Source organism: Amblyomma mixtum, chromosome 3, assembly GCF_055824585.1.
Source record: "Amblyomma mixtum isolate Tamu chromosome 3, ASM5582458v1, whole genome shotgun sequence".
NCBI lineage: Eukaryota > Metazoa > Arthropoda > Arachnida > Ixodida > Ixodidae > Amblyomma > Amblyomma mixtum.
The window spans coordinates 296,973,346-297,044,968 of NC_143014.1; the positions used below are offsets into that span (position 1 = coordinate 296,973,346).

Consider the following 71,623-nt stretch of genomic DNA (forward strand, 5'->3'; position numbering starts at 1 on the left):
AAGAAAAAACGAAAACCGGAGAAGGGGAAAATAAGCGTCTTCGCTCGCCGCCAACGTCTGTGGTCGCGAGGAGAAACGAAAGACCGAAAGAAAAGAAGGGAAGAAAAAGAGGAGCGCGAAGGAAGAAAGGGCGCCGACGTGAGTCGCAGCACAGCGGCAGCCAGTAAAGTGTACGGAAAGTGACAGTGGTGGAAGCGTAGAATAGATCTGAGATGCACTCACGTGTTACTGGCGTAAACGAGTGAACAAAATAAAAAAAAAACTGTGGAAAGGACGGGGGACTTCCGCCATATCTAACTCCTTCGGCACGATGAGTCAAGGCGGGCCCAGTGGTGTTGCTATACCAGGGCTTGTCACAATCACCGCGTATGCAGATTAGAGGGACATAAGTTTCAACAAGGGATCATATTTTATTCTTTTAGAGCAACCAGTTTTGTTGTACTGATCTAGTGGGCGCGGCCTGGTGGAAAAAAGCTTCTATCTCGCGGTTAATAGTGCGAAAATCTACTTTACTGTAGTCGCGAAAGTACTTTAAGAAGCGTTGCTCTGTGTGTATGGGAACGAAAAAATTGCATACAAGCACCCCGTGATCGCTCAGACCGGTGATGCTTGTTAATGACTCAGTTAACTCAGGTTTAGAAGCGAGAACAAGATCGAGAATGTTGTCACCACGAGTAGGCATTTTAACTGTCTGGCTGAAGTTAAACGTGAGCACAAAGTCAATAAAGTTGCTCGACGCACCAGAAGGTGCTGACAAGGTTTCCCAGTCAATATCAATATCGGGAAAGTAAAGTCCCCACAAAGTAGGAAGTTGGCGTGAACAAAGCGGGAGTGTAAATCAAGTAAGACGGAGTGAAGGTCGGTAAGAAAGGAGGAGTCGCAGTTAGGAGGCTGATAACATGCAACAATTATATTTGTACAGGTAGGAAGGGCCAGTTTAACGCAAAGTATCTCGTGAGAGGAACTAACATGAACGGGGGATGTATGCAATTCTGATTTGGAGAGAACAAGGACACCACCGCCTCTTCTTCCCGCTCCGTCGCGCCTGTAAGCAATAAAAGATTTCGTTTCGTAATGAAGCTCCGTGTAATCGATATCGGGAGTCGGCCAAGACTCGCTAAAAATAGCATTATCGGCAGTACTATCTTCAAGGAGGGTTCCTACTGCTTCTTCCTTTGGGAGGTAACTGTGGATATTTGTCAATAATGGTGTCATTTTCTTACAAGCTAGCGCATCTCTGTTTGCTAATGATGATTGATGTTGGCTGTCCCGTATAGGGCGGAAAGGAGGTGGTGGTGAGGGCTATGACGACGACAGCTCTATTACAGAATCGGTTGTGTCATTGTTCACGAATTGCTTGCTACCAATAATAAGTTTGTTGAAACGGATGTTGAACGCAGCGTTAGTTTGATAAGCATAGTCAAAAAGTTTTTTCGGGCCACCTAACACGGGCTGAATAATCGTCGCGAACATTAAACTCCGAGTTTTTAAGCTGAGATGTAGATGAAAGAATTAATGATTTGGTTTTGAAACGCGCAAATTTTACAATAATGGGGCGATTCTTTGCTTCCATGTAACGTCCCATTCGGTGCGCACGTTCAATGTCAGCAGGATCAATTGACACACCAAGTTTCTCGGAGCAGAAGGAAACGACATGCTCTTCAGATCGCGCCCATGTTAAATCTTTTACATCCAAAATTCCAAAAAAGATAAAGTTCGACATACAAAGGCGGTTCTCCGCGTCATCAAATTTTTCGGCGTGCTGTTTAATTTAAAACGAAAGTTTAGTACTGTCCTGGCTTGTGCTAATGTGTGGGTAGGTTTGGTTTGGTTTTATGAGGTTTAACGTCCCAAAGCGACTAAGGCTATGAGAGGCGCCGTAGTGGAGGGCTCCGGAAATTTCGACCACCTGGGGTTCTTTAACGTGCACTGACATCGCACAGTACACGGGCCTCTAGAATTTCTCCTCCAAAGAAATTCGACCGCCGTGGCCGGGATCGAACACGGGCTACTCGAGTGATCATTCCTAACATTTATTTCCAAATCATCGACACGCAGAGACAGACGATTGACACATTCTTCTATGTTAGACTGGGCGCCGCGAATAGCTGACAACTCAGCAATTATAGTGGCATGAGATTGTTCGAGGCGAGTGCTGTACGTTCTTTCTTCGTTCTCTTTCTACCCTCTTGCATATTTATGTAACTGATCCTGGCGTTACATTTCTTATTAGTAGTTTTCTTCCTGGGCCTCCGAGTGGCCATTTTGTTGGGTTCAGCCGCCATTGTTACGCTTTGTACTTCGCTTCTACCTACTCCTACGCCCTGAGTCGCCATGGACCCTCTAAGAAAGCTACCGCCCGGCCTGCCAGGCGCCACCCGTCTCTGCTCCTACCCTTCCACTAAAATGGATGCCATCGCGTGTAAAGCCTTTGCCACAGCCTGCTCTTTGCCTCTCCCTGTTTATGTCTGCCACTTCAAGGACTTTCTCCAAGTTTAACTTCCTTATCTCTCGATTAAGATTCACAACGTCATTGGCAACCTCTCCGTTCCTTCCTTGCACCTTGTGCAGACCACGATCAGCACTTGCTGTGCTATCGCCTTTATACCGTCAGGTCTCTCAGCTAACGGGCTTCGTAAAAGCTGCGCTCTCTTCCCTGGTTGGCTCAGCGCACCCGAGACTCCAGTATATAACCTTTCTTCACGTTCACGCCGCGGAAATAGCTCCCCAGGTCTGCTGCCCTTTAAAATCCGCACGGGAACACTCATATTGTCGCTCAGCCAATTAGACATGCTCCGGTGTCCAAACGTGAGAAAAGAAATAAATGCATGAGCGTACGCGTGAAGCGCCCTGTCACGAGAAAATATGTGAATATCCCCCTGCGGCCCCGCCCCAATACGCTCATTCGTTAACAGAGGGCGCTAGGCGCTGGCTCCCGCTCTGGCTAGGGTGCCTCGATGCGCGCGCCTCCCTCCAGGGGTGCGCACATCGCGCCTGCTACATGACGTCACTTCACAAGAGTAATCAACGACTAATACCCGCTGCACCGCTCGGCACAGTCACTCTCCGCTGTGTTACCGCTGCCTCTCTTTGACACCGAAAATCGTGAGCGCGAGCCTGATGGCTCTTTTTTTTCCTTTCATGCAACCGCTGGTTTGTAGTGCGTTTTAGAGTTGGCGGAGTTTGTTGTGGTCACTTTTGTGTGGTACTTTCAGCCGGTTGTTGCGTTTCATGCTTGATTGCAGGGTACAAATTGCGCTCCCTGTACTGTGTATTTCCCTGGCTTGCCGATGCGCGTTCTTTTTTGTTAAGCGATTAATCTTAAGCTAAACAGAAGCGCTCGGTTGCTTATTCTTACTGGCGAAGTTTTTTTACAAGTATGGTGAAGTCTGACAAGTTTTGTTGCGTTTTAATGCAGTTTGTTCCCGCTTGCTGCCTACGCCCGATTTCTTTTCATTTTACATAATTGCGCCGGTTTAATTTTTTTCTCTTTCGGATGTGTGCGCAGCGGAGTATTGCATTGACTCCAGCTTCCACAAGCTGCTCAGCTTCGCGTTTCGTCATTAGTTGGATGAGTAGTCTTCGTAACTTTGGGGGGCGATGTGCACTGTTCTTTGTCGAGGAACGGGTGCAGCTCCCGGATGTTTTTAGTTTTCGGCCATTTTCTCAGTGCGTTACGGTCTCTGCCGCTGGATGGGGTCTCGCTGTCCCAGCTGCCCTACAGGCTGGCACATTTTTTTTTTTTTTTTTGGAAAAGGGGGGAAGGTTGTTTCACTATAATTTTTTACCCATCTGCACGGAGTTATGGGCATGTAGATACAGAAGACATTCTATGCTCGTGTGATGTCATTAGCACCTCTTATTTCTCTTACCTTCCTCTCATCCCCATGGAGTTCTTCGAACTCGGCGGATGACAACAGGCCTTAGCGGAGCCAGCGCTTTTTTTTGATGCGGTTGTAGTGCTCCACCTAATAGTTTATTCGTCCCTCCTCCGCGATGGTGGCAACTGGCTGGTGAAGAGTATTGTCATTGCGATCTCGCTCCGCATGCGTTCATTTCGCCTACGTGCGTCATGTTGCGCATCGGTTGTGCCGTCGACCCTGAGGAAGTCCATCGTATCTATAACTACTGCCGTGAAAGAAAAGCAAGCTCGCCCTGTTCATCTCGAAGAGGGAATCGGTAGAAGAAGAAACAAGCTTCCGCTCCATGTCGTCACTGAGAGGGCAGCATGAAACGCTTTCCAGGACCGGCGTAGCGCATTGTAGGAAGTGCCATAGCCTACGTACTGCTAGCCGCCGCACTCTCTATCGGCCTCGGTCAGGTTTTTCCTCCATGGTCAGGTTGTATAGGTGTTTAGTGCAGCGTTTGTGTGCATTTCTTTGGCGTCGGGTGCGTGCGCGTGGCTGCCCTCTTGCGTTCGCGTGCGGTCGTCTTACAATGGAACTGGTGCCGGTTAATCGAACGTTCCCGCGCCTTTTGCGAAACCCGCGTTGTGCTCTAGATTTTGAATACGCAAGCTGGCTCTCCCATCGTCCCGCCCTGTCAGCCGCGGTGCAGCGCTTCTGCCGCCGAGCGCGGGGACGCGCGGGATGATCGTGCTACCAGAAGTACATGCCTGGCCGCAATGGGGCACGATGGCGGCTGTTTACGTTGGATTAAACCGCCAGCGAATCACTGCGATTTCAAAAGAAAAATAAATACAGCAGTCTTCAAAAAGCAGTCAGCTCGTACTGCGTCGCTGACTTCGTCGTGTACTACGCGAACAGTTTCAAAACGAGTTCAGATTCCTCTTCACTGCGCCTTTAAAGATCAAATTCCTCCAGAGAAAAATGCGTGCGATGGCTCGCTCATAATACACATCGACTTCTTTGCTTCTAATATAGACATTTAAATTCGAGTAAATCATGTTTCTGGCGAGAAAAAAAAAATTCAGACCCGCAATCAGGGGCCAGATTCCACTGCAGTCCCGATCGGGAACCAGCCTCAGATTCAGCCGAACCGCGTCTTCACTGCAGAGCCCGTACTGTTGTGCTCACAATAACTGCAACGCACAAAATCTGATGAGAGGCTCGGTTCTCGAAGTAGTGCAAACCCAACGGTGCTAGACATTACTAATGCGTAGGCGTTTGTCGTCTCATGAGTGGCGTGTACAGGGCCTGTCGGCAGAACGTGTCCGCACGGAAATTACCATTAAAAAAAAAATTCGCCGGCATTGCGGTTTGAACCCTGGCACTGTGAGTGTCAGGCGAGTACGCAACGATGAGCTTGTTTCCTTCTTCACAACGTGGTATTTACTGCACGGCGTTATGTATGTACGGAAAGCGGCTATATGCAATTATTTTTACAAAGCACGCAGCTAATGACTGCACTACACTAGCATGACAGAAAGCCGTTGGTTCAAGCGCGTTAGAGGGGCACGAAGTGGACACCTCGAGGTGTACAGTGCGTTGGGTGTGTGTACTGATGTTAGACGACGACGGCTTGCAAAAAAAAAGTTGCTGACGTTCAGACGCAAAATGCTTTTGCATTTCTCCAGTGCAGCCGACTGCAGTGCTCTCCAGTATTGTATTTACCTACAAGTGCAAACAACGAAGTACACTGAACGTTTGTGCTGGTCGGGTGCTCTTGACATGGGACATTGCTTCACCATAAAGCGGAAACGTCAGCTGGTTCCCATCGGACGCGTTGCTAGCTATTTTGAGCGCTATAGCTACTCTGCCATGCGCGCAACTGGAGGTGGTTTGACGATCAGTAGGCCGATGGAGAGTCTGGCCGCATAGCATAGTTCCTGAAACAACTGCGCGCTGCCGTAGATTCAGTCCGCGTGATACCTCCAGCGCGCCGCGACGCCAGGTGTGAAGAAGCTTCAACGCTATCCAGTCCTGCACTGGCGTCAGAACGCCACATTAAAAAAAAAAATGTGCGCTGGCTCGGCTACACCTCTCCCGGCCCCCACCTCCCGGTCGCGAAGGTTTTACGAATTTCTAAGCCTTGAGGTTGGCACGTATGTAAAGTTCAGGCCTGGAAAATATTAATCAGGAGCCTAAGTGTGAGAATTAAAAAGTTGTCAAAAATTAGCTAACCAGCGTACTGTACAGTTAACATGATTCCCCTCTTTTCTGGTTTCCGCCAGCACTGGTATTGCTATGCCACAGAAACCATGCTTAACTTCAGAAAGACCATACCGTGATTGAAAACGCATATTTTATAAGCTAGAAAAGGCCGAGAAATAAAATGCAGGCATCGCTGCCAGCGGCCGTTTCCACGAGCTAATTTCAACATCGCCAATGCAAGTTTTCTTCCGCGCGTATCTCTTGAGCCTAGGGTATGGAACCTTTCATTTCCAAATGGCCATCATGGAGCCTATATTGGTATTGACGCCACTACCTCCGCGCCCGCGCCTGCATAGAGACACGATTAAGTGACCTTCGGGCGCTAAACAAACATTGCCGAGCATACTTCCACAGCCCGGTTGGGTTGCAGCAAGTGTTCGCGTTGTCAAAGGGATAAAATTGATGTGTTTTAATGGCATTAAATTTGTCATTCACCTTAATTGTTCCGGCGCTTAGCACGCGCTCATGCTTGTATTGCTACCTTCTTGGTGCTCAAATCGCCGAGGAAACTTTGATCAATATCAACCTTTAGACATATGGCTAGCATGCAGTTCAAATTCCAGTGCGCTTCAGCTTAATCCTTCCTGCAGACCAAAAAGCACTCCCCACAAATAGGCCTTTGCTGTCGCCTGCGTGGTGCGCCAGTTTATCAGAAAATTACCGTCGTCAGCGTAAATAAATATTAGCAGGGAAGCAAGTTAATTCTCAGGCCCGAAGTCGTGTCTGTTTTATTGGGAAGCTCTTAGCGGGTGTGACAGCATCACGCAGCCGTTTGGCCAAGTGTCATAAATGTAATAAAATCGCGAATATTTTGCTGTGATTCAGGGACATAGCAACAGCTGAAAGATACTATGGTCAGGCCTTTACCCCGCGAGGAAATAGCAACCTAAATTGGCGGCGTTCGTGCTTACATTCCCGTACACGAAATTTTGTTCATTTGGAACAATAGCAAGCTCAGCGCATGGATGCCGAAGACGTACAAGTGATGAAAAGATGCGCTTCCCCGGAACAACCTTGAGTCCGCAGCTCGTGTGCTCAGTTGCTAGACCACCGGGTCAAATCAACAAGTCTACATTTTGATCCATGAAATAAGTACAGATGGCAGCGCAAGCAAAATACGGCAAAAAACGACACGCCAGCGCAGCAATCTGCTTCTCAATACCGGTTTCCAGTCCGCACCCTGCCTGGTAGGCTGCCCTCGGATATGTCGCCTTAAAGGGGCTGCGAAACACTGCCTGGGCGAATACCGGCTATACTTCAGGTGGGTTCTTTATGTCACACAGATGCTGACTTAAAAAGAATTACAGGAATCGATGCACAGGAAGCGGAGTTATTCAGTGAAGAAATTTCAAAATACAAGCAAACAAAACGCTGCCCTCAACTCGATTTTGGCGGGGCTTCCCACTCCTATTTCGCTCTCCCAATGACGGCACCTGGCGCAACCAATCAGAACAGCCAGCCAGAGCACGTCGCGGAAGTTTGTACTCCATGGTTGCCTGCTCTCTGTGAGACTGGCAGCGTTGTTTCTATGCCAGAGCGCCCCTGGTGGTGTATTTTTATTTTACTTGCTTTGCAGGGCTTTTATCGAAGACAAACAAATTGCTCTTGTTGATCTAATATAAAACGCAGACAGGTGACAAAATGTGTCTCTATTTATTCACACAATTTGCAGGATATTTACTGTTTGTCCGGTCATCAAGCTCGCGCCAGGTGATGTTATATCCGCTGCTAAAAACCCGCCACTGTGTGGCGACCATGAAGTTGTTTTTGGGAGGACATTAAAATATTAAAAAACGGAATGTACGCGGTATTACCGACGCTAATAGCACCATTATAACTCACTGTATGCAATCAACAGGCAAAACGGTTAACTAAGATTGTGTTTCTGGGCCCCTTTAACGACTGAAAGTGCGCGTCAGATAACCGCAGTACGGTCTGCTAGAGGGGAAATGTGAGTAGTGACGCACAGGGCACACCCACATACGTCAGGTGATGGAGCGCATCAACGACAGAAGCGAAGGACGCGTCAACACGCGTTCTACCCGCAGTCCATGGGGGCGCGCTCGGACAGATGGCGCCTGGCGTTGAGCGCTACCACCAAAAAACAAGACGAGCGCATTGACGCCATCATCAGGAAGGCAACAAAGCGAGCACTCGGTGGCTACCTCCAACGCCAAACTGAAGGCGTTGGGAGTGGTAAACTGCTATCAGGAGTTGCGGGAGGCCCACCTCGTGAACCAATATACGCGGCTATCGCAGACGGTTCCTGGGCGCCGCCTGCTAAACCGCTTACACATCCAACACACATGCATACCAGAGGGGAAGGAGAACACCCCGGTGCTGTGACGCCACATGCTCTTGGTCGCTCCGCTCCCTCATAACATGGACATGGCTTCACATGAAGGCAGACGACAAGCGCGGGTTCGCACGCTTGAGAGGCAGTATGGATATAAAGAGGGCGTCTACTACGTGGACATCACAGGGTCGTCGCCCACGGGATTCTTCACGGCTGCCGTAGTCCACCGGGGAATGAATGTCGATGGGCTATCTTTTCGGGCCCCAAATTCAACACGAGCCAACGTTTCTATATAAAGACAGTTGGAAAACTTGCTCCGGGTATGCGGCCCCTTTCTGTCGCCGATTTCATCTCAAAGAGATGCCAGCGCCATCTCTCGGGTGGTGGGAGTACCGCGTTTGTTTTCCCATGGCCTCCGTGACCAGCTCGAGCATCATCGCGCTTAATCTCAGAGGCCACGATACCTCTTCACCGCCGCGGCGCCCATTGGCTGCTCTTGGTCACAGTTTGCTGCGCGAATGATTGCTGTTAGCTCGCGCCTCGCATCGTCTGCGCCGGGGCCGGCTGCTTCTAGACGCTCATCTACGAATTGCGAAGTCCGCGTGCGCTCTACGTCTGGGGTGCGTGAGGGCAGGATGCTCGAGGTTGAGCTTCTGGCTGTAAATATCGGGAAAAACTGGAAGCCCTTCTTTCCGCGGTTTAGAGAAACATGACGTGCCGCTTTCCTCCTCGTAGTTTATGCTGATAATATTCTCTAAAAACGTTGAGCTGGGAGTAGCAGACGACGCGCTCATCCTAAAGCGACCGCAGCGCCACCGCCTAGACGGCGATTGCGTGGCGCCGCTCTGCTCTCTGGCTCGCCGGCGCAGTTTCCCAACTGTCTTTATCTAGAAACGTTGACACGAGCGGAGGAAGTCGCAATAGCTCTCGCTGCCGCCGATCCAAAATCGAGAACAGTTATCACAGACTCTCGCCGGGCCTGTGAACATTATCTTGCAGGCGAAATATCCCCTCTTGTCTCCCAAATTCTAAGACGCGCTCCCGCCGATCCAACTCGCACAAAAGTGATCTGGGCTCCTGGCCACCAGGGTCTACTAGGCAATGAGGCCGCTGATGCGGCCGCCCGAGCGCTCACACACCGGGCTCCTCATTTCATTTCATTTATTTTACCCTCAAGGCCCGAGGCCATTGAAGAGGGGAGCGGTTGTATACAGGGGTTTAGTACAAGGCGTTTGATTTCTAATTATACAGTGACAGCTAAGGCGGAACAAAAACGCTGATGGTCGATGATGGAGGCTGTACTTCCGGGAAGGTGGTTCCAGTCCTTTGCTGTTCGTGGAAGGAAAGACTCAGCTGCGGATTTTGTTTTAAAGAAAGGAATGCCGATTTTATGCGCATGATCAACCCGTGATGAAACATATGACGGAGGAAGTATAAGATCGCGGTGCAGTCTGGGGTTATCATACATTATTTTATGAATTAAGCAAAGGCGAGCGTGCTTTCGACGGCTAGCAAGAGATGGTAACTGTAATGTATTCTTCATAGAGGTTACGCTAGCGGTACGTTTATAGTTCTGAAGGATGAAACGTGCCGAGTTATTCTGAATTATTTCGAGGAAACTGATCAGGTTTTCCGTGAAGGGATCCCAAATGGACGCAGCATATTCCAACTTACTACGAACGACAGATTTATAGAGGAGAAGTTTCAAGGAAGTGGGGGCAGAGAAAAAGGTACGGCGAAGGTAGCCGAGGGCACGGTTGGCGTTGTTAATCATTGAACTGCTGTGAAAAGACCAAGTTAGATCACTTGTTATGTGAACGCCTAAATAACGGTATGAAGGCTCTTGTTCTAGTTCGATGTTATCTAGATGATAAGGGGTGGGGTGTGTAGAAATGCGTGACACACGTAGTACTTTACATTTGGTTTTGTTAAGTTCCATTGACCACGTTTTACACCACTCAAGAATTCCATTAATGTCTTTTTGCAAAAGAAGAGTGTCGTTAGAGTCGTTAATTTCACGAAATATTACGCAGTCATCTGCAAATAAATGAATGTGGGAGGTAACAGAAATAGGAAGGTCATTAATATATATCAGGAACAAAAGGGGCCCAAGGACGGGCCCCTGTGGGACCCCAGAATGCAAGGAAGTGAATGGAGAACAAATGTTATTAGCCATTACAAACTGTGTTCTATTACAAAGAAAATATTCTAACCATGCTAAAACATTTGGGAGAAGATTTAGCTTGCTAAGTTTAAAAAGTAGTAGTTTGTGACTAACCTTTTCGAAAGCCTTGGCGAAATCTAGAAAGATGCAGTCCGCGCATGAACGACGATCCAGAATAGTGTGAAGTTTGTGCGTGAAGGTAAGTAACTGCGTCTCGCACGAGAATTATTTTCGAAAGCCGTGTTGAGCGTCAGTGAAGAAGGAGTTAGATTCGAGAAAGGTAACTAAGTTAGTGTATAGAATGTGCTCAAAAATTTTGCATGGTATGCTGGTTAGTGATATTGGGCGGTAATTAAGAGGGGAATTACTACTACCTGACTTGTGCAACGGAACCACCTTCCCGATCGTCCAGTCCGCTGGAAGCACTGACGTCTCAAGTGACTGCTGGAAAATTTTGGAAAGGATGATTGAGGAATAAAATTTGGTACTCTTCAAGAACTTCGCGTTAATTAAATCTGTTCCAGGGCTTGTATAGGTCTTAAGATTTTCTATTAATTTTTCTATTCCTAGGGGCTCGATGGATATTGCATCCATGATTGTGAATTGGCAGTCCTCCACTGTAGGAAACGTGACGTTGGAAGAAAGAACAAAATTGCGACAAAATGTTTCATTTAAAATTTTAGGACATTCAGTATCAGCGATAGTTGAACCGTTTTCATCTAACAATTTAATTGAATGATTTATATTAGGATTAATGGCACGCCAAAATTTTTTGGGATCATTTGTGAGCATGTTGGGCAGTGTGTGCTGTAGGAAATGAGCTTTTGCGTTTTTCATTGCCGATACATACACGCTATTTGCCGCTTGATAAGCTTCCCATTTAGAAACAGAGTTACATTTTTTGCGTTTCGGTAAAAGCGTTTTTTTCTGTTACAAAGCCTTCTTATGTGAGCGTTGTACCAAAGTGCATTTTTATGAGTTGTAATGGTGCGTAGGGGGATATATCTTTCCGTTAGTTCGTTAGCCTTAGCAACGAAAATGTTCCAGTTCACCTGCGCCTCCCGGCTATCAAAATCTGTTAGAAATGCATCGAGAAATGAAGATAGTTCTTCGTTGACAGCCTGAAAGTCAGCTCTGCTATAATCACGGATACGCTTGACTTTGTTGTCAGCGTTATTGGAAGGAATGCAGAAATTAAACGAGACTAGGAAGTGGTCACTTATGTCGGGCATGCAGGTCAAGTCTGAAACAAGATCAGAATGGGATGTCAACACTAAGTCTAATATGTTAGCAGTGGTGTCTGATGAACGGGTTGGTTGGGATACTAGCTGAGAAAGAGAAAAGAGTGAACAAAGGTTCAAGAACTCATTGCCTTGAGACGATGGGGATGATTTAGGAGTTAGTTCTGAAGACCATGTCAGCTCAGGAAAGTTAAAATCGCCTATCAAAGTAATGGGTGCTGCAGGGTGCCGCGTAACAACAAAGTCAAGCACATCATGCAATTCTGATGTGAACATGGAAGGATAATTTGGAGGTCGATAACATACACCAAAAACGTATTTTTGATGGTTTAGTTCTACGCAGGCCCAAATGGATTCTAGGTTAGTTTGCACAGGAATGTGATAGGACTGTATTGTTTTCGATATAGCAAGCAAGACACCACCGCCTGGCCGCTGAGTGCGATCGCGTCGGTAAACTGAAAAGCGGGATGTTGTTGCGATGATATCAGCCTCGCACGTGTCGACAGCGGAGTGAAACGATTCACGTTTATTAAGAATGCTTCTAGCGTTAGCCAGTAGAACGGATGTGCGAGGAGGTGATAAAGCCTGACCGCTTCCCCTCGTTCCATGCTATGGGTTATCTTCTTCGCTTTCCGAAATATTGCTTACCTCAAGGGGAGCGGGACGGCTCTGCTCGCTTTCGACAAAAGATTGGACTTGCAGCTCCTCAGTGGTATCGGTATCAGCGTTAAAGACGTAGCACTTGCGATTAACAACCAACTTGTTATATCGCAGGCGGTACTTGGGAGATCGCGGCAGTTTTTTCGCGAATTCTGTTAGTTTTTTGCGGGCAAAACGAGTGGTGGGGGAAAAATCTTCAGACACGGAAAGTTGTTTGCCACTTACTTTAGTAGGGAGGTCTAACACTTTCATTCTGTCTTTGAAGGAGGAAAATTTGATGATAATAGGGCGACATTTGGAGGGTGAAAAGGTGCCGAGACGATGAGCACGTTGAATGCTTAGCGAGCTCTCCTGGCTCAGAAGCTCATAAACCGCTTCTGCGGTTCCGCGAAATCCTAATTCATTATTGCGACAGCCACCGTCTCTACCCAGTACCTGCCAAGGGGCTGGGTAAGGCGGAGGAGCGAACTCTGCGGCGCCTGCAGACAGGAACCCTTCTCTGTCCTGCCATAGCAAAACACTTCGATCCGAACACAGATTGGCGCTGCCCGCACTGTGGAGAGATCTGCGATATCTTTCACATGGTGTGGGCATGTACTCAGAATCCTCACCTTCCCCCTTTCCCCCACCCCCACCCGAGAGGCATGGGAGACTGCCCTCCTCAACTGCTCCACACTGGAGTCTCAAAGGGCTCTACAGAGCCCTTTGAGTAAAGCGGGCGCGAGACGGGGCCTCGTCGTGCGGTGTCCCGGACTAAGGATACCGACCATGTAGCAGGGTTTTTTGACCCTCAAACTCTCTTTGCATATTAAAGTTTTTCACCACCACCACCCGCAGCCTGCTTGCGACAGGCGAGAAAGCTTTAATTTTCTAGGAAGGGCGGGGAGGTAAGTCTGTGAGTGATGCTTACCTCACCTGCTACTCTGCAGTGGGGAAGTGAGACAGAGGAAGATCTGATGTCATTACACTTCCTGCATGTTGACTTATCGCTGGGTAAAGAACGGTGACCGATGAGGATAATGATTTGTATGGTGTTTTCCTGCTTGCGTTAGTGTGGTACAAGTCACCACCTGTGCTTTATGTTGTCACTGCGAGCGCTGCTCAGGACTAGCGCCATCAAAATTTCCTCTCCTATATTTATTTTTTGTAACAGTTCGCACAGCCTTGAAAGGACACTGAAGGCAACTCCATCGAACCATCGAATTTTCAAAAACATATTCTACGACTCTTTCTTGCTCTGTGTATGTTTGACCAGTGGCATAAGACACATTTTTCTGTCGAAAATGTTCGATTAAATTTTTTTTCTCGATTCTCGACACTCTTCAAATTCGTGACGTCAACATCGATAGAGACTCCGTGATCATCAGTCGGTGGACAACGATGCAGCCAAGCCTCGTAGATCCGCATGCAATAGGGCGACCCGCGAGATTGGGTTCGACCCGAAAAAGCGATCAGGCATTCGTGGCAGGCGAATACTTCTCGTCACGAGGCAGGACTGGAATTCTCATGGGGCAGGCCACATTCTCACAGCCGATTTTTCCCTTCATCCTTCGCCTCCGTGGCGCCCGCAACTGACGGAGGGACCGGTTTTTGGACCTTCCCCCCCCCCCCCCCCCCCCAAAAAAAAAAATCAGGCGGCCGGTGCCGCCGGGTCCTGCTCTACGTTCCCGTCGAGCGGCGGCGACGGAGCCCCGCCCCACGGAGAGCGCGCCAGTCACAGCGCGAGCTCGCTCCACGTGACCCACCGCTTGCTTGCTGCGACCAAGAGATGGCGCTGGCGAGCGTCGCGGCTTCGGCGGCGATGCGCGGGTGCGTGAGTGCGCGGGGTTACAGTCAGGGTGTCGAACCGGAACCGAACCTGAACCCGAAACCGGAACCGAACCCGAATTTTTGCCCGGAACTGGAACCGAACCGAACCCAAATTTTTTTCGCCATCTTGGAACTGAACCCGAACCGGAACGATTCAAAGGAACCGCTCCGAACCGGTTCGGGACTCGGTTCAGCCGCACATTTTGTGCAACACGGCATACTATTTTCTTTTTTTCGGACCAAATGGCATATGCCAGCGCGTAGATTTACCCAGGGAAAGCTGTCGGCGCTATGGAGTGCGAAAATGGCATCCAGTCGAAATGGCATCCATGTCAACAACAAAACTGAAAGAACTCTCGTAGCTAGGAAGAAAGCTAATTGGCGTTTCCGCAATGTGCTTTTGGTAATTCTGAAGTATTTTAGGCCAGATTAACGTGAAATGTTGGATTTTATAGTATCCCCCTTTCACATGCTTACGTACAGCTTTAATCGAATTGTTAGCACTGCTTTAACTCGTAAAGCACTGAGTGAGAATGATTTCCTTTTCTTTGTGTGAAGTACCATAAATATGTGAAGCATAGGCGCAATGACCCAATCACGTTGTGCAACATTTACTTTCTGAGGCATTCCTTGTCTCACATAGCAGATAATGAATAAGACCCCTCACGATGGCTGAGTGGCTGTGGTGCTCGGTGCTAATGCCAAGGTCGCGGGTTTGATACCGGCGGCGAGGTCGCATTTTGATAGCGACGAAATGGAAAAATGCCTGTGAGCTGTGCGATGTGAGTGCACTCTGAGTAACCCCAGCTGGTCTACGCTAATCTGAAGTCCTCCCCTACAGCGTTCCCGATAGTCTCCGCGCCGCTTTGACGCGTTAGAACACGCATAATACTATTATTACAAAGCAAAGAAATATACATATGTGTTTTCTTTTTAAAGAATCCGAACATTCTTTGTTGCACGCGACGGATATAAGCAATGAAAGGTGGGAATGTAGCAGCGGTACGATACTTAGAAAAAAAAAAGTGATTACACAAAGAGGCAATGCGGAAATACATGCGCTCGCTGAGATGTGAAAAACGCCTGGAAAGGTGCTACTTAAATGAAATATTACTGCGATGAAGTGATTTTCTGTTATGTCGATGCATTGAAATTGTTCTGCTCATATAAAAAAAATGTCAATCGCTAGCAGGCAGCTTCGTCACGCTGTTCTCAGACTGCTGTATCTTGAATTCTCTGGCGAGCGGCTTATATCTGCCTTTCTCTGCCGCTCATGAGGGAAGCCAACAATAACCGAAACCAAGGAGCATAGGGGATGTGTACTTCTTTAAAAGTAATTTGTGGTGTCCATCAATAGGAGCTTAAAGAGCAATTATTTTTAACGATAATTGATGAAACTGAAAAAAAATACACATGCCCCCAATAAGATCCGAACCCTTAACCTCCGAATTTTGCGTCTGGTGCTCTACCAACTGAGCTACGGCGACGATTTTTTCTTTGCTGCATGGAAACAGTTCCGAAAAGGAAAATCGCAGTAAGTCCATGCCACAAAACACCAGGCTGTGTAATACGAGCCCACCATACCCCTGCAAATCCCCACCTCCCTAAACATCAGAAGTTTGAGAGGCACACCCATGCATCTAGATAGGGGAGCCAGAAGGCGGCTCTTCTAGGGTCCATCATACGGCTCTGGAGACTAAACAGTCACAGAAACATAAATAGATCACACGACACAACACAGTTTTTCTCCACTGGCAAAAAACGGGTACTAATCCATGTGATTTCAATGTCCTTCTCAAGTGTACGTTCGCCGTAATTATGTCCCAGAAGAGCGTAGCATCATTGCACAGAATAAAACAATGGTCAATGGTATTTCGCGCATTGCGCAGGCGGAAATTTACCATCCATGACACAAACATCTCCTCAGCATGAAGTAATAATGCATTGACAGGCAACGTCAGTGTGTGAAGTTCAGAGAAGAACGTTTTTGCAGCAGAATAAATAAATGTACAGGCGCGGACAAAAGTAAATGGAGCACGCAACTGTCTTCGAATAGTTTTCGCGCGTCACCTAATTGAAATTTCCAGCAGTGGTGCGCGCATGCTGGTAGCGTGATTGCACTTCGAACGCAACAACGTGCTCCGTTTACTTATGGCCGCACCTGTACATTCGCTGTTAAGGAACTCCAGAAAAGGCTGCCGATACAACAGTACAGGAACCAAATACCCTGTTAGTACATTAGTCGTCTGCCTTCTGGAGAGGCTATACAGGTAGTCTAAAGAAAAGCGCACAGTGAGGAAATTTAAGGTGTCCGCTACTTCCGTGCTGCGGCGACGACTGTCTAATCTTTTTAGCTTTCGGGGGCACTTATGTGTAGTGCAACCGAACCATGAGAGTGTTCCCCAGCTCCACCCTCGTCAATAGTAGCGAACGTAATGCGTCTTCTTTTACCGAGAGTGCCACATAAAAAACTTAGCCGAACGGTGAGGACGGAAGCTGTGCAAGAACCTTCGCTTCGGGCTGTTTGTGTCTGAGGCGAGAGGCTTAAGGTTGGTTCACATGCAAGTGAATGGGCGACTGAGCGGCCCGTCACAGCGAAAATTTCCAACTTGCAACCTCGCTGCTCACCACCGCGAAGACTCAAAAACAAGTTTTTGCATTTTTTGCATCGCGGTGTCAAGATTCGCTAGCGTTTTCGCGTTCTTTTGTGGAACGCTTTGCGACGGCACACGTGCAACATTCACAGAATTCCACCTCAGGTAGATCGGCTGCAGGTAGATGGGCCATTTTAGACCGCAGCTCTTATGCGCCCGTACCCGCGTTCCGCGTCGTAGTCGGCGTAGCCGGCGTGACCGGTTGTCCAAGTAGCAGAGCGAATTAAACGCCACCTAGAAGGTGGATGCCACGGGAAGACCCCAAGATTGGCTAGCAGCATAATACGCCACATGCCAGGTAGCGTGTGATGAGTTGCGCTTAAAGTTCGCAATACCGACAATTGCAACCGTCTGTCATTTTATTGCCAGTGAGTGCCCGGATGTGCGCCGACCGAATTGTGCACGCCTGTGCATACACATGCTTAAGCGCACGCACGCACGCATGCAAACACAAACACACACACACACACACACGCACGCACACACACACACACACACACACACACACACACACACACACACACACGTGCGCGCGCACCACGGAAATTTTTGAATTGAGTGGGAATCGAGCCAGTGGCGGCGGGCGCAACAGAGAAGCTTCGTTTACTGATGCCTTATTAGGCTACTCGGCCATCTTCGAAGATTCTTTTTATTGTTGCCGCATGGAATATCAGGAACCTCCCTGACCTCGTCTTGCCTTACTTGAGTGGATCGAATTCCGCGACCTCGGCATACGGCCTCATGCCACTATCACTCCCTTGCTCTGCCCGCACATAAAAATTCCTGAAGGCGCACATGTCAAGAAAGGGTGATCAGTCAGGAGGTTGAACTTTCGCAGCATATACGTCCTCAGCTAAAATGAACTGTTCTCTGAACAGTGTCCTCGCCGAAAGTGGCGATTGTGCGTGTCTATCAATCATGCGGCTCCTTCACACACTAAGCAGTCTTAACAGGAAAAGTTCACACGGAATTCCGGTGTTCTTCATTACTGGCACAAATCTTATAGTTTAAGGCATGGCCTCAATGTCCTTTTTAAGAGACTGATGAGGTGTGCTATGTCTCAATCGAACATAGCGTCACAAATAATTTCGTTGTTCAATAGTTCCTCCTTGCTTGCAGATGTAGCAATTCACTGATCATGGCACAAACATCCGCTTGGCTCGATGGCATGTCCTAACACGTAAGGTCGACGTTTGAAGTCTAAGAAAGGTTTTTGGGGCCTATTGAATGTACATCCTCTGAACTCGCCTTAATATAAGGCCGCCAAGAAAGGCTAGGTAAGGCTGCACGTAGAGGAAGTAATGACTGATCATAACTTTTGTCAGCTTCCTTCTGGAGAAGCCCTACAGGTAATCTAAGAAAAAACGAATATTTAGGAAATCGAGTGTGTCAGCACAAAATTCCTCCACGACTATATACATTAAAGACAGATGAGCATTTAGTCACCTAATAAGCACAGCTGCCAGGAAGCGGTGGTTTTCGGTTTCGAAAAATAAAAATCATGAAACAGGTTAGTGGGCAAAAACTGCACGAAAGACTCACCGTACTGTATAAAGGTAGCATGAAATTCTGTCCACGCATGGGCTCCCTTTTAAAGCGCCCCAGAAAAGTCACAAATATTCTATTTAACGAATTTACGGTCCTCCTCTTGTAATGCACCAATGGCAACATTTTCACAACGCAACGTCTCATCGAAGACGTCACAAGTTTGTGTCAATGGGATAAATTCAGACAACTCAGAGAAAGCTCCGACGTAGAGCAGAACATCCAGGATATCGACGAATGGGTGGAAGCCCTCATGTGCCAAGTTAAGGCCGCTACCACGACCCTACAGGAGGAAGACGCACCGACAACCGCCGACAGCAAACTCTTGCACATGTGGGAAGCTAAACGAGGCATGGAAAAGCGTCTCCGCACACAGAGATGGAACAGAAATTTGAGGCGAAGAATAGCCAGGCATAATAAGGAAATTGAGGAATACGCAATTAAACTTTCTGAGCAAAACTGGTGCAATAGATGTGATGAAATGGAAGGCAATATGAGCCTTTCCAAGACGTGGGGCCTGCTGCGACATCTTCTGGACCCTGATAGCTCAAAAACACAATCGGGCACTAGATTGGCGAAGGCCAGGCACGCGTTCGAGGGGACGGACGCGGAGCTCGTGGCAAAATTAGTAAACACCTACATCGGCGACACAGAATCCCTCCCCCTCCCGCAGTACAAGGGCACTCCTAACGAGACTCTCGATGCGCCCATAACAGAGGCGGAGGTTAGGGCCGAAATTTTGACTTTAAAGACGCGATCGGCCCCCGGCCCAGACGGGGTTACGAACAAATTATTAAGGAATCTGGACGACATGTCCATAACGGCGCTCACGAAATACATGCAGGAGGTATGGAGTAGCGGCCGTCTCCCTCAGCAGTGGAAAACTGCAAACGTGGTGCTAATCCCTAAGCCGGGTAAACCGCCCGGATTAGAAAATCTCAGACCAATTTCCATAACCTCGTGCGTAGGAAAGCTTATGGAACGCGTCATCCAGGCTAGACTGACACGCTTCATGGAGCAGAACGACCTGTGGCCGCACGAGATGGTCGGGTTCCGGCCGGGCTTGTGTACGCAGGACATGATGCTTCGCTTGCAACATCACATTATAAATTCGAGATCCAAAGACGCGAAGATGATCTTAGGTTTAGATCTAACCAAAGCCTTCGACAATGTTAAGCATGCGGCCGTCCTTGCGGGGCTTCAGGGCATAGGTGTCGGCGAAAGGACGTATAATTACATCAAGGATTTCCTGTCGCACAGGACGACAAAACTAAAATTTCAGGACTTAGAATTCCCCAAGGTTTACCTGGGAAGTAAGGGAACGCCACAGGGATCGGTGCTCTCCCCCTTCCTTTTTAACGTGGCAATGAGGGGCCTGCCCGCCGCACTCAGGAACATAGACGGCATAAAATTTAGCTTGTACGCAGATGACATCAACATATGGTTGAACAGTGGTAGTGACGGTAGCATAGAAGAGCGGCTGCAGGCAGCGGCAGACACTGTAGTGTCCTACGCGGCCGAAAGGGTCCTTGTGTGTTCGCCGCAGAAATCAGAACTTTTTGTTTACAATCCGAAAGCGCTCCGGTGCAAGCGCGACTGGAATTTTGAAATTAAGGTAGAGGGCAAAGCTGTACCGAAAGTTAATCACATCAGGATCCTCGGACTTTTTATCCAAGAGGACGGTTACAATGAAGGAACGATCAAGAAGCTCAGCAACTACGCTGCGCAAGTAACAGGGATCTTCAGGAGGGCCGCGCTGAAGGGCAGGGGCCTCAAAGAAAGCAGCCTCTTGAAACTGACGCAGGCGTATATTATTAGCCGCATATGCTATGCCACGCCATTCCTCGATATTAGGGTAAACGAGAGAGAGAAGAGCGACGCAATTATTCGGCGTTGCGTCAAGAGGGCGCTGGGCCTACCTATCTCCACCTCTACAGACCGCCTGTTGGAAATGGGGGTGCATAATACTTGGACTGAACTCGGCGAGGCGGTGCGAATCGCCCAGCTCGAAAGACTGAGTACAACGAATACGGGCCGGACCATCTTAGAGTGGGTCGGCCGAAAAGTAGATAGGGGCATATGCGACAAGGTCGCCCTACCGCCACAATGTCGCGAGAATATCATCGTTCCCCCCCTCCCCCGCAACATGCACCCAGAACATCACCGGGAAAGACGGGAGAAGAGGGCGGAGGCGCTGGTTAAAAGGGCCGGAAATTTCAGGGCAAATGAGGTTGCCTACGTGGACGCAGCGAGTGGCAGGTCGGGGGCGGCGGTCGCCTCAGTAGTCGACGGCCGAGGTGCACCAGTCGCTGCCGCCTCCATTAGGAGTAGAAACATAGATACGGCCGAGGAGGTCGCAATAGCGCTCGCTTGCGCCGGAACCAAGGCTAGTTTGATTCTTAGTGACAGCAAAACAGCAATCTGCAACATCGGAAAGGGCAGGGTCTCGCCAGAAACAGCTCGAATTCTGTCCGCAGCCAAAATTGATCGCAAGATCACCTTAATTTGGGTCCCAGCACACACATCCGTCCCCGGTAACGAGGCGGCCCACATGTTAGCCCGAGATCTCTACTTCCGGGTAACTGTACAGCCGCCCGACCCCCAGGGGATGGACGAACGTTTGCAAACGTACGCGGAAATCGCCGTGCACTACAGGTTAGGCAGGCGTCTAATGCCACCACCAGATCCAAACTTAACCAATACAGAGGCCATCGCCTGGCGACGATTTCGTTAACCCTGTCTGGTTATTTCAAACCACGTTAGACGATAAAAAAGGTGACAAATGTAAGACCTGCGGAGCGAGGGGGACCCTCGATCATATAATTTGGCAATGCCCTGGATCCCCGGGTGCTGAGGACAATATTAAGAGTAGAGAAGCTGGGAGGCCCTTCTGCGAAGCGAGGTCCCCGCCGACCAGAAACGAGCTGTCCGCCTGGCGGCTGAAGCCGCGAAGAGACAATGTATCTTCGCCAGTCTTTAGTCGCGGAGGTCCCGTCCCCTAGGCCTGCGTACCAGGGACGGGGAGTAGGGGGCCTCCTACATCGGTGGAAATAAAAGTTGTTATCAATCAATCAATCAATCCGTACAGACACGAAGTGCCCCCAACCAATGCAAGCATGCTTTTTTTATCATATTGTTTTCATCAGAGCAAAAGACGGAGATGACATCAGCATAGGCCAACATCTTAATTTTACACTGTACTAGCGACAAGCCATGATTAGCTGTGTTTTTGAAGAAACTGAGCTATAGGTAGTCGAGATATATAACGCGAGTTACAAAGGCGATGTAGAGCAGGGGATGAAAATAAAATATATTTGGTAAACTCTCTAGATGTATGCTGCAGGTGTGCGAGAGTGTGTGTGTGTGTGTGTGTGTGTGTGTGTGTGTGTGTGTGTGTGTGCGCGTGCGAGAGTGTGTGTGTGTGTGTGTGCGTGTGTGTGTGTGTGTGTGTGTGTGTGTGTGTGTGTGTGTGTGTGTGTGTGTGTGTGTGTGTGTGTGTGTGTGTGTGTGTGCGCGTGCGTGCGTGCGCGCGCGGGGGGGGGGGGTGACTGGCAAGCCGCTTTTGGGGCGACAGAAAGATGTCTTGGCTGTATATACATCCAAATACAAGGAAACTTCCGCTGATAGTGGGCGCATGTAGCGGTCCTAACGGCGCCCGCTTAAGCATTTTGCGCCGGGGAAATTCCCGATTGACACTACCTTCAAGAAAGACCTATTACTCGCCTCACGGGAACTCCGAAACTGCTGAAGCTGAAATGTTTTGTAGATGAAAAATCCATCAGCTTTTCTTTTCATGTATCTCATCAGATAGAGTCTAGTATACGTAGCCGGTGTACACTAATGCTAAGTTCTTTTGATTTCGCGGCCCTTGCGTAAATTTAAATCTTTTTGCCGCGGACAGTAAAACATCTCGCATTGAGCAAATTTTGCAGTGCTGTTTTATATGCTGATATCATAAAGAAAAGTAAACAACAAAACAAGGTTGAATAAAAACCTCGTTCAGAATTTTTTACAGTCTGAACCCGTTTGAACCGGTTCGACGCTATCCGTAGCTGTTCGAACCGGAACGGAATGTCGCTCCGGAGCCGAACCCGGACCTGAACCCGAAATGCGTGAACCCGAACCTGAACCGAACCCGAAAAAATTCCGGTTCGACACCCTGGTTACAGTGCTGTAACTCCGTTGCGGCCACGGTTCCCGCCTCCGGCGGAGCATTAGTACCCCAATTAAATATTTTCTTTAGTACTTTAGATCCCTTTAGCTTATGGTCGTCAACATAACTAATTTCAGTTACGCAAAATGCATACCTTGGGCACTGTGGTCGCATTGCGGTTGATGTCCTTTCATTGAGATGTTTTTTCGGGCACCACCGTCATTGAGGAAATTCTGTTGCTCCTGATTTCGCGATTTGCCTTTCAGTGGTCACTTTCATGCAATTATAATTCATTCCATACATGGCTGCGCATAATAAGCGTTCTGTCACTGCGCGTGCAGGTTGTCCATTGCCTGCTGACCATGTCTGTTCCTCCGATTAAATTGGTGAGTTCATTCTTTTCTCCCTCTGATATCCCTTCTTTCCGGCAATATCTGCCGCTAACCTTTGACACTCATGGGCCAGGTACCGTCTTTGATAAAAGTAGCCAAGCCACGGGGTTTGTTTCTTAGCCGCCGCGTAGCAAGGTTAAGAGGGACCTTGACCTCACCTTTCGGACGAGTGCTGCAGGGGCTTCACTATGCGGCTGAGAAGCAGACCTCGTAGCCAGGTAGCTGTTGCCAAGGGCGTTACGTTGGAGTAATTTTTTTGCTTGACAGAATTCGGTGCGTGAGCGCAGTAGACAGCAACCTGCAAGTGCTGCCACTGGCCTCGTCCTTTGGTTCGTGAGGGAGGTAGCACCTACAGTTGCCAACTTGCCCGTGGCGTGTATATGTTGGGACCTTAACCGTAACTGCGAAATTTTCCGTAAATGTACGAATTTTGACCCATCTTACGATATTACGAATAACCGTAACTGCGAAATTTTCCGTAAATGTACGCATTTTGACCCATCTTACGATTTTACGAATCTTGCCTGAATTCTTAAGGAAAATAAATTTTATTTGAGATAAACATTCGAAATTTTGCACAAAGAAAAAGAAACCGTTGATGGTGGTAACCTTGCGCCGCCATGAGAGAGGGAACTGTGAAATTAGCCGCTCCAGCTGGAACATTGTAGAGTAAAACATGGTTAATTCGATCCTATTTCGATCCTATTTTATCCCTACTCCTCAACCCCTGCTAATTGATATAATCCAGACTGCCGCCACAGCCCCGCCAGACGTCCCTGTAAGAAAGACTACGGCGTCGGGAGCTCGTTTATTCGGACGCCCAGGGGCTCTCATCGGTCCAACCGGACGGGCTCCCAAAATGTGGGGTCTAGTGTCGCGCCATGACGTGCTCGACTAACCGATCGCCCAGACATACGTCCCCAGGCCTGAACTGCATGTTACATTGCTTATCGGCGCCCCTCGGCCTTGCGCGAAACGGCAGACGTTTTAATGATCGGTAGGCGGATACAGTCTGGTCGCATAGTTCCGTTTTCGGATCTTCGCCACCAGCTCGAAGTGGCAGCGAAGATCAAAAATTAGCTAACCAGCGTACTTTATAGTTAACATAATTCCCTTCTCTTCTGGTCTCCGCCAGCACTGGTATTACTATGCCATAGAAAGCACGCTTAGCTTCAAAAAGACCATGCTTACATTGAAAACGCATCTTTTATGAGCTAGAAAGGGCCGATAAATAAAATGCGGGCATCGCTGCCAGTGGCCGCTTTCATGAACAAATTTCCATATTGTAAAGAGGGTCTATTGACGGGAAAGGCAGAAAGATTGGCCGGAAAATTGTATAGCTAGCCTGCTACTCTGCACTGGGGAACAGGAAGAGGAGAAAAAAAGGTCACGATGGGGAATGATGATGATGGCAGGAGGCAGATGAAAAAAGACCTGGCACACTTGCGAACATTCCAAACGCGAGTCAAGGCCCGTACGGCTTTAAAAAAAAGCGTGAGAGCACTCGCGTTGCCTGTACAGTTCTTCAACTATCTGGCCACGCGCCGAGGATCAAGTCCTCCGAGAGGGGCCTGGTGTCAAAGACTGCAAAATAGATGCTGGCATGAGTCTTTCTCGTGCATATGCTGGGCACGCCACTAAAGCATGCTCTACTATCACAATGTGCGTGCTTGCCTGGTCTTTTTTTCTTTTGCGGGCGAGGGGCCCACAGCGCAGGTGGCTCGCAGGCATAGCGCTGTAGGCTTTACGTCCTGATCAGAAACTTGGAATTGGGGTTATCAACCCTACGTGATGAAGAAATTTTTTGTTTTTATATTTTTTCCACGCCAGTAATATCAAAGAGAATAGGGTCCATTGGCAAAAAGTCAATATCGGGATAGGTAGGTTTTTGAAAAAGCAGAGACAAATACAGAGTTCGGAACATTCGCGCACTCATCAGGCCGGATAAGTGCGTCGGTTGAGTCCTTAAGGGCGATAGCTGTATCGTCTCTTTTGTTAACGACGCTCCAGAATTGCCTAGGGTTACTAATTAAAATAGATGGTAATGTAGTATTGAAAAATGTATCCTTGGCGAGCTTGAGTGCCTTTTTGTATTCGGTAGCTGCCGCCTGATAAGCATTCCAACGTTCTTGAGAACCGGTTAAGGCGCGAATATAGTCCGACGTAACGCAAGCGAGCGCGCGCACGCGCGCACGCTGCGTTGGTGAAAACAGCTCCGCGGTCGAACGCAACCGGCGGCTGCCAGCGTGCCCCGACGAGCCCGGCGCAGATTTGGCTCCTGCTCCAATTGCGCGCCGGCGCCGCCGACCGCGTCGACCCACAATGCATCGCACGGAGAAAAATGGCGGATGCCAGCGCGAGCGGCGTGAGTGCGAAAATCTTTCGCACATACATTGAGCGCCTGCGCTTTCGCCGCAAGCGGTGGACTAGTAACACGAGAGCAAGTTTCTGTCGCGCGGATAACACCCTAGCCATATTTCATATAGTAGCCACAATGGCGTGAATGGAGCGAAACGGATGAGGCGACGCAGAAAGAGGCGCGAACGGAATTCAAACTACCCGCCGGTCGACGATCGGCGCGCGAGTCGGCGGTCGTTCTGCGCATGCTCCGAAGCGGCGCGCGGCGTCTGGACGCATCGAAGTATAGAGGGGGTGGCGCTCCGGCCGGCGCAGCGAAACCGGCGTAGCGCGACAGACTGCGAGCGACGCTCGCCCGCGCGCTGAACACGTCGGACTATAAACGACCCTTGCCGTACGAAAGATGCGTTTTTTTCTTGTTACTGAGCCTTTTCAACGTTTGACTGAACCATGGTGATTACCGGTTAGTTGCGATGACCATGCGCGGAGCATATTTATCGGTGAGCGATGTAACTTTTTTCTGCAAACAAGTTCCATTTGGCGTTCACAGAGCGGTCATGAAAGCTGGGTAAGTAATCGTCTAAAAAGACAGTGTTCACGGTTAACGGCATCAAAATCAGCATTTCTGTAGTTCCGGATATATTTCTTGTAGTTGCTCTGGTGAGGCAGGGAGTGTGTCAAAGAAAAATGAAGCAGTAAGTGATCACTTAACCCTTGTAGATACGATATGGGCTGGAAAAGATCAGGTGAAGTGATGAGCACTAAATCTAAGATGTTAGAAGTAGCAGACGTAATTCGAGTTGCCTGCATTACAAGCTACGACAAGTGCAGATCAGTGCACAAATTCAAAATTTTGTCACCTTCACTAGAAAAAGGATTACAATAGAAACGCACATTAGACCACACAGTACAGGAAAATTAAAGTCTCCTAGTAAAATGAAAGGATTATTCGGGTACCAGCGCGTAACCATATGAATGACGTCATGAAGGTAGTCAGTAAAGGTGGGTGAACAGGACGGATGACGATAGCAAGCACCTACTATCGATTTCCTGGAGCACGTGCGAAATTCCACTAGCACAAGTTCTAAGGCGTTTGTGAAATAAATAGGAAACAACAAAAAAGCATCACAGACGGCTATAAGTACGCCTCCGCCGCACCTAGCACCCCTATCGCGCCGATAAACGTTGTAGTGTTTTTTACAGTTGAACAATTCACTGCTATCAAACATCGCAGACAACCATTTGTGTCCTAAAATGAATCTCCGAGTCGTTTGCAGAGCAGGGATTACCAAAGCTGCTGTCGATGCCTTTGGTGACGCAGATCCATCAGTGTATACGTGCACGCAGTGTTGGTATTCTAACCAGATATAGGCAAGAGCAACTTGCTTCAGTCCGCTTAGCGGCATCACAGATTTCTTTAGTATGCCAGGGTCATGCAGGCATAATGAAGGCTGAGCCATCACCCACGGTGGCTGCAAGGGATCATGCGCGAGGGCATAGTCTGATGACAATACGGACTGATGGTAGCGCAGTGCACGTGCAATACTGCTTTCCGGTCGCCCATCAAAAATCTCCGTCTGCGGGTGACCGCGATGCCCTGTAAGCGTGCGTAAATATACACGAAGTGGTTCGTGTGACAGGTAGATCGATACAGGGCACGCACAAGATTCCTCAATCGTTCCTTTGTTCGAGGCACAGCGTGGTAATGCGAGGCATATCTTGAGCACCTGTGCTTGAACACTCTCTAGTGTCCGCACATAGGAAAGGCTCATGGTTGAGAGTACAGCAAGGCTGTAACGAATGTAGCCTATAAAGAGAGTATAGTAATGTCTTGGCAAGGAGCGCTCCGTTGGGTCCGATTTAAGGCTAGCTACGAAGCGAAGGACATGGGAAAAAAGAAGTCTTCTGTGGCATATTTATATGCGTCGACCATGACAGATCGCGGTCAATGATGATGCCCAAAAATCTGTGGTAGGGGACGTGTAAGCTAGTTTTTTTCTACGCGGATCTCTTGAGCCTAGGGTATAACACCTTTCACTTTCAAATGGCGATCATGGAGTCTTTATTGGTACTGACGTCACTAGCTTGAATCGAGGGGTGCAGAAAAAAATGTTTCATACTTAAATCTGAATTTGTAATCAATAAATAGCCCTTCTAGGGCGGAGCAATTATCGGCTTTAACCCAACGAATCTATGTAAGAATTATATGACACCGAGGAAAAGCAAAGGGTAGGGTTGAGGTGAGATAGGTTTTTTTTTTCGAGGAAGGGTGGGGAGGTAAGTCTGTGACTGATGCTTATGAGGCCTGCTACTCTGCAGTGGGGAAGTGAGACAGTGGAAGAGCTGATGTCATCAAACTTACTGCATGACCGATGAGGATGAGGACCGATTTATGGTGTTTTCCTTCTTGTGTTAGTGTGGTTACACATCGCCACCTGTGCTTTATGTTGTCGCTGCGAGCGCTGTTCAGGTCTAGCGCCATCAAAATTTCATCTCCTATATTTATTTTTTGTAACAATTCGCATAGCCTTGAAAATACACTGAAGGCAACTCCATCGAATTTTCAGAAATATAATCTATGGCTCTTTCTGGCTCAGTGAATGTTTTACCGGTGGCAAAAGACACATTTGCTGTCTAATGTGTTTGATTATTTTTTTTTCTCTCGACTCGCTTCAAATTCGTGACGCCAATTGCGAAAGGGACTCCGTGATCACCACGAACAGTGGACGGCGATTCATCCTAGCCTCGCAGATACGCACGCAGTAGGGTCACCCACGAGATTGGGATGCACCCGAAAAAGCGAGCAGGCAACCGTGGCAGGCGAATAATTCTCGTGATGAGGTAGTGTTACTGGAATTCTCGTGGGACGTTGTTACAGTCTCGCACAGTAACAGTGGCACTCTTGCTGCTGGAGCAGGGCAGAATGGTGGGCCTGTTGGTAAGGCATGTCAAGGAAGAAAACCAGCCAAAAAAGACGGAAACAAAAGAAGAGAAGGACACCAGCCGTTGTCCTGTGTCCTTCTCTTCTTGTGTTTCCGTCTTTTTTGGCTGGTTTTCTCCCTTGTCTTGCTGCTGATTTCTGTGATTTGCCTTTCAGTGGTCACTTTCATGCAATTAAAGTTCATACTATATATGGCTGCGCATAATAAGTGTTCTGTCACTGCGCGTGCAGGTCATGAATTTCGGATGGAGCAAGTCTTCCCCTACACCGGCTGCGGTGAGTTCATTTCTCCATGGCTTTGATATCCCTTCTTTCCGGCAGTATCTGCCGCTCACCTTTGACACTCATGGGCCAGGTACCGTCTTTGATAAAAGCAACCAAGCCAGGGGGTTTGTTTCTTAGGCGCGTAGCAAAGTAAAGAGGGACCTACCTACCTTGACCTCACCTTTCGGGACCTTTTGGTCTTCACTTAGGGGCTTCATATAGGGGCTTCACTATGCGGCTCAGAAGAAAGCCTCGTTGCCTGGTTGCTTTTGGCAAGGGCGTTACGTTGGAGTAATTTTTTTGTTTGACAGAATTCGGTGCGTGAGCGCAGTAGACAGCAACCTGCAAGTGCTGCCACTGGCCTCGTCCTTTGGTTCGTGAGGGAGGTAGCACCTACAGTTGCCAACTTGCCCGTGGCGTGTGATCTATTTATATGTTGTGTCCTTAACCGTACCTGCCAACTCTTCCAAATTTTCCGTAAAATGTACGAATTTTGACCCGTCTTACGATTTTTACGCGTCTTGCCTGAAATCTCACGGAAAATGAATTTTATTTGCGATAAACTCTAAATTCTGTAGAAGGAAAAAAAAAACAAACCGTTGCCGGTGGTAACCTTACGCCGCCACAAGAGAGAGATATTTATACCATTTGTGAAATTAGCAGCAGCAGCTGGAACACTGTACAGTAAGACACCGTTACTTCGATCCAACTAAATAAACGCTCATTGAAATAAATAAACGTTTATTCAATGAAATAGACTTTAATTCCTACTCCTCAACCACGGCCAATTTATATAATCCGGACTGCCGCGGCAGTCCCGCTAAAGGTCCCTGTAAGACTACGGCGTCGGGAGCTCGTTTAATCGGACGCCCAGGGGCTCTCATCGGTCCATTCGGACGGGCTCCCAAAATGTGGGGTAGTGTCGCGCCATGACGTGCTCGACTAACCGATCGCCCAGCATTGGACCCCAGGTGTGAACTCTTATCGGTGGCCCTCTGCCATGCACGCAACTGGAGATTTTTTGACGATCGGTAGGCCGATAGAGTGTCTGGCCGCATAGTTTCGTTTTCGGAGCTTCGCCGCCAGCCTGAAGCGGCGGCGGCTATCAACTGCGCTCATCAGTCAGCCACCCGAGCTACACGCCGTTTACAGCGACGACTGCGTCCTTGCGGTCATTTTTTGTTTGTATGTTTGGTTTTATCGAAATCTTTTTAACTGCCGCGCCGGTCAAGGCTCTGAAACAACTGCGCGCTGCTGTCTTTTCAGTTGGCGTGACACTTGCGTTCTTCCAGCGCGCGCGCCGTTATTCCGCGCTCGTCACGTGCTATTCGCCGTTTGCGCATTTCCTCACGAGCGACGCCATGTGTGAAGAAGGTTCGGCGCTGTCGCGTCGTGCACTGGCGACGCAACGCGACTTTGAAAAAAAAAAAGTGTCCTGGCTTGGCTGACCGTGCACCCCGCCTACTCCGCCTACGAACATCCCTGTGGTTTTCAACGCGCTAGCTGTATTGGCCGCGGTGAGCGATTTCAGCGATGCGTGCTTGGTCCTTGTGCGTCACACGAACAGAAAACAAAAGAAAAGCTCCAGGAGTAGCTTTCGAACCCAGGAACTTCTCGTGGCAAGAGAGTATGGAACCTCATAGCCAGGACGGTTTTTTTTTCAGCGTGGTATTTATTACACGCGTTTGTATGCAGGAAAGCGCTATATACACTATTTACAAAGCAATCAGCTAGTGGCCGAGGAAGTCTAATGGGAAGCAACACCGTGACTAAAGCACATTTCTTAACACAACTAAAACGGCGGCAAAGAAAGACAATAGTTGCTGCCCTGTGTGTTTCAGCTGGCGCACCGTCTGTCCGGAATGTGTGCCGGGAGGAGACGACAGGCTCAGCATGACGGTCCAACAAGCGCGTTTTCCACGGGCTGTGCAGTCCGAGCAGGAAAATAATGTCGAAGGGTTCGGGGTCTTGCTGGGTAGCCATTATTAGGTAAGGAACAAGAGTTCAAAACAGCCTTTCTTTAGTGTCCTTTGCAGAATGTCCCAAAACGCCGCCGCGGTGGCTCAGTGGTTATGGTGCTCGGCTGCCGTCCCGAAAGACGCGGGTACGATCCCAGCCCCGGCTGTTGCATTTCAGTGGCGCCGAAATTCTGAAGTCCCGTGTACCGCTCGATGTCAGTGCACATTAAAAGAACCCCAGGTGGTCGAAATTTCCGCAGCCCTTCACTACGGCGTCCCTCATAACCTGAGTCGCTTTGGGATTAAGCCCCCAAACACCATTAATGCTACAGGTATACAATTATAGGGTTCACGCATATCTGCCTCTTTCCAGACCCTCGATGACGTTCCATGCGTCACTCGTTTTTTTAAAAAAGAATGTTCCACATCCGCCACCGTGGCTGCATTTCAACCTGGGGACCGCACTGCATTTTAAACTACCCTTTATGGGACACTCTTTAGGAAGTGGTAGCCGAGGCAGACCACTGCTGTAGCTCAGTGGAGCATGCCACGTGATATTCGGAGGTGAAGGGTTCGGTTCCCCTTCGTTCCAACGTAAAAAAGACGATTTGCCTCGCTAACAAAATGGGAACTATGCTTTCCTTGTGCCATTCCTTCCATTCAGGTGGGAACATGAGAACTGCACAGAGTTCACTGAACGACGGCAATCCACATGCACTTCACTGGACATTTTTAACACAGATGTACGCCAATATACCGGGTGTTTTTTTTTATAAGGTTAAAATATTTAAAAACAAGGTTTTTGAGGTAAAGAGAAGTTTTCTGCGGCGTAACACTGGTCTTGGAAGATGTCAAAAAACAGGCGAATCATGCTAACTAGTAAAGTGATTCACTAAATTTTTTGTGCTCCCTGCGGCATTCATTATTACACCATCCGGCCCGGCTTTATTAATGAACGCCTCACTTTCCTTGGCGACAGGCAGTGGTTCGAACCTGGCAGTCCATTGTACGACATGCAAGGGCTGCTCCCATGCACTGCACAAAGAACAACTATCGAAGGACGCGGCAAGAAACAGCTCGAACGATCGAGAGATACTGGAAGCCTCGCTGATTCTCGGCCTGATTCTCGGCTTGGGTGAAAAGTGCGTCAGTGATACCTCAGAGCCGTAGCTAGAGAGAGTTGCTGCTTACGTGCAAGTAAGGTTAGTGGTCCGGACAGGCTCCTTAGTGTTCTGTCCAGATGTACGCACACGTGGCCTCGATCCTTCGATTATAAGTTCGCTGTGAAGAGCTTTTAATTTTCATATTTGGCGATCACGTTGCGCTAGTCGCTACAGTACGAGGATGCGCAGCGAGTCTGTTCATCGGAGCAAAGGTTCAGAATAAACACAGCTGCGAGAAGCGCTTGTCCCGTCCATTTTTCCTGTCCTTGTGTTTCCGAGCGCTTCCAAAATTTGGGATGCTGTGCCAGCTAGCCCAACTGACAACTTTGTTAATTGGTATGCGCGACAATAATTGTATCGTTAAAACTACAGTACGCTTGCTAGAAAAAGAATTTGCCTTCTTTGATCGCCAGCGATAGATCGGCTGCTTATTTGGCGATGATTTTTATTTTTATCTTCGGCGATTACGGTGCGCTATGCGTTGCTGCGCAGTCAGTTCATCTGGCTATAGCCTCGTGTGCAGAGCTGTTCCATGCTCTTTATCTGATGGAAGGCTAGAGTGTATGTGTGTATGTGTGGAGCACTACGTCACAGGGGATGACTGCTGACGGGATGACGTCACAGGGGATGACGGGGAAATTGCAGCAATAAATATGAATATACCGCCGAAAATTGTATTGGTTGCGTTGCGTTGCGCTGGTCCATCTGGCGCAATACGAATGTATTCCCAGGATTTTTTGCTTTTTTACCCCAGCCAAGATTCAGTATGATGTGTTGATTCACTCCCGTAATTTCAACATGAATTCAAGATGAACGCAATGTAGAAATTTCATTGAGAATGCTCAACTCTAGTACGGTGGCCACTTTTCCAATGAGTTTCAACTCGGCCTCAATAATTTACCAACACTAGCCCATCCCCGTCACAACAAAAACTCAACATGGCGTGTTGAGTCTGCTCATGAGAACTTCAACACTGTCTCAAGAAGCATTTTTGTTAGGGTTACGAAAAGCATTGATTGCAGTGGCTCTTCTCACCAACTTTGGGCGAATATGACTATTACCGGAAAATTGCAGCGCAGCAGTAACAAGGACGAGACGAGAAGGACGCAAGAACAAGCGCTGCAATTTTCCAGTCAGCAGAACCAACTAGCCAGTCACTATGTTTTAAGCAAATGACTGTTACTATCGGCCAGGTACAAAGCTCTAATTAGGGTCAGGTGCCTGTCGGTAACAGGTGAAAAATAACTATTAGAATTTAGTTAATCATTTCACTAGTTACCATGATTCGCCTTTTTGACGTCCTCTAGCACTGGTATTACTATGTGGGAAAAGCTTCTGTTTACCTCAAAAAGCCGTTTCTTTTTAAATTTTGGGCCTTCAAAAAAAAAAAAAACAATCGCCTGGTATGCATTACATGTATCGATTTCCCTCTGCTGCTTCTCACAGGCTGCCGCTTTTTGGTTGGGCTCCCTTTCCTCCCGAGGCCCAATGTGGCTTTCTGGAAAGAGCGCAGTGTCAGTGGGCGGGTTTTTGTCTTGTATTTTTCTTTAGAAGGATTGCACTCCAGCCCACTTCTAGCAAGGAACTAGTGACTCGCAGAATACGAAAAGGAACCAGCAGGAGGATAAAGTTTGTTCCGCGTGATCCCAGTGCATTGATCTCGATCTTTTAGCAGGGCTTGGGAGAATAAGTTGTTGCAGTCACACACATTCACGAAATGCTGCCGCAATTTGGAAGAAATATTTGAAATGGTTACTATTGTGGAGAAAGTGGTTGACGCTGCACCTCTTTGTTTGCTGGATTTGAAAACTGACTCACGCACCCTCCCTTATTGTCTTTCAAATTAGCTGCATGTGAACAGGAACAGCTCTGCCCAGTTATAGCACGCATGTCCTTACCTGGTGTCCCTGCTGTTCACCCCATCCCTCTGTTCTTTCTCCTGCATTTCCCCTCCTCCCTTTCTCCGAGCGCAGGGCAGCCAATTGGAAAGCCCTTCTGGTTAACCTCCATACCTTCCTCTCTCTCCCAAATAGCCATGCTGCGCGAAAGCGGGCAGTGCGAAATGCGTGCCGAAATTCAGCGAGAGGGCTGGGCTTTCGCAGGCAGCGGCGGAGCCCCGGGACCGGTCGCTCCTGCAGCCGGCTGCATCGGGAGGCGTGCAGCAGGTCTTGGAGGCCGTGGCCCGGGCAGAGCACCACGACCTGCTGCTCTATGAGTGTAGTGTGGTACTAGAATGTCGAGTGTGTCGAAATTTATTTCGGTCCGTGGAGCACCTCGCGGTGCATAAGCGAGAGTACTGCCGCAGGCATATGCGGCAGCTACTCATCACTTCTGGAGGGGAAGAGGAGCAGGCGGCAGGTAGCAGCCAGCAGCGCGGAGGAGGCCCGGCAGCCGGCGGAGGCACGGTGCACCAGGAGGAGGAGAGCCGCCGCCCAACGCCCCACGACCGGCAACCAGCCGCTGAACAGCGGCCGCAGCAGCGACGGAGAGGGCCAGGCCGCCCCCCACGCCGTGTCTTCTCGGCACGGCTTTCTCGAACCTGAATTTTTTTTTTAAATAAAATGTAACCATAAATAGTTGTTTCACTTGTGGCTGAACCTGAATTTTTTTTTTCTTAAAATAAAATGTAACGGTGATTTACGCATGAGGCAGTCACTCCGACTACGCGGTAATCGAAAAATTATAACGGACTGCTGTGCTCCATAGTAACTGTCTGCACTCAAAAAGAACAGTGGTTATTTCGTTTTCCTTTGTAGTTATAGTGTAGTGTTATAGTTATAGTGTTAGTTATAGTGTTATGAGCGTCGGCAAATTTCGCAGATGCTGCATTTGTTGTAAGAACGTACAAGTTCCTCGGGTATACCAGCAGCACGGAGGATGAGCTGCCAGATATAGCTGTTTTTAGCAGTTTTTCCTACTTCTTTAGGACTCTGTTTTATTACTGCACCAGATTTGCAGCAAATTTTTCTTCCAAACATCCCGTTGCCGCACTGCTCTTGGGTAGACAGATGAGGATACGTCTGAAACGAAATAGTCATATTTTCTCAACTGCTACCTTAGTGGCTTCTTCCACAACAAAATTATGCCGACGGTTGAGATCCTCTCTGGGCGGTGTTAACGCTTAGGTTGATGATACGATGCGACGAAGTCTTATTTGAGGTCAAATTTGACTAAAACGCTTTCTTCTTTTGAAAACATGAAGAAAGAAGCATTGCACGCGACTAATTCACAAAAGAACCTCACAATATAACCCTCCGCACCAATTTTTGTTTGAATCCCATTTTCCCCTAGGCTAAACTAGAAAACTGGCGAAACCGTCTGCTCCAGTGGCCAATAGACGCTGGTCTGCCGCTTCACTCGACAGTCATCGGGCATTTTACATTACTAATGTGGCTGCGTGACGCCAACGAAAGGAGCCGTTTTTCCCATTTAGTGTCACGGCTTCTTTTGCTATAGTGATGCGCGGAAGGTAGGTACGGCGCCAGTATATTCGTAGTGAGCTGGCGCAAAAAGTTAGGGGAGGAGGTAGTATGCCCCCGTGGTATAATAAAATAAGCAAACGGAACAAAACGCAGGAATTGCAGCTTATAACCAGCGAGGGCGCCCCAAAAATACGGCTGCCTTACTAGGAAACGTAAGTGTCTTTGTCGTCCGGTTCTGAAAAAAGCCCTCTGCAAATTTCGATTTGGCCTTGCAGGTTTCAACCCTCGTCTTTCAGCTTCCTCGTCCTATAGCGATCGCTGGGACAAAACGTGCGAATTGTGACAGCGTGGTGCAGAAAGTGCGATGTGTTACGAAACTTCTGTAATCGACAGAAGAAAGGCGGCGGGAAACACTCGAAACATGCAAAGTAAAGCCAAAAGTGGGCCTTTTCCCCCAACGGGTCATGCCCCTTAGCTTGAAGTGAGCTCCTGTTGCGTGTGATGTAGCAGCCGCGGATCAAGCTACGAGAGGTCAGCGGCTATTTCGCTTTGTTCGGGACAGCGCGGGCAGAAAAATGCGCGAATCGCTGGTCAGTTAATGAGACGGTTGGAAACCAATAGACAACTCCAAGTATAATGCACAACTGTAATTACAAAATGCACAACTGTAATTGCAAAAGTTAGCAGCCGTCAAAGGCGGCTTCTCGCACTTGATTTCGTAGCGAACTAGAAGCTGTCTTATTAGCAGCTTTTGGCGAATGTGCAACTGGAGCTTGAAAGGGGTACGTACTTGCTCGAAAGACGGGACGAAAACAAGGAAACACAAACGACGTGTACAATGCGCATACATGTCGTTTGCAGCTGCAGCTGAAAATAGGTAATCTTGATTATTGGACTAGTAATAGAAATGAGTATCCGGGTAAAAGATTGCACTGGATTATGCTACGCCCTGTGTGAGAATATAACCTCTGCTCACAGTTTCTAGACAAATCTGCTGCGGAGAATGATTTAATTTAGCGTGACTTAACTTCCATTCACTGTTTAAACAACCTCTGGCACAACATCCAGTTTTCCAAATCCCAAGCGATAGCAGCAGAAACAGCTCGCCGCCCCAGTGCGCTCAGTGGAGCCGAATGCGACAGTGGGACCCAACATGCCACCGTCGAAGGCGGTGTCCCAGCGCCTCCCCTATTTTTGCAATGCCTGCCGAGTACGGCCGATCCGACCGTCCATCCAAGGCCTTCACCTATCCTCCTTTCCTACTCTCGCCCTTCGGCTAGCCTTCGCGCCTGCTCTACTAAGGTGGGGGAAAGTGCCATCTGAGTGGCGCCTGACGACGGAAAGCGGACGACAATTTTTTAAACGTTCCCTCTTTCTTCGTGAGGCGGCGCTCTGCATCTCTCATGACGATCAGTCTGTCTGTCAGGTATGGACAGAAGCGTTTGCGGGTAGGTAGGCTGGAAACGCTGATTGGTCGATGGGATGCGCTTCTCCGTGACGTTTTTTGACTTCGCCCTCGTTCTCAACCGGACGTGGCGTCAGCGCGCCTTTCTCGACCTCTCCCTAGAGCGCCTGGGGAATCGCTAGGTGCACCCGCCGCGCCGCGCGTGCGTGGTGAGCGGGCATTGCAATTGCATTCGTTTCGTGATCCTCGGCGCGCTCGTTTCAAGGCGTGTGCAGCTATGGCGTTCGTGCGTGGTGCGCTCATCGGCGACAGCCAGCTGAAATTTCTGTGCAATTTTTGCTTGCGGCTTTGCAGGACCTCGTTCTTCTGCTGCAGGAGGACGTGGATAGTGTGGTGCTCGTATTTAAGTTTTGCCCACTCCCAGAGCTGTTTTCTTTATTTTTTCTCTGGTGTCCCGCGTGTACGAGTTGAGTGAGGAGAGGAGGAGCGCAATTTTTAATCGTCTATACCTTCGTTGTTACTATAGCTGGAAAATTCTTGCGCTGGGGCGACGAGTGATGGAATGCCCACCTCTCGTCTGCTTTACGTTATCTCAATTAATTTATTGCATAGTCCCTTCAAAAGACCGACGTGATTGCATTAAGGGGTCTCTACGGTCGCTTGTAGGTCACCTGGCGCGCGCTTTCGCAGACATCGACACTCTTGTTGCCATCACATATATACTGCGTTATTACGCACCCATCGTGTATATTAATTGTCGACTCTAGTTAGTTACCTAATCACCCAAGTGTTCCTGTAATGTAATTAGTCTACCTTCCGGTGTGAGGTGCTCGCACAAGGCCTTCATTTATACCACTTAACTAGCGCTGCTTAGTGGTGAAGAGGTCGCGTGCACGGCTCGTGACCCTAGGAGGGGGTTCGATGCCGCTTGACCACATTTTTTTTTCTATTTCTACATCATTACCCTTTCGACCGACCGGGATTTTCCAGTCACGCCGACGCCTAGCTTTCCGCCGACGGGACCTTTAACGCTGTGCCGCTAAAAATGCACATATTTTATGTCTCATTATGTGTTATGCAACCTCCGAGACATCGCATAACGCGTAATTCGGAGGTCGTGGGTTCGGATCCCACCGGCGGCATGTGGTTGTTTTTTCTCCTGCTTTTCTAATCAATTAGCTTTAAGTGATAACATATTCAGTAATATTAGAAATTGATCAACACTACAAAATAAATAAATTAAAAATCCCCTGTGCCCCTTGGTTTCTGTGGCTGTTGGCTTCTCTCATATTTATAACGAGCCCCTCATACCCCTTCCCTTGTTTGCTTAATTGCTTAGCGAGAGCCTCGGTTCTGGCAGCCTTGACGCCATAGGAAGCATAAGAGGGTTCTCACACAGCTTCCACCCTCGCCGTTCGATGACGTTCTACGTCACATCAGCGGTAACTCACTCAAGACGTGCTACGTCCGCCGCTTAAGAACGTGGGTCGCGCTGGTGAACACTCCCAAGGTTAGGTTACTTGTAAACATAAATACCCCCGAAAGCAGCAGATTTGACAGCCGTCGCCGTAGCTCAGCGGTAGAGCACCGGACGCGTAATTCGGAGGTCGTGGGTTCGGATCCCACCGGCGGCATGTGGTTGTTTTTTCTTCTGCTTTTCTAATCAATTAGCTTCAAGTGAAAACATATTCAGCAATATTAGAAATTGATCAACACCACAAAATAAATACATTAAAAATCCCCTGTGCCCTTTGGTTTCTGTGGCTGTTGGCTTCTCTCATACTCATGCCAAGGAGTAACTTCCTTAACGAATACGCTGTTGGGAAAAGTGAAAGACTCTCCAACAGCGCGCTAAATTCTCCAGTAATGTAAGGGAAAATACAGCGCTATAGCAAGAAGTTCGAAAAGAAGGATGCCGGTCATCCTGGAGAAGATTGAAATGTCTGAGCGCAGTATTTATCACGCACTAACTGCAAATAAAAATGGCTTTTTAAGATACCCACAAATATCTTCGTCTAGCTTAGAGATAGGTTGTAATATTGCAGGGCAGATACAGTATCTTATTTAAGCACCAGGATACGCTAATGTTGCCGTACTAATCACATGCCTAACAATTATTGACAAAGACATTCTTGAGCAGCAAAAAGTTTGTGAGCACAATTTTTTCACATATTGTAAGATTTAACTATAACAATCAATAAATCCGCAGGTCTCCCGTCGGTAAGCTTGCATTTTTTTTTTGCTATTAGCGTAGTGGGTAGAAGACGCGTTTGCCACATCGTCGGGTTCTGGCGGAACAGAAAAAAACGTCGACGCCGCGCCGACGCCGGGAGAGGGCAGCGACAGAGGACCAATGAGAGCCGGAGCGGGCGTCACGTGACTCTGGACGGAGCCACGCCGGCCGAGAGAGAGGCGTTCGCGAGCTTGAGCTGGCGCTTCTAGCTGGCCGTGCCGTAGCGTCCCTCAGGGGTACGCGTAAACGGTTGCGCCATCTGCGCTGTGTTGAAGAAATTTTCATAAATAATTACTGATAACTAGGATGGGTGCATTACGAGCCTTTTTCTCGTTCCAAGAACAAAAACTGCAAATAGATGAAAATGTAACAAGTGACTAAAAGCTAGACAACTGCTTAAAGCTAGACAACTGCCTAAGAGCTTGAAAATCGCCAAATTACCTGAAAAACAAGGGCTAGTTATCGCTTATACCTCTACGCGTGGGCGAGAGTGTGCTAAATAAAAGCGAACCGCTACCATTTGAGTGAGCTACCGCGTCGAAGAATCCAGCGGTGACATGTATTTATTCCGAAGCGGGCGAGCAGGGCGCCGCCATCTTGTCAACGTATCCCGTAGCGCGCGCCGCTCGGCTGCTGACCATGCGAGAGTGAATTCGTCGGCGCGGGCGTACGGCGCGCGACGCGGTTTCGCGGGCAAAAAACGCTCCATGCGGGCCAGGCTTTAAACTGTTCGATACGAGCGATGGAAACGCTGTGAAAGAAAGATTCTTCTACATATCGCAATGGGCCTATACTTTCAATATTTCCACATCATGACCTTACAGTTTTCCAATTTGCAAAATTTCTATCGAACATTGTTCGACATCTTGTTGTAGTGGTTTTTTTATTTGCATTGAATAGGGAAGGTAAAAGAATTTTTCCTACCCCGGCTTCTGCTATCGCTGCTGGAAGCACCTGAGCTGGGGCAGCGGAAATAAAGGATACCAGGCAGAGTGTAGAAGCGAAAAGAAAGAGGGGAGGGGATAGTAGAAAGGACAGGGGGAGGAGTACACTGACAATAGATCTATTTACACATAGACATGATAAATATAAATATATACAGGTCGCACGCGCGTGAAGGTCTGGTAGAACACAGTACAAGCACACGCGCACGACACAAAGCACACAACAGCTGGACGCGGGACAGCTGGAGTGGGGGCGTCCAGCTGTTCATCGTCCAAGGTAGCACACGTGGAGCGTTCGGTCACAGCACGTAACTACCTGGCGGAGAACAGGTGGGACGTCAAGCCCGTCTGTTCCAGGAATGCACAGGGGCTCACCATTGTTCGCTCGCGGGTGCGCGCACTGCCCTGCGGCCACAATCGCTTAGAAAGAGCGTCTGGAAGAATGCCCAGCGCCCTGTAGGCCGCAAGCATGTCGCGACGGGCATCAGCGAACGCGGTGCAGCGAAGGAGCAAGTGCTCAAGAGTTTCTGCCTCACCGCATCCAAAACACACTGCACTCGTCGCGAACCCGTGATGCACACGTCGTTCCCCGGACCACGCGCATCCAATACGCAAGCGAATGATCATTGCGCGCTGCGCTCGCGTTAGTGGGCGACAGCCGGTGATGTAGAAAATGCGCTCACCTCCTGCGATGCGGGTATCGGGGTGCTGCCGTCGGAGATGATCCTGGATGACCGCACGCACGTCCTCCAGCGCAAGAGGAAGGTTGCTGGGAGGCGGCTGATGTGCGGCGGTCGTGAGTTCGTCAGCTTCCTTGTTGCCGGCGAAGCCGCAGTGACCGGGCACCCACTGCGCGCGCACGGCTCATCGGAGCTGCGCGATGCGCGAACGGATTTCGCGCACTAATGGGGTTCCACGGCCGTTGGTCTGCAGCCGGCTGAGGGCGGCGCGGGAGTCCACAACACAGCACACTTGGGCGGCGGAGGGACGAGGGTGAGCAGCAGGTCCAGCCCAAGCTGGATCCCCATCAGCTCCGCCGTGGTGGAAGAGCCCAGGAAGGTGGTGTGCAGTCGCAGGGCGGGGATGGTGGCAGCCGCTGCGAGTGAACAGCTGTCGCGGGCCACTGAGCCCTCGGTGAACACGAGGAGATGGTCCTCGAGCTCCTCGTGTATGACGGCTCTGGCCAGCTGCTGCACAGCGCAGAGGGGTGTGCTCCGCTTTCCCGCGATGCCGACGATCTCTCGCTGAACCTCCGAGGCAGAAGGCCAGGGCGAACAGAGGCCGTATGGGGGCGTGGCGTTGGTTAGTTGCTCGTACTCGAGCAGCGCCGCTCCCATGCGCGAACGTGGGTATTTGCGCAAACGCTGAAGGAGCGGTCCGCCGTCCGGTGCGCGGTGTAATCTGTCGATGTGGTGAAACGCCCGCCGCATGGCCTGAAGTTGTGGCCACGCGCCCGCCTCGGCTAGTGTCTCCGCGCACTGCGAATTCGTCGTGCGCGTCGTTCAGCTTGGTCTCGCTTGGCGCGCAGGTCGAGAAGCATGTTATCGGGCGTGGGTTGGCCTGCCCGGACCTCAGCGCGCCGTGTTTCTGCGAGCGCACTTCGGACCAGGCTGGAGACAAAGTCCGCGCCGGATGCGGCTGCAGCATCAACCTCGCTGCGGAAGCGGCTCCTGTTCACGATGGAGTAGGTGCGCTTAGCGCGCGCTTCTGTAGCAGTGGGCTCGATGAGGACGGAGTAGTGATCTGAGCCCCAGAGTGATGGTGCTCGATGCCGCTGGACGCGAAGGAGACGTCGATGCAGGAGCCAGGTGTAGAAAGAGAAGTTTATTTTTTCTGTTTTAACATAGAAAATACAAAACAAAACAGATGAACTTCTCTGATCAGTCAAGCACATGCGCAGTGACGCAGCACTGAGCACGTCAGTAATGCAGTAAAAATGACGATACTCGACCGCCGCGCAGGACGATAAAGTATGTCGACCATTTGCGCAAGAACTCGGCCTCGCTCATTGACAGAGCGTCCATGCATGCTTGTTCAAAGAGGCGCGTGCGCAGGCGCTGCAACATTGGGAACATTGTTCTTTGCGGACGCCCATTTAAGGATGCCACTCCACGCTGCCGCCACAAAACGAACATGCCGACACACAAGAGCATATTTGTGAACAGTTCGCGTGAACTAGTGCGCGCTTCGAGGCGGGTTAAAAACATGCGTGACACTAATGTCCAAAAGGTGCGCGCAACTACACACTCAAACATTGCGTGCTGCAAAGTTTCAAGCAGACCGCACTGCGGGCATCGGGCGGAGGGCGCCACGCCCCACGCCGCAAGGCGGTCTCTTGTGGGCAGGACCCGCCAGCCTCGCAGCCAGCCGAAGTCCCTGACATCTGCAGGAAGCGTAGCTGAGGTCAGTTGGCGCCAGCGTGCCCGTCTCGTTTTCTGGAGTTGTTCGCGGGTCAGCGCAGCGACCGTTAGTGCTTCACACATTCTGGAGGGCGGGGTTTCATCAACATCCAGATCGGGCACGCCGGCAGTCAACGACGTCAGTGTGCGACGCACATTAACGAAAAATGCCGGCGGCTGCTCGGCTGTTGGGCCAACCACGTGTTGTGAAAAAAACACGTTACGCGTTGTACCCAGAAAGTATGTGAGGAGTGTTCTCCCGGGATAGTCTGGGTTGCGTACAAGATCTCGTACTCCTCGCAAGGCGAGCACATTGCACATGGTGCGGATACAAGGTATACCAAACCCACCCATGTACGATGGAAGGCGCATGAACATTCGTGACACAAGTTCGGTTTTGCCCGCCCAAACGAAAGAGCCACAGGCCGAGGTTAGCCTGCGCGCAAACGTGCGCGGTGGGTTTGCGACGCGGGCGACAAAAAAACATGCGGCTAGGATTGTGGACTTAACTATATAGCAGCGCTCTGCCATTGAAAGGCGGAAAGTTGACGCCACCGAGAGGCGTTTCTCAGCGTTCGTGCGGAGGTTAGTCCAGGTTTCGCGGGCTACTTCTCCGCTGGCGAGGAATACTACTCCCAGGACTTTCACTCCCTGCACCCACTCCACCTCGCCCGCAAGGTTCGGTGTGAAGGTGCCAAACCTTAGTGCCTTGCTTTTTCCCCTGTTCAATAGGGCCCCAGATATCTCGCTGTACTCGAGAAACAGCCGCGAAAAAGCGGCGTAGCTATCCTCCTCCTTGAGGAAAAGCGACACGTCATCGGCGTAGGCCGATACCTTGATTTGGCCCTGGCCAGGCAGAGGGAAGCCGCGTATGGATGGGCTGTCGTTAATGCGCCGGATGAGTGGATCCAGGCACAACACGAAGAATGTTGGGGAGAGAGGGCATCCTTGCCTTATGCCCCTGGTGACTGAGAAGGGAGCGCTCTGGTGGCCGTTTACGGAGAGACGAGCGTTCAGGTCTGCGTAAAGTAAGCGCAGCCTGCTGACAATTTGCGGAGGGAATCCGAAAGCTTCAAGGACTCCGAACAGATACGAGTGTTCCACCCGATCGAATGCTTTCGCCTGGTCTAGTGAAACAAAGCACCCGCTGAAGCCCGTCCCGTCCTGCTGAAGCTCGCCGGTGTTGAGGGGGGTAGTAGTAGTAGTGGCTGTATTTATACATTTGATATGGAAGGTAAAAGAATTTTTTGCCACCCCGGGATCTGCTATCGCGGCTGGAAGCACCTGAGCTGGGGCAGCGGAAGTAAAGGATAGCAGGCAGTGTGTAGCAGTGAAAGGAAAGGGGTGAGGGGATAGCAGAAAGGACAGGGGAAGGGGTACATCGTCAAATAATCTATTTACACATCTACATGACAAATATATATACAGGTCGCACGCGCGTGATGATCTGGTATGTGACAGTACAATCACACGCGCACGACAGAGGGGGGTGAGGCCCAGTTGCGTAGCTGCGTCGTGCAGGTCATCACCGCGCGCACTGTTTCCCCTTACAAAAATGAGCGTTGAGTTTCTGGTGTCATGTTCATGCATTCCTTGTGACACATTAGAAAGTCACCACGAAGTCATGTATTCATGTCTCTCGACAATAAAAACTCAGCAGAGACTCTTTGGCGTTACATGCCCAGCTTTGCGGGACATGTACTACTTGCGCCACCTGTTGGCAGCGGCGGCGACACGGCGCGTAACTGAATGGGAAGGGGTACGAAAAAAATTGTAAAACCTGAACAAAAGCACCTACAAAAAATGACCCGGGGATTTGTATAATATAGACTTAGCTGAGGAATGTGCCGAAGTTTCAGCTCTGTGCTATTAATACACGAGCGGCCCTGCGTGCTTGAATATTATACCATGCTGCCTATCGCATGGGGCCAAATTTTGCCCATTTTTCAGACTTTAAAACTGTATAGCGCCGTAACACAGATAGATATCGAAAATGACCCCCGGTTTTGGGTACTCTATGCTGTTTAAAATGGTGTGTGTCGATCTGTCATACCTTTGATCCAGGAGCTTCCCGAGGCCTTTTAGTCTGAAGCCTGGTATTGCCTAACATATGAAAGATGGCGCCTGGTAGCTAGTTACGCTGCAGAAATGGTTGAAAGTGATGAATTTCCGTCCATTTTGATGATTATCTTTCTGTCAGGAAACTTATGCCTTGTAGAAAAGAACACATGCGAGAGTTCGAAGCTAGTGTATGAACCGGGGTTTTAAACAAAGAAAGTTATTAGGATGAAAATTAACGTAGCAACAAAAATACTCGTGGGTGTTCGTAATGCTTGTAGTGGAGCAACTTCGCGAACTGTCAGCCCTGTGCTATTATTCAAAAAGTTTATTTGCGTCTGTGACCATGGTAAAAAAGGCTATGAGAGCTAGCTCATTTGAATTTGGCTATTCTTGTTACTTTGGAAGAGCATAGCGGCAGCCAGGCGGCCGGCATCAAAAAGTATTGTCAGATGGAAGTGTGTAAGTTTATTCTCTTAATGCTGATGTCAGAAGTTTGACGGAGCTTTACTCTGAGACGTTCTGTACCTGTTCAGCTTATTACATGTCGTCGGGAATAATACAGAATTATGTCTAGCAGCAGATGGCCTCTGGTTAGAAGGTCAACTGTCGCTTCCATCTGTGATGCTTTCAAATTAGTGATTTGTAGCGCTGTCGGAATAAGGTGACTGGGGTTTGGACTTGGGGTTTTAACCTGTGTTCAGAACCTTTTTTTTGCCAACCGATTTTAATAAAGAGTTTTCGTTTCAAGACCTCGAAAATATATTAGTGTCAATGAACAATTTCACGCATTATAACCATTCGTACATTAAAAAAAAAAGCTATAGGCGACTTCTTTTTGGTGTTATTTCATTCAAACTTCTTTCATATGCATGCATGATGTATAGCCAGGATCCTATCTGTGGGGTATCACTGCAGAAATGAGGCTGCGCTTTTGAGTCACCAACGTTCCCTTATACCACGAGATATCACCAACTTTGTTTAATTGTTGCGAAGAAAGTGGTGAACTTAATTTTGTCCACTTCCGTCCTACGGAAAAGCGCTCTTATATGGGCCCCGGCAAGAAAGCAGTTTATAAATGGCACATATAACTGGTAAGTATAGCGGCTGAAGCATATTGCTGCGCTGCCTGTCGGGAGATTGCATACAGTCGGATACAGCTCAAGAATTCAGTGGCAAATGCCAGACAAAGCAGACACTCCAGCGAATGGCAGCGGTCGATTGTCATGGTGCCGCGGTTAATCCCACCGCACCTCCAACAGTTGCATTGCAGGGGGCTGGAAGGTGCAAAAGCCTTAACCGCGGATTAACAGGATTCGCCGCGAAGTCATGTCAATTGGTTGATGCCATTGGCTTGAGGGCCTCCTTTGAGGAGCGTTTGCATCTGTACTCTTGAAGCTGTGCAGTAATCATATAAAAAAAAAAAATTATTGTATATTACCAGTGTAGGAGATTAGTTGCGTTATCACTCACAGCTTTCTTTTACGATTCATCTTCCTGCTCAAAATGCAATGAAACCGAATAAAAAATTGATCGCGAAAAGCCAGGTCAGAGGATGTCGAAGGGGAAGAAAAGGAACAACTAAACAGTCCTGCCCAAGCCAATACAAATACTATGTTAAGAATCTTAAAAGAATGAAAACTGGGAACATATGTTAGGATGGGCAATAAAAAAAGGGAACTCTCCTGCTCAAAGAGCATGACGTCAAAGGAACAAGTCAAAATCGCGCACTTTTGCTTCTAAACTGGTTTTGTATGTGTCGATCATTTTCCCGACGCCTTTCTTCTACCGATTAGAGACGCCTTGGTATGACGAGGGTATGAGTAGCACCTGGTGCCCCTCCCGATCTGAAGCCCCATGATTTGCCCGCCACACCACAGACACATGCGCCGATGACGTATGCCGGGAGAAGTCTCTTGGAAGTGGACGTATTCTTTTTGGTTCCTACCTCAGCAGTTATGGAAATGCGCAACACGCAGAGGCGAATTCGGATGCGCGTGAGGAAGGAAGGGACGAGTGTTGGGCATTCTAGGGCACAATTGTTACGTGGTGCGGGGGCAGCCGGTTGCGGGAGGGAGGAGAAGGGGCTCTTGAAGAAGCGTGGCGACGCCTCGTGTTGTCGTGAGTCATACCATGCACTCACTTGTTCTCTATTTCGTTTCCGCGAGTCGCTCCCCGCAGCATGAGGCAGGTCTTGGAATTTCGTCCAGTGTTTGTGTTCTGGGTAAGCTAAGAAGTGGATTGCCGCAGTGTAAAGCCCCAACTCCAAACGACACTTCCTGGGCGTACGCGCTCAGCGTCGGCGCTCTTGGCGTATGCCGGAACCGGTATGAGCATGCGCAATGCAGGAGACGCCAGCGAACCTTGGCGAGGCGCCGATATCTGTCCGTGCTAGATATCGGCGCCAGCGCATGGGCGCTGGCGCACGCGTCGGAAGCGGGGTCAGGTTGACAACAGTCGGAGGACCGCGGGGCTCTCGGGACTTTTTTCTTCATGGCTTCGTGTTCCCCGAACTTTTCTTCGCGGTTTAATTCGTCCTGTCAGCGCCACCCAACCCCTTTTCTTCTCGGCTTGAAATTCTTTCCCTCGACGACACATCCTGGGCGTACGCGCTCAGCGTCGGCGCTTTTCGCGTACTCCAAGGGGCATGCATCTCCATGTCCCTGGTGCTGGCTCGTTCCCCCTCTCGAGTCTAGGGAAAGAATTTCAAGCCTTGAAGAAAAGGGGTTGGAGGGTGCTGAAAGGACCCATTAAACTGCGAAGAAAAGTTCGGGGAACCCGAAAGAGGCTCAAGTCATCGGCGCCTCGCCGAGGTTCGCCAAGAGAGAAGACGCTGGGCTCGTACGCTCAGGAAGGGCCCTTGGAGTTGGCACTTAAAACTTGGACTGAAATTTTGGTCGTGTTCTCAGGGTACCTTTGTGGTAGTTGCAATCTGGATGACCGGTAGCTCCGTGCGCTCCATCAAGAAGTTCTGAACGAAGTTCTTGCGTTGATTCTATTTTTCTGCTTTTCGTTTCACCAGTGCATGTCGTCAGGCACTTCCCACAAAGGATTTCGTTCATTAGGCCTTAATCTCTTTCTTTTTGGTGGAACGAGGAATATTTATCTTATGAAAAAGATGCACACAAATAAAACTAGTACAATGCGTAGCCGAGTGCGCCATTGGAGAGACAGTTAATGGGAAAAAAAACATGAAATACAAACACACAAAAAATTAGGGGGCACCTAAGCAATTCTTATGATGTGTAACTGCGAGAGGACTGCTTTTCGCTGAGTTGTTGCTGGGAACTTGGGAGCTGAACGTTCCTTCGCTGCAGCAACTCGCTTCGCACGTTTCCCTGCGTTGTGTTGGCCGCGTATTTCATTGGCAGCGAACTGCCGCCTTTGGCCACGCTTTCCTGTCTCGCCTGTCGATGTAGACGCGAGCGATTCATAATGGACGGTGAAGGCTCCATAGCACTGCAACCTCATTCACCTAAAGCTTAAGGTCGGCGGCGGCGGGAACTTCCCTTTTGTGTAGTATCTAGCCGCGTTTACATGAATACGACAGTGGCGAATCGTATTTCCTAGCGTATCTCTCGGAGGCGACACGCCATTTTTTACATGTACGACAGCAAGTCAGGCGGTACAGTGGCATCTCGCCCAGTGCCTGCGGGAGAGGGGCCAGCCGCTCCCATCTTGAGCCTGGTCTGCTTTGTTACACGAGTGAGGGCTATTGTATAACGACCCCAGGAATGCGGTGGGGCGCCCCTAAACCTGTTTCCATTCATCACTTAAGTCGTCTTGTCGCACTGATGATGATGACGTCACTCGCGTGCAGAGGCTCTGCCACGCGTGCCTTCTAGTCTAGGTAGTTCTGGCCTGCCACGGCTTTCTGGTTACGTCGGGGTTTTCGTATAACGAGCCGAGTGCCTTGTCGCACAGGCAGGTTTAGTGACACTTTCGCGAAATGCACTTCTCTTGAACGAATGACACTTTAGGTGCGCGCTGTCACACGGCAAATAGGGGTGTCATTTGGAAATTATGGCAGTGGCGAGGGATGTTGCAGCACCTTTGAGAAATTCTTTTCTTTTTCGCGCAAATACCTTCACAAGACAATTTTTTTCGCAAATGTAATTACTTCGAGTCAATTTTCAGATATACTTCCACATCTGAAAAAATGTTAACGACAAAAAGCATCACGATCCGTGACAAGTAATACCCCTGCTACACGGGAGTTTCGAACGTCTTCCAACTGAGTGTCATTCGACTCGACTGCCGCATTGTGCTGCTAGACAATTTTTTTAATAGCATTCTGCTGATATACATTCCAGTCAACGGACAAAAAAAAGACAAAAAAATTCACTGAATGAATAAAAGTTACAAAAATGCATACACAATTGCAGTCGAGTGAGGCTAGAGAGAACAATCGTAATTACCATTCACTCGCCCTTTATAAACACCTTCAGTGCTTATACAATTAAAACGGCTAAAGCAAGCGTGGTCACAAGGAGAAAGGACTTACGGAAAGGGAAGTACGTTGAGAACAAAAAGAAAGCAGTAACAGGCCGAAAAAAACAAGTAGTTTAATTGCGGCTTTCCAGTGACGAAGCCAAAGACAATCATTCGGAGATTTAACATTTTCATGTGTGCTCGCTTTTTTTTTCCTTCTCTTTTAGCAAATATTTTTGTGTAGATGCTAAATGAGTGCTTGAAGACCATAGTACATGACTGAATATTTACCGCATAAGCGCGAAATTTACCCAGGAATGCACCGATGAGGACGACTGCACTCCAGTACTCTTGTTTACATCGCTGTGTACAAACTGCTATAGTGCTCATGATTAAAGAATGCAGCGCGAAAAGACAAGGACAAACGAAGAAGTGGACAGGACTGGCGCTGTGACAGCGCCAGTCCTGTCCACTTCTTCGTTTGTCCTTGTCTTTTCGCGCTGCATTCTTTAACCATGCTCACTGACCAACAAGCCCAGACAGCCACTTTAGTTCATAGTGCTCGTTTGCATGACATAACACTCGAGCTACGAATTAGTTATCTTAATTAATCTCATTTTTGTAACGGTGGTACCCTTGCTTATTTGCAAAGTGCGACAACACTGTAGGAAACGCCGATGCGACTGCGCGCCAAGGAAACACTTGGTAGCCTGGTTGCTGACATCGCGTAGGTCTGGCGCTTATCGGTAATCGTCCTGGCTTTCTCCGATGAGACGAATACCTCATTTTGAATCAGTTTACGCAGAAATATATTCGGTGACCGTTCGCATACATTGAAACGGCGTTATTTGTCATCCACAAGGGACGGCAGCGACTGTTGCTGGCTGCCCAAAACATTGAGCGGCAGTATAAGTCCCACCGGCGCTTCAGTGCGTGCGCGTCCTTTAATGTAAGCGACAGCCGATTTGAGGTCACCTTTAGCAAAACTACACTCGCTCTACATTTGGGTTCGCTGAAACTTGAGAATTCGCTCTCCCCAATCACCGAAATTGCGTACACACACCCTGTGGACTCATTAGGGCTAAGGGGGTCACCGTCGTCTGCAAAGCGAGAGTAGCTGTTGAAGTGTGCGCATTATTTGCGCAAGCTTTCATTAAAAGGCGCGATCAAGAAAATAAGATGGAGATTTTTAATTCTCAGAACAAATTTTTGAATGCCGCAGAACTGCTGTTGAGGCTACACGCTCGCCTTGTCGGACGAAGTGGAGGGAGCCCACCAAACTCACTGCGAGGAAAGTGCGTTCTGCAGCGAGTGTCACTAAAGCTCATCGTGTGACAGTGCTCAAATGACACTTTAAGCAGATGTCACTTGTTGAAAGTGAAGTGAAGTATAGTCCTTTCGCATTAAAAACTGTTCAATCCGTGCTACACCTGGACTACCACATTGCAGTAATGCATGCGTAGTGTGCGGTGTTTTGGTTTGGTTTGGTTTATGGGGTTTAACGTCCCAAAGCGACTAAGGCTATGAGAGACGCCGTAGTGGAGGGCTCCGGGAATTTCGACCACCTGGGGTTCTTTAACGTGCACTGACATCGCACAGTACACGGGCCTCTAGAATTTATCCTCCAAAGAAATTCAACCGCCGCGGCCGGGATCGAACCCGCGTCTTTCGGGTCAGCAGCCGAGCACCATAACCACTGAGCCACCGCGGCGGCCGCGCGGTGTTTTGTAGCAATGTAGAGATATCGAGCGTTGTCACTACACACACCTTTATGAATTTTTATCGTTGCGCTTGCATTTCGTGCTGTCGTCCAGGACGCCTTCCGCGTGAGGGAAACTTCAAGAGAAACCTCATTTAGTGTTCTCACTCTAAGAAAAAAGGGTGTAAGAAGGGTGCATCTTCACGACTTATGCTATCTGAAGGCGCATGGACTAACGATGCACTTTGCAGAGTGCATCGTTACACCCGTGTGGAGGTGGTGGAGGCCGTTAGTCTCTTTCAGAAAACTTACCCCTTTTTTTACTCTTCAAACCAGCTGTGTTCCCTCTGCGCGAAGACATGTACAGCAAAGTATGCAGCCCTCACCGCCTCCCCTCTCGAAGACGGCCCTCTCCCGAAAGCGGGGTGGCGGGGTTATTTTGAGGACAATAGTTAAAAGCTACGCTGGCTCACGCTCCCCCACTGCATTGATCCTTTCATCCGCGCTGGCGAAACTGACCGCGCCTCCTCGCTTCTTCAAGGGACCAGAAGCTATTTCTTCGAAGAACACGTACAGCGATCTTCTGCCCATCTCCGCCTGACATGGTCGGCAATAATGGCGGACGAGGCGGCTTGGAGGATGCACAGAACGTTACTGAAAAAAGGTGCATTGGCCGCGATAGGCCACGACAACCATCACGCCTGCAAACATGCTCTTGGTTGCTAACGGCCAAAATAATCACTAATATTCGGTGCATGTGCTCTCATACTCATGATTGGATATCATTTTAAAAAAGAAGTAAGTCAGCAAAGACAGACGGCATGATCGGTGCTGCTACTCCTTTGACCAATCGCAGCTCTGAACGAAATCAACAGTTTAGCGCTTCAACACACCAGAGGCATGAAAATTATTGCGCTTATAATTTCGGCTTGTGGTTAAGCTTTTATTAAAGTGGTAATAAAAGCTTTAAAAGGAACAGTTTTGCTTCACAGCCAGCGTAAGCGCTATTAGTCAGCGCTGTTCTTCATTTTCTAATAGCGTATACGATAAACACCAGGGGGCTTAATTCCCTCCGTACAATTTCGAATAACGTGCACTGCTTTTCGAATAACCCCTCGTTGTGGCACATGTTCCTGAGCAAATAGCAGACGAATAACAGAAAGGGTTCAGGTTAACATGCATACAAGTTAATAAATCAAAATGGACGAACGAGCGAGATTGTTGACACAGTAATTTTATGTTAGCTGAAGATGCAGTGTAACGCAAATCCTGAATAAATTGCACTCTCATATTTCTGCTCCATTTCAACAACAAAACAGAGCCCTACTCGCTGATAGATGCGTGATCTTCACCACTAATATTGACAACGCTGAAAAACAAAAATGCAAGAAACTAGGGAAGGAATAATTCTGCATCCGAACTGAGTTGTGAACGTGGCCTGAACATTCCATATATATAGGTACTTTTTTGTTTAGAGCACTTTTACCAAGACACGAGCCAGGCCTCAGAGTCGCACTTTTGCTGGTCTACTATGAGATCACCAGCATTTGTACATCTGCTCGTAAATTCCTCAACGCAGCGTAAAAGACATTTCTACGTTTCCTTTCCAACAAATGTACGGATCCTTTCTCTCGGCACAAGATAGCGAAGCCCATAGTAATCAGTTTTCGAGATAGCTGCATTTCCTGATCATGTTTTGGCGCATACAAGTATTTCACATAGAAGCAGTTCAATTTCAGCTTATTTTAAATTTATAAACAGGGAGCGAGGTGACTAACGCGATTTAAGTCTATTCGAACTTCTCTTGCGTATGAAATTGTGCTGCACGCCTACAAGAGCAGAAATTAGCTTAAACTCAGTGTACGTGTACGTAACTTTTAGCTTTTAGGTTGTTCCGCGCAGCTTTAATGCAGTCAAGTAGTACTGATAGTCAGAAATGAAGTTGACTGCCTCCAATTTTTTTTTTCGAACTGTGGCGCTATGGAAGCATCGAATTCCGCAACAAACCGGGTGCCAGAGGAAACAGTAATCAAGGCGCTTATATTGCGGCAGTGCATTGTGAATTCTTATGGAATGGTTCATGCGTCAGGAAATAACTCTTTCTTTTAGAGGCTAATGATAAGCACTAAACAGTATATTGCACTAGATAGACGCAGCCCGAAGACCCAAGCTCGAAAATAAATGAAGCTACGGCGTATAAACTGGCAGGTTTTCCTTCATCATCGTAAGTTGCTTCGGATGACTGAGACTTTTGTCTCGTACGCACAAATAAAACTGAGCTAAAGGACACATTGTATCGCACTGACGAACCAATCTTTAACAAAAGCATAAATTCAGCGGTGGCAACTGCCTATATTGAATAAAATGAAAGCGCGTATAATAGACGGAATCTCCCGAATAACCAGTCGGTTGAAGCGTCTTAACGGGTGCTTGCTGCCATAGCGTTGCCAGTGCTCCATTTCTGCTCTGTTGACCCATTTTGAAAATATTTTGAGAACTTCGCGAACTCTGGAACGATGAGAGGTGAGAACTGCTGCATCAGCAGTGGTCGACTGCCGCTTGAAACCCTCTTCTGCGCCAATTCTTCAAAAGTTCAAATCTCGTGAATCCCCTTTTTTTGCCTGAAACTTCTTTCTACTCGGTGCGGCTTTAATAAATCCATATTTCTATAGCTGTGTCTATTTCGCGTGAACTAAAATATTTTTGAACTAGAGCTGGTTTTTTGCTTTTTTCGAATTCTCCTAACACGTGCGGCCTCATAAGCAAAAAGAAAGCTGAAATGTCATACCAATATTGCAAACTGTATGTATCTGACGTGGAATCAGTAATGCTCTAGAATTTACATCGCTTTTTTAGATAGTTCTATGAATGACTTAGCAGTGCAGGAAGGGCAGTTTATTGATATATATTTCGCAGTGCCTTCCGCGTGCGGCAGTAAATGAGAGCTGACGAGAACGTACGTTCCACTACTCTGAAAACTATTCTGTTGCATACACCGTAGATTTACGGCAGCATCTGCGTAACAGCCGGCTGCACTAAATATTTCAAACGCATACTGCAAGGCGCTCGTTGTACCCGAGAACGAAAGAGCTGTGAACACGCGGAGAGCGCGGAAAAATCAGTACCACATGGACAGAGCGGCGCACGCAAAAAGAAGCGAACACGCCAAAGGCTGTTGCCCCGCACGCGGGCGGCATGACCTTGGAGCACTGGTTCCCTCAGTCAGCGGAGAAAAAGGAAAGAGGGGAATCGCGTTGCCTCGCCGAACAAAAGAAGGCGCAAAGCAATGGCAGTGGCTTGTAGTTTTTTCCTTCTCTTTTTCGGTCACGTGCCTGTCTATTTGGATTGGCTATTTCCTCCCCTAGAGTCGAAGACGAAGCCGCTGCTTACACGTGACGCTCGTCGTAGTTTTTGCAGGGTGTCGTGCGTGCGAGTCAGGGCGCGCGTTCCTCATTTTGAGCTGTGTGGCCCGTGCGCGTTCGTGTTCGCTTGTGCTCAGCGATTACTTCATCGTGCACGCTTCATCGATGTGTGACGCTGCAGTGGGCGACATCTTCGCGAAAGAGTGAACGCCTGGAAGAAACAGCGCACGCCAGGTCGTCGCGGCGCAGCTCATCGTACGGATTCTTCGCGCCAAATTTCAACCCTACAAGTAAGTGATCTATTCGTTTGGTCATTCGAGTTGTTTCCTGCCATCAGATTATGGTGTATTCTGTAAAGATGCTTTATCATGGATTGTGCGCGCGAGCCGCTACTTGTTGCTATTTCTTGTTTTGAGCCTGTCGCGTGCGGCCTATCGTGTACAACACACGATCGCAGCGGCGCAATATGCAGGCGTCTTTCTCATGCTTTCTTTCGCTGCAGGCTCTGATCCTTCGTCTGCTGTGCGAAAGAACATTGCCGGTCGTCTCTTCAACGCAAAGTATTCGTCCCTGCTCACGACCATTCAGTAAGGTAAGTCCAAACCGCAGTCTCCGTTCAAAAAGGGGCGAGTAAATTAGTGTGCGCGCTTCTGTGGTACGTACTGCGCGCAGTGCTCACATCTACCGCAGCACTGTATGTGATTCTTATTGGACAGTAATCCCTTTATAATTTTAGCGCTACAAGGCAACTCCTTCTGCCAAGCCGCTTTTTTTTTTTTTGCGAATGGACGGCGTGAGTTTTTTTTTCTCTTTACCACGGAATAGCTAGCAAACGATAAAACAGTAAACGTGAAATTTATTTATTCATAGGCAAGAAATTAGCAGCTCATTTGTGCTCTGCGCTTCCTGGCATGCGGCCGTTTTCGCTCACACCTTGCAATATTTTTGCTAACTCAGAATGTGACTTATCATGACAGCAGTTTTACTGCATTCGAATGGCAAGATGCGAGTGCTAATGGTGTTAAGTTGATATGTAGCTGGCTCTTCACTCAGGCTGCGAACTAATAGAGAAAAGTAGACTTGTTTAGTTCTTTTTACTAGTGAAAAGGTCGGGGCTAGTTGGTGGCCAAACATTAGCTCACAAAAGCGTACAGTCTATGTCACCTCTTTTCGTGCTCTTGTATTCTCTTGTGAAAGAGAGACGTTAAGTTTGATGTCGCTGTAAGAGCTTGAATAGAAGAATACGCTAGTCTCTAAGCTTTTCTGTTTAGACCAATAAGGATTTTGGTTGCACTGCTGTAATCTGTCGACGAAAAAAAAATTCTGTAATGAATACTGTCAATCTCGTAAGCAGTAACAGTATAGTTCTTTCTTTTTTCTGCAGTGGCTGTTAGAAAATATGTTAATTATGTTAGGCACTTAGTGACAATTAACTGGTAATAGGCCATTGTGCTGTAGAAGTTTGTCTAGGCTTATTGTGCCAGTGCATTGCATCAATTATGCCTCTTATAACTATGTGGCAAGTGCTGTAATGGATAAAATTTAGAATAAAAAGTTGTTTCTCATTTTCAAACCATTCCTGTCGTTTTTTGAGCATGTGTGCTGCCATTACATGGTTTAATGAACATATAAGTTATCACTAACCATTACACTAATACTATAAATGACGCTTCTATTGCAGTGCACCTGGGAGAAGGAGGGATGCAAAGGTGCACAGCCATTGTCACTCCTAGCACCGAAGTTCAGCCTGGATTCTTCAAAACCGTACAAGTGGCCGGGAATAGATGTGTGTGGTATGTATGTTTTTATGTAATTGGGACATTGTTGCAAGTTCATCATCTCTTGATGTCCATCCGTGAACATAGTGTTCTATGTTGCACAGCTACAGCCATTCTATTAGAGATTTTAGAGCTTTTCAGTGTTTTCAAGGACTTAGTTCTGAAAGAATTTTTAAATAATGGTTTGAATAATCGTGATCACTTTTTATGGCATGAAGTATAAGTGTAGTTTTTTTTCTGCAAAAGTAGGCTGGACTTAAGCAAAAATTTCATATTGAATTAGTTTCAGAGGTGCTGCCTACAATTCATGTTGCTGGCGTCAGAAAAAAATGACACACAGTTATGGTAATGCTTGGCAGGGTGGCATGCTACCAAGCTTATAGGACTAGCACCGTTTATGCATGTGAAGCTTAATGTGATAAGCAGCTACGTGAGGCTGTTAATCTTCTTTGCACTGTTCACACTTCTTTTTGAGTAGGAAGGTGCTGTTCGCTGATGTGAATAATTTCCAATAACTAACATAAACCCATATTAGTTTTATTTCACATCGGAGTGAACTTAAAATTTAATTAAGCTCACGTGTCCTGCATGTGACAGCAGATATGGAAGGCAACTGTTTTAATAGCCATTCTTGCATGCTGTCAGTCAGTGTTTACAATTTCATTATGCTGAGCATCTGAAAAGATGTGTAAAGGTTACATTCTATTGTGCCGGCAAAATGTAATTCATGGGAATTACTGCTGCTGCATATGCTGCAAGCATTGGATGAAGCAGCACTGTCTAAATAAAAAGACGAGATTTGTAATTTCCTCAAGCAAAAATAGTGCTTTAGAAGGACTGTTCTATGCTGCTTGTGTAGTTAATGTAGTCTGTCAGTGAAGGCCAGTCCATAACAAAAGCTTTGCATAGGCATAATGTAGAGGTGTAGTATGAAACAGGCTGTGAGCGTGAATAAAAGGTACCTTTATTATAATGTGGTCCAAATAATTTTTTGGTATGACGCTATCTCATGAGTGGAGACAACTCTTTAGATGTGTAAGTTGCCCTTGCTATTATTTCACGTTTAGCTCAAAGCTCTTCCTTGTTTTACAGGAGCAGTACACTAAAATTTATAGTGCATAGCCTTTGTGTATAGGCCTTTCACCAGGTATTTAAACTGTATCGAAAGGCTGTGACAATGGAATGCACCCAGAAATGCCATCACAGGCACAAGCTTCCTGCTGTTTGCTAATTGGAAATGAATTCACAGGTAATATATGCAGGGAAAATTACTGTTGGAGGTATCGCTCATTGATGCTCAGATAATCACCTACACTTCCCTTTTAGGAAGAAAATTCACTGTATGGGCAACAAACATAAAATGGCATCAGAGACTAGAGACATATTGTTAGCAAGGGCTGCATGAAACCTTAACAACTCTAGATATGGAGAACTAAACACACGAGAATGGAGAGAAGGGTTTGTTAAATGGCATTTCATTTTATCACCTTTTAGTAGTTTCCATTTCATGCACATGTTTTTCTGTTTCTTGATATGACCCTCTTCTTAGTCTGGCATCCAGGATGCCTACAGCCTGACCGTGCAGCTGGGCACAATATTCTGGATTTTTCCTGAGAAGCCAGCGTGCTTGTGATAATGTCAGCATATGTGAGGGATTAAGTAGCTGCCATTTAGGACATGTTTTGTTTTTCCTTCATATCGTTTCTGATTTTGGTTCTCATTAATAAACAGAAGCCTGCACTTGTGGAATTGTTTTCATGCATCTCCCTTTATCCCTGCCTTTTGTGTGGTTTACACTTTTAGACCTGAATTAACTAAGTCCATGGTCACGTCGTCTGTGCTTTGTGGTTGCAAAATTCATTATATGTTTTCTTCTCTGTGCAGGTCAAATACATGGTACATACTGCCTCCACCTGTACGAAGAAGACTGCCAGGGTCATTGCTGTAATATGGTGTAGCATGTGACAAAATAAATATGATGGTATGTTTCTTTCTCCGATTCGTTTATGAATTCTTTGTGTACATTCTGCAGTAGTACCTGCACCTGAACACACAATTACACAGACCATCTCACATGAGATTCGTCGCAACATTCGGACACTGCCTGCGCTTCCAGAAAGACTCGGGCTTCTACCATGTGGGTCAACTTTAGACCTGCATTCAGTGGGCAGGTTTACGCTACAGAAGGGTAATAATGCTCTCGTGTGGACAGTATAAATACACCACCGAGTAGTGCATAGATACCCTTTGCTGTAGGGCATTACTTTGTACCACTAGAAGGGTAACTTTATCCATCATGTAAGGGTATAAGCTTGCACCACAGGGGTGCAAACTTTGCTCTGTTTATGACGGTATAAGTTTAGTCTGACAAAGTAACTTTGCACTTCTATACATAGCATAAATTTACCTGCTAAAGGTGCAAACTTGCACCTTGCATGCTAGGATATGTTTATGCTTTCCTCAGGCTAACATTTACCCCTTTTAGAAAGGCGTAATGTTATACCTAACTGGTTTAAAGTTACTCTTCTTATGTCAGTGCAAGTTTAGGCTATTAGAGTGTAACATTACTCTACGTGCGAGAGCATAAATACTTAGTCTCCAAGAAACAGCGTAACCTTACCCCCAAAAAGGTGTCAGCTCAGCGACAAGTGTTTTACCCCCCAAAAAGACTAAGATCACACCTTTTTTTCTTGGAGTGTGGCTTCTTTGGCCAAGTGTCCAAGGGCTTGGCTAAACTACATGCTGGAAACGCTACTGCATGAAATGAACGTCGCTTCTCAGCTCTCGGTCGCTGTTTGCGAAGGTGATCTCGGCGCCTCTTCACCGCGACAGACGCCCCGGCCTGCTGTCGCTTTGTCGTGGCGCTTGCCGAGCCAGGCGAAAGTGCGTCTCGTCGGGCTACTCCTTCCTCCTCTGTTCCCATGCATGTCGCCAACTCCGCTTTACTGTAGAGCCTAGGCCATTCATTTAGTGTTTATGTCTCTTGGCTCCGTTTCTAGTCTTTTCGTGCTCCTTTTCTGCCACGAAGGAGTCGCTTCCCGCCACTCAGCGTAGAGCGCTAATGACTCCTAGAGACTTGCACTGGTGACTTATGGTGATGTTCGAGCTGTTTACAAAGCCACACACTTTTATGGTTGCGCACTTAAAGAAGGTTAGAAACACGATGAAAGTTAAAATTATTCCAGATGTACTTTTTTTTTCGGCTGACTTCTTGCGTCAAGTCGAAGGTGTAGCCTCGAAATGCATGCCTGTATTAATACACGCTTGAATAATACACTCATGGCCACAAGTGAACAGCATCGAACAAAAACAAAATATATCACCTTATCGCATGGCCGGAGTCTAGGAAACAATTTCCTCGTTTTCCTTCACTCTCTGATTTCTGTTACTATAATTTTACTTGGTCGACGAGGCAGACAGCGTGCTCACTTATTACTGAGTAACTGTCACCATAAAGAAGACTAACAATATTTTTTATTCTTGATTTTGCGATTATGGTTGTTTTCTCAAAATTCAGCGCATCTTGCCAGTGCTATATTTGCTCAGTCGGCCACATGACACGGCACAGATATCCGGACGCACGCTACGTGTGCTTTCGGTGCTCCAGCTTGCGTTCGTGCGTGCGTATGTGTAGCATACCGCGTGTGCAGCGGTAAATACGGCGCTGGAGAGACACGGCACACAGTGTATCACCGCGTCTCTACATACTGGAGGCACCTTTTGGAAACCTTACAACTCGTCAAAAAGAATCTCAGAAAGCATCCTCGCCCCTTCAAGCGATTCAACAAGCCTGTCAACCATCTTGCCTTTCCGTCCCCTCTTTCTTTTCCCACTAGGCGCCTTTCTGAGTATCCGATTACTCAGTATGCGTTCGTCAGACCCAGAGAAGGCTTCACGCCACATTGATACTTTTCTTTCGCCCCCAAAGCCCTTCCTCCTCCCCCTTCCTCCCACAGTGTTGAAGGTATTCCGAACAAAGGTTAACCCGACCGCCCAACCTGCCCAACCCCGCCGCGGTGTTCCCTCCCGTCTGCCCGCGTGGGGCTATGCGAGGCAGGAAAGGGGCAATGAGAAGACAGAGGAGGAGTTCAGGGTGAAGCGGCCCGTGGTGGCAGTCTGCCGAACTAAACGGCCATGTCCCGCAAAGCTGGGCTTGAAACAGAAGATTTCCTTGTGTCATTGGCCATCAGCCACTCAAGTGACTTTTCTCGTCGTTAACCCCCATGCAGAAATATAGCACAACATATTCAGATGTTATTTCACACGAATTTCTCTTATGCCATTGCCTTTGTGGTACGCACAAAGGCATGCATGAAAGAAATGCAACAAGCGGCGGAGGCACTTGGGGGGAGGGGGCTGGGGGGGGGGGGTTAATATACGCTTTTATGACAGTGTCGGCAGTCTGGAAAGAGGGAGGTTGTTTACTGGCCAGTGAAGATTTTCTTGCAAAAAACAAAACATTGTGCTCCTCTACAGCCAGCTATTGAAACATTACACGAAAAATTTGATTCTTTTTTGTTCTTTAGTGTCCAGATTAGTGGTCGTTACCTCTGATCGTTATTCAATGCGGTGAACGTATCGCGCGGTGGCGTTAATATGAGTGACCAAAAAACGTGCTACCAGCAAGAGTGAAAGGAAGAACTCTTTTTTTGTCTGCAAAGTGTAGAATTTAGGCTCGAGTGATACAACAACGAACAACGTAATATCAAAGGCTCGCTCAGTCGCAGGCTCCACACAGTGCGTCACGTTGCAAGCGTAAGCGCGCGCTGTTTTCAATATAACTCCGAACAGTGCAGAAAGGAACGCAACAAGAAAAAAAACCAAGTGACTAGCTTGCGATGTACCAGTGTACAAGGTAAAAAAAAGACAGCGCAGTATCTCGATCTTCAGTCACCTCATCATGTGTGTTTACATTATTCAAACTTTAGCTGGATTAGAAAGATGTGTGTCGCTACCATGCTCGCAGGTTTTGAAGCTACCTAGCGCATTATTCCAGTAATTTATGCCCCGGAGTGCAGTTTTGAACAACGATGTGGTCTGTACCAAGGATTACGAGCACTAAGACAGTAAAACAGACAGCTGTCGTTCTGAGACTTGCAGTTTCGAAAGCGGTTTGATAGGGCCAATGCGCTGTATGTCAAGGCTCGGAATACGTTGGCACTCCCAGCAGGCCTGAAAGGTCCTTCTGAACAACGCTGTTTTCCCCTGCGAGCATGTACAGAGAATTCAGTTTTATCTGGGGAATTAAAAAAATTCTTGTGAGCAAACTACTGGCCGAATCGAGAGCAAACCTCGCTCACGGGGTAGCATATTATGGTCTACGTTATTTGAGACGTAATTAAACGTCGGTACTTGCCTGCATTTCCTGAAATTAAGAAGAAACTGCTGTCAACTGCGAGTAAAGCTGTCGCAGACGCGGGCCTAGCAGCTGATGATGATGATGATGTAGCCTTCCCTTTGTAACGGGCGGGCGCCTACCAAAGGTGCCCTGGCTGGTTTGACAGCTGGTTTAGGGTGCCTCGATGCCTGCGCCGCCGTTCAGGGTGGAGACAACATCGCGGGCGCCGCCATATTGAATCACACGGGACCACTGCTAGCGTGTGTAACGGCGCCACTATTACTCTCGGCGGGCGTGAGAGTGCTTTTGACTAGAACAGTCTTTTTCATCAACATAGCACTGCGCATCTTTTCACTCATAATAGCCATTTTAACATCTGAGGGCCGAAGGCATAATTGCATGACTTAATTTTACAGCTCCAGGTGGTCGAGGTTGAACATTTACTGTTCCGTCTGCTGGTTTGAAAAACGCGCTAATATTTTAAAGATTTGTTGCCGGGCAGGTGCTCGCTGCACCAGGCGGATAGAATAAATTGCTGCCTCTGTTTTTTTCGCGATATTTTGGATTTTAATTCCCACGTTCTGTTAACGCCCGCGTGTCGTCAGCCGCCCGAGCGCTGCGGCTGGTTTCGCTATCGTCGTGCAGGCTGTTTCCGTTTCTTCTGCTCGCAAAAACTGGTGTCTATCTGCTTTATAATCTTTCAAAGGATGACTGCGAGTTGCTCGCCCGTTTATTGCTCACAAGGGCGCAATTACATCTGCTTATGGGGTGTGCGCTGGTATATACAAATGATGCCGCCGCATACTGACGTTGCCACTGCTTCTGCGTTTTCTTCCTCGAGGCCAAAGAAAACAAATCGCCCCTCGTTGGCAATAGCATAAGGATTACTGGAAGTTTCTCACTCGTTTCATTTTTATGAGGGACGCACAACCACCGAATGTTCTTGCGTGCGCTCGCGTGCACACTTCGCTTGCGCCATGGACATAACGCACCGGTTGCTCTCCCGCGATTCCTCAGTTTGTGAAACACAATTCTACACATATTTTTTTTCATATTTTTTATTCAAGCCAATCAGTATTCATTAATAAACCATGCATGTAAACCTGATCAAAAAAGAGTGTATTTTAGTCATTAAAAAACTGCAGTTATTCTGAAAATTTTAAATTCTAAATCGAATTAATCGACATTGAAAATAACGCTTTTCGAAAAAATCGACCATGGAGTGTTTTGTTAAAAAAACGCGGTTTTTAACGTTGGCTATCCGTGTATTCCCTATTCTGTCTACAAAATTGTGTGCTGATGGGTTAGGCTGTTCGAAAAATAACTCCTACCTAAAAGTTGATCTTTATTGCTGATGAAGACAAATATGTAACATAGCTTTCCAGCCTACCCTCTTACAGAGGGTACAGAGAACAAAACAAAATACAATGCAAATTAGTCATTTAATGCCAACTGTAGTTGCAGGTCATGAAAAAAACACGAACTACAGTATAAGTAAGGAAGACATTGGGACAGAAAAGTGGGGCATGTACCGTGGGGTGTAACCTTAAAGGAAAACATAAAAGCACAGCATGAAAAAGGTTGAAACCAAGAAATAAGTCAACAAGACTTAGGGGAAAAATGTTGTGCACAGTGTGGTGTAACCTTCGCCGCAAAACATGAAAACAAAGTATGAAAAAAAAAGATGCAAACCACGAAATAGCAGAACGAGACAGAGTGGTGAAAAGCACAGTGAGGTGTAACATTTAAAGCAATGTACTCTAGGGCTGATCCCGCTTTACTTGAGCTTTCCATTTTTTTCTTCGCTCGGAGTCTCGGGGGAAGCGAAAACAGCGTAGACCTTAACGCGCTGACCCGGCGCACATTGGCATACAACAACTTGAGAACTTGAGAAGCTCCTCAGTCATGCGGTAAAGCACTGTCAAACAAATAAAGCCACCAGCGATCGTCCGCAGCCACTGGGCTTCGAAAAACGGAAGCTCAGCTGCTTGCACCAAGCAGTGCTGCCAACCTCCAGAGCCGCTTCTCCCCCAAATTGCAACAAAAAATTCCCTAGATTTCCATAGATACGAAAAATAGTCTTCAGTTGTATATTGTAAAATTGTTAAATTGTATATTTAAGCATAGATCAGTAGCAAGTTTTATCATGCAGCACCCTATTACCAGACATTGGTAAACAAACTAGCTGTAAGTTTTAATTCAAGGATGTAAAATGAAGAATTTCTAAATGAAGTGACAAGATAAACCGCAGCGCTCTTTGGAAATTGCAAATTAAAGGCTCTATATCGTATATGTCTTTTTTACCTTACGCAAGATATTAGTAAACATGCATGGGCATGTGGAATTAATTGAATTTTTTTCCCTCATGTTGTGTCGGTTTAGACTTCAGCCGAAGGATACCATGTACAAAATTCATGGAGGTCGCTTGAGGAGTGCACGGAAACTGCGATATAAAAGCTGCTTGTCCATTTGCTGCGATTGCTCGAGAGAGTGGCTGACGTAACATTTTGAGTCAATTAAAACAATGAAGCAGTGATTGCCTTTTGTATGCCTCTTGTGACCTCAACTCACTTTGTACGACGTCGTGGAACTGGAAATTATGGTTTATGATTTTGGAGGGTCTAACGTCTCAAGCGACCCAGGCTATGAGGGATGAAATAGTGAAGGGCTCCGGAAATTTCGACCACCTGAGGTTCTTTAACGTGCATTCACATTGCACAGTACACGGGCCTCTAGAATTTCGCCTCCATCGAAATTCGACCGCCGAGGCCGGGATCGAAGCCTCGTCTTTCGGGTCATCAACCGAGCGCCATAACCACTGAGTCACCGCGGCGGGTGAACTGGGAACTGTTCCCTTTGTTAGACTAGCTCAGATTTCCAACACGGCGCTCCTTTATATAAAAAAAAATGGCGCCCTTGTTCTTTCCTAGTTATCAAAACAAACATGCAGATATGCTTACTAAATAGGAATTTCACGTCGTGCAGTAAGCTCCAAATACAGTGCGAGGAAGGGGCGCTCGTGTTGAGGGAAGACGGTGGTGCGCCAGATCACATCAGCGGGTGCCACTGGCCACATTAGGGACCATACACGTCCGACTACGTTCGTGTAAAGACTGGTTCACATGCATGCAAGCGACTGAAAATTGAGCAGCGCAGCACTGCGAAAAATTTGAAACTTGTTGGAACATCGCCGCTCTGACTGCTGGAGCCGCCGCGATCGCTTGAAACAGCTTTTGCGCTGCAGCAACAAAGCGTTTTCACCTGCACGTGAAACAGGCTGTACTCGAGCGCGCGGCGGTGTTGTGCGGGCCTCTGTCAGTTGTAGAGAAAAAACAACGAAAAGCCTGTACTGCCTTCACAATTTCAGGGAGAAAAAAAATTTCCCGAGAAAATCAAATTTCCCTAGATTATGCAAAAAATCCCTTTCCACCTAAACGACGTCCAAATTTCCTAGATCTAGAGAAAAATCCCTAGGGTTGGCAGCACTGGCACCAAGCAACTGAGACCAACCCGACCGACCGCTGTGATTCAAAATGGCGCCGCCGGGAGAGAGAGCGGCGTTGGAGCGGTCAAAGGATGGCACCACCCTGAACGGCGGCGCTGGCATCGAGGCACCCTAAGCTGGTTTGGCAGGGCGCGCCATCTGCCGGAAGGCGAGGCAAATGACGTCCCGGCTCAGTGGATGGGAGGGTAGCGCGCTGGCTTTGAAGATGCGGTTCGTCTGCTCGTCTAAATGAATGCGACAAGAAAGAGTCGTCGCTGATAACACTAAAAACCACGGTGAAAATGTGACATCGATAGCACTGCACACAATAACGCTAACTTGTCGCTTGTGGTCGCGCGTTTGTTTCGGCGTCGTGGTCCATGAAAGGCACCGCAGTTGAAGGCTCCGGAATGATTTCTACCCGAGGTTCTTTAACAAGCGCTGACATCACACAGTGCACGGGCGTTCTTGCGTTTCACCTGTGTCAAAGTGACATGGTGCTGCAGTCTGAAAAGGATGGGTAGAGGGTGGCCTGGGTATCTTAGGTTGCTAGAAAATGTGCTTAAACTTCGAAGTGCCCTCCTGCAGCCTGAATACATCTTTGCAGCCTTTCTTCGTAGCTTCTGAAAACCGATGCCCTCATGCGGTCCGTGACTTTTGAGCACGCATCCTCAATCTGCTGCTTGAGCTCGGTACAGGTTGGCACTCCACCCCGGCTGTAAACTCTGCTTTTCAAATAGCCCCACAGAAAGAAGTCGCACGGAGTTAAATCAGGCGAACGGGGAGGCCATGGCATGTTGGGCGAGCCTCGTCCCATCCACATGTTCGGAAAAGTGCTGTTGAGCCAGTTGCGGACGCTTTTAGCGTAGTGGGCCGGAGCCGCGTCGTGCTGAAATATGCATACTTCCTTCTGCATGTGTCTGTCTTCCAGTTCGGGAAGGACCAGATTTTCGAGCATGTCCAAATATCCATCAGCGGTAACTGTGTCTTCAAAAAAAAATGGACCGACGAGTCCTTCGCGCCAGAGTCCACACCAAACAACTGTGCGTGGGGACTGCACATTCCTTGTTGAAAAAAATCTTGGGTTAGTCTGTACCCAATACCGTGTGTTGTTTATTGACCCGGCCGTCAAAATGGAAAAGGGCTTCATCTGAAAATAACAGAAACTGGGGATGTCCACCCGCGGCTATGCGCTGTTGTTCTGCGCGGTAGAAGTCAAGGCGACGCTCCTCGACACCTTCCGACAGCTCTTGCGCGGTTCTCATTGTGTATGGATAGTAGCCTTTGCGTTTCAAAGCTCGATGAACAGTTGCCGGCGACACGCCGAACAACAGCACAGCGCGCTTGCAGGACAACTGCGGCTCAGACAAAAAATTCAGGGGGCACTTTGACTGTCTAAAGTGCGTAGAGGCGAAAGCGTTTTCTGCACCACTTTCAGTGCTTCTGTGGGACTGGTGGCGTCACATGTAATTGAGTACTAATTACTAAGTGATGGCAAATCACTAATTAATGGTTAATTACTGATTAATGCCTTAATACTAATTAACTGCTAATTAAGCTTAGGCTTAAGCTTCGCCTTTAGGAGTGGAACGCGACAGCGTGTTGTAGCGCTGCCAGGGAGTCCACGGAACGCCACCACCCGTTCGGCGCGATGCCTTGCCGTTCAACGCAACGGTTTTTGAGGAAAGGAAATGGCGCAGTAAATCTCTGTCATCTCGGTGGACCCCTGAACCGCACCGTAGAGGAACGGAGGAAGTGGGAGTGAAAGAAGAAAGACGATGGCCCGTAATGATGAAAATGAAAATTGTATTAGAGGAAAGAAAATTACGCAGAAACTGTCTCACATATCTCGGTGGACACCCGTCAAAATTCAAGGGGGGGGGGTGCACTTTTTTTACCTAAAGTGTGGTCACTGATGTGTGGTTAAGATGTTAAGCTTCGCCTCTAAGAGTGGAACGCGAGAGCGCCTTGCAACGCTGCCAGGGAGTCCATAGAACGCCATCGTCCATTCGGTTCTACGCCTCGCTCGTCGGTAAATTGGTTTTTGAGGAAAGGAAATGTATTTCTCTCTCATATCTCGGTGGACACCTAAACCTCGAAGGAAGGGAAGGGAGGAGGATGGCAGTGAGCGAAGACACCGTATTCACTAGACGTGCCTTTGTTCATTCCAAACCATCGAGCTGGCATGGCGGAGTGGATAGCATGCTCGTCTCGCACTCCGAAGACCGGGGTTCTATTCCCGAGCTCGACCAATTTCTTACTAGGTTTTATTTATTTATATGACCTGACTAGAGAAGTTAATTAGGCTAATTGGGTAATTAAGCAATTAACTAAGCTCAGTCCCACTTACTTGGAGCATCACTATATGGTCCCTTCAATTGGTTGCATGGTTACTAGCCAAAATACAATTGGCCCCGTTTGAAATTGGCGCACTGTGACGTCAAGACCGTTTCGACCAACTGAAAAGCGTGACATTCTCTGTCGACAACTGCTGCTTACAACGATGAGACATTAAAGGCTTTCACCTTAAAATGCGCCTTCAAGGGCATCGGCGATGCTGCGTTGGGTTTTACCTGCATCGGTTCTCTTCTTTCTCGCCACACTGCCTCTTCCTAGGAAGGTGCTTTTCCATCTCAGCACAGAACTTCCAGATGGAAGGCGACGGCGAAATTTTTCTTTGAATTTTGTGCGCACGAAGTGGATCGAGCCAGGTTCAAGGAGCCACGACACAGCTGCAGCCTTTTGGTTCGTTGAGTACGCTGGCATATCACCACACTCGTAATAGAAAATACGATACGTGACAATTCAAACACAAACTGTTAATCTTTCCCGCAGGCACAGAACGGAAAGCAACTCAAAGTCGTCAGAACAAACAAACTGTCGCAAGCAGACGACGCCGAAACGAACGCGCGACCACATGCGACAAGTTAGCGTTATTGTGTGCAGTGCTATCGATGTCACATTTTCACCGTGGTTTTTAGTGTTATCAGCGAGACTCTTTCTTGTCGTACTCATTTCGACGAGCAACGAGCCGCATCTTCGAAGACAGCGCGCTACCCTCCCCACCCACTGAGCCGGGACGTCGTTTGCCTCGCCTTCCGGCAGATGGCGCGCCCCAGCTTGGCCCGCGTCTGCGACAGCTTTACTCGCAGTTGACAGCAGTTTCTTCTTAATTTCAGGAAATGCAGGCAAGTACCGACGCTTAATTATGTCTCAAATAACGTAGACCATAATATGCTACCCCGTGAACGAAGTTTGCTCTCGATTAGGCCAGTAGTTTGCTCACAGGAATTTTTTTAATTCCCGCAGAGAAAAATTGAATTCTTTGTAGACGCTGCTGCTACATTTGCATGCAATGGAAAGAACAGTAAACCACTGTGGCTACACATATTACGGCACATAAGTTGACTAGTTAACATGTGGATCCGTTCCCTACACCATTGTATCGGCAGCCTTATCTGGTGTCTTTGGACATCAGTGTTCTAAAGCGTGTTAGGCGGATGTGCATTCAGGCAGCCGCTAAAACGTTCTTTTTCAAACTACACACAGCGACGCTGCCTGTCAAGACATTTCTTAATGCCAAGGGGATGTTTGTACCCTGGAATGTGAATTGCCGTCTGTGTAATGTGCCTGAGACAATTGATCATTGCTTCATCCTGTGGCGTGATGCCATGTTCTTTTGGGACATACTACAACGAACTCTTAAGAAGGACATTTAAATTACACCATATACTATTAGATTTCTACCTGTTGGCAAAACTTTGTTGTGCCTTATGATCTGTTTGTGTTGATGGGAGTATTCAGTCTTTGGAAAAGCCGTATGATGGACAGACATGCCGAGCCACCAAGATCGTCCAAATCTTTGTTTCGTGAACAGTGTGCTTTGGTGAGGAGTGTATATGCCGCACGCGAAGAACCTCCAAGCTGGCTGCCGTGCCTAGATGTATGTGTGTGCCTCCCTGATTTTTGATGTTTTGATGGGGATGCAGTGTTGAGTTAGGGCTATGGCGGGCTCCTATTAAGCAGCCCGGTAACTTGAGACGTGAACCAGTTTGATTGAAGTTTTCCCCCTTTTTACGGAAGTTCTTCCAAGCAATAAAGAAAAGTGGATAGTGGACCAGTGAACATTTTCAAATACCACTTTTCTTTATTGCTTGGAAGAACTTCCGAGCAATAAAGAAAAGTGGTATTTGAAAATGTCCGAGCACATATCTTGGGGTGCCTCTTGATTGCTATCGTGAAAGCGATTCGGACTGGAGCAAGAAGGCCGGTGAAATGAGAGAGATGACATCGAAATGGCGTGGGCGCGGCCTTTCAGTGTTCGCGCGTGCCACGGTATGCAATGTTTTTCTAGCAGCAAAGATAATGTACATTTTGCAGGTGTTGTACTGTAAATGACGAAATTAGAAGGCGCCGACCAAAAGAAAGGGTGAGACGTTTCGGCTCCCCCACGGGAGCCTTGTTCACAATCTTTGTACTGTACACGGGTGAATATACAGAAGTTCCATCGTATCTTTGCGACATTTATATGGCAGTCCAGTTGGAGAGAACCTCCCGAATGAATCTTTTTCGGCGAGTCGCCGAGGGGGGTCTGTCCCTCTCTCACTTGTTTTTAAGCCAAGTGGTCCTGCGCTTCATGTTTCTCCGCGAAAGAAGAAACCCTTTCCTCCAGTGTTTTGTTCAGTTTATGTTGCCAAATGCACTCCCAGACTTTGTAATCTCCTCTGCCGGAGGTGGTCGCTACAGTGTGTCCCGTTACCTCCTTGAGGTTGTCGCATCTTATCGATTCCTTGTCACCCGTTTTTCCGGAGAATATTTGGCAACTGTGAAGAAAAGGCAACTTAAGAAAGACTTATTACACGTCCTTTTTCCCGCTCCCTTGTATCGGTCGGCCTTTGGGGCCTCACCGGGACAAAATGTGTTAAAGAGGGTAAGAAGAATGTGGGTAACGCCTTCAGCGAAATCTTTCTTCTTTCAGCTGCACACAGGTACCTTACCTGTTAAAAGCTGGTTACATGAAAGAGACATATACGTCCCGTGGGGCACCCATTGCCTTCTGTGTAGGAAGGAGGAAACAGTTGACCATGTTTTTGTCGACAGTAATAATGCAATCTTCTTTTGGGACGTGTTGCAGCGAACCATTAAGAAAGATTTGCCGCTCACTCCGCACGGCATTAGGTTTCTGCCTGTCGAAGACGGTGCAGCTCCATATGACACCATTTTTCTGCTTGGCTTGCATGCAGTGTGGCGTAGTGCCATGGCATATCGCCATTGCGATCCTGGAGCCAGATCTGTGTATCAATATTTTGTTGAGAGTGTCCTGAAAATTTACGATGTGTTAAAAGACCGAGGTTCTGACGAAGAAATTGTATCCCTTTTCCAGAATCTATCCCAACTGAAGAAGTAGGAATGGTCGCTGGAAGCGAGGAGTGCTGTAGCCATGTAAATAGTCACATATGTTGTAATGCACTGTATTCCCACGCCTTTGAAGGCAATAAAGAAAGAAAAATAAAGAAAAGTGGATCCGTGGTAAAGCGGTTAGCGTGGTAAGATAGGAAGTTTAAGGTCGGTAATTCGAATCCCCGTGCAAGCCGGCAGTTTTTTCCATTTCTTTCTTTTTTTTTGTTTTTGCTCTACTTTTTTATTTTGCCTGTTATTTTGCTTACTGATCCCCATATTTGGATCGGGTTTCGCAATGGCAGGTAACACATGAGAGAGTCACGAAAAAATCATCAGAAAAGCATACATTAAGAACACACTAGAACCACGGTGGCCAATTCATTTTTGAAAGACATTAGGAATTCATTAGGAAAGTCACCAGAAAGTCATGAGAAAGGCATAAGATCCTAATGTCAAAAGTCACTAGACTTCTCCACTGCCCCACGCGCAGTGGTGGACATTAAAACCACCCACGATGATCTGTCGCGGGGCACAGCATGATGACACTGCACGGAACCACAGCGCGTTCCACGCTACAACTGGGCGCACGTAGACACAAGCCACCGACGTGTCAACACCACCGACCCCACTATGAGCACGAAGAGGTAGACGCTTGCACCGGCGTGAAACGGTGGCTTAGCTGCGGAGTCAAGGTCCGGTCGCAGGGAGCGTTGGGCTGCGGTCGTTGCGGGGTTGTGGGTGTAACAAAAACCATAAGATTAAGGCACAGCGCGCCGACGAGTCGCAGATATTGAAAGAAGGAAAAACAGAAAGAAATGGCGAATCAACACGAGAGAAAGCCTAAATGCTAACAAGGATCGTCCGCGAAGGTCGCAAAGGATGCTGTGGCATTCAACCTACAGCTCCCAGTTCCTACAACGTACAATGCGGGGAGGGGGCGGAATGGCCTTGAATGACCCTCCAGCGTCTCGAGCGGCTAACCGTCCACGCGAGAGGTCGAAATCGTCGCCGCCGCACCGCGAAATGTTTCTGAAAAACAAAGGCACCTCGGCCGCAAAAGTAAAAGAAGGACAAGGCTGGCACGAACTTTGTGAGAGTCAGGGTGGATGTTTGGGCGAGTTTGTTGCTCATGATGAAAAACTGTTGCGCTCGAGACGAGGACACAACGAAGACATGTGTTTAGCGCATGTGTTGTCGTCTTCGTTGTGTCCTCGTCTCGAGCGCTACAGTTTTTCATCTTTGTGAGAGTCACCAAAGGTCCTACATTATCGCTTGCATGTCTGTAAATGGAGTCATACATTGGGCAGCTGTCTGCAGGGTTCATTACGTCGTGTTGAATTAATTTTAAAGCGACATATGAGATCGTGTGGCCGCCGCGGTGGCTCAGTGGTTATGACGCTTAGCTGCTGACCCGACAGGCGCGGGCTTGATCCCTGCGCGCCGGTCGAATTTTGATGGATGCGAAATCGAAGAGGCCCGTGTACTGTGCACATGTGATGTCAGGGCACGTTAAAGAACCCCAGGCTGTTGAAGTTTCCGGGGCCCTTCACTGTGGCGTCCCTCATAGCCTGAGTCGGTTTTTGACGTAAACCCCTGAAAATCAAACCAAACCATATGATCTCTTGTCAAAAGTGAAGAGCTTGTAAAAACGGTTTTTCTTTTTTTTTTCCCGCTCACAGCCATGCGGAAAGGGCAACCTTGTCCAGCCCGATGCATTCCGTTAAGCGGCTGCCTCCTTAGAGCCAGTTTTTTAGCCCCGCAATGGAAGGCTTTCTCAGCGAGCAGAGGGACTTGGCTTCCACAAATCCGCCGGAAATGACGAAAAGGGGGCATTTGCGCAGTGCGATGCTGTCGGCCGCGATAACTTTTCCTTCATGTCAACCTCTCTGCGGGAAGACGACATACAGAAAACGTAGAGTTCTGCTTTTAGCCACATAGCGTCCTCCAGGCAAAGTTCAA

General features: G+C 48.1%; 1 protein-coding gene and 2 long non-coding RNA genes across 3 annotated transcripts; 2 read left to right on the plus strand and 1 right to left on the minus strand.

Annotated features, from left to right (window-relative positions):
- The first annotated feature begins 22,976 nt into the window (after positions 1 to 22,976).
- On the plus strand, positions 22,977 to 33,896 carry LOC149355313 (uncharacterized). The gene is made up of 3 exons (XR_016289707.1): positions 22,977 to 23,021; positions 28,558 to 28,602; positions 33,814 to 33,896. It is a non-coding gene; the product is annotated as an uncharacterized LOC149355313 (long non-coding RNA).
- A 6,131-nt stretch (positions 33,897 to 40,027) lies between these two features.
- On the minus strand, positions 40,028 to 41,052 carry LOC149355314 (uncharacterized). Its single transcript, XM_089576100.1, has 2 exons — positions 40,681 to 41,052; positions 40,028 to 40,564 (listed from the first exon to the last, which is right to left on the minus strand). The coding sequence occupies exons 1-2, from the start codon at positions 41,050 to 41,052 to the stop codon at positions 40,028 to 40,030; spliced, it is 909 nt and encodes a 302-aa protein (XP_089432226.1).
- Positions 41,053 to 53,785: 12,733 nt separating this feature from the next.
- On the plus strand, positions 53,786 to 57,439 carry LOC149355315 (uncharacterized). The gene is made up of 4 exons (XR_016289708.1): positions 53,786 to 53,954; positions 54,167 to 54,256; positions 55,346 to 55,457; positions 57,327 to 57,439. It is a non-coding gene; the product is annotated as an uncharacterized LOC149355315 (long non-coding RNA).
- Positions 57,440 to 71,623: the final 14,184 nt, after the last annotated feature.

Excerpts from the sequence above, each read along its gene's own strand:
- LOC149355314 (XM_089576100.1), bottom strand. The coding sequence starts at position 41,052 with ATGGGAGCGGCGCTGCTCGAGTACGAGCAACTAACCAACGCCACGCCC. Across the intron at positions 40,565-40,680 it reads CTCCGCCGCCCAAGTGTGCT|TGGGTGCCCGGTCACTGCGG; the intron begins GTGTTGTGGACT and ends GTGCGCGCGCAG.